The sequence below is a fragment of the Pempheris klunzingeri genome, chromosome 3 (genome assembly GCF_042242105.1).
Source record: "Pempheris klunzingeri isolate RE-2024b chromosome 3, fPemKlu1.hap1, whole genome shotgun sequence".
Classification (NCBI taxonomy): Eukaryota; Metazoa; Chordata; class Actinopteri; order Acropomatiformes; family Pempheridae; genus Pempheris; species Pempheris klunzingeri.
In genome coordinates this window covers 19,705,923-19,776,905 of record NC_092014.1, presented here as the reverse complement: position 1 = coordinate 19,776,905, position 70,983 = coordinate 19,705,923, and the positions used below count along the sequence as shown (strand labels likewise).

Sequence of the window (70,983 nt, the reverse complement as noted above, 5' to 3'; positions counted from 1 at the left end):
GTAATTAACAAGATACTGTATGTCACATAAACCTTTTTTCTGGGTGACCGGTGTGCGTGAATCGCGTGAAAAATGCAGACAAAACTATCATGACATGAGTATGGTGCTAATCCCTGGTAGCATTAAACCAGAATCCTCCCACAAACAAGAACGATCATGCTCGAATACACTCTCTCCGAATGCAAATATAAACAGAAACCTAGTACCGCAGACACACACACAGTCACAGTCACACACACACACACACATACATACAAAACTGGAGTCCCACTAAAGGTTGTAATTTGTTATGCAGCATTGGCATCATGAGTGATAGGCCCTGGATGATGGATGACGAGGTGGATGTCTCGCCACCACTGTGTGATACTGCTGTCCGCTGAGTAAAGGTGCATAAATCAACAGACACTCCACACCGTGTGAACCAGCGACCACACGGGTTAATGGTGAGCAGCAAAGCAAAGCATCCTGGACCATGACGTCTGCACAGAGTGTTCATTTGTTGTTCATTTATCTGGTCTGTATGAGGTACAGTCAACAGTGACTGCCACATTTAACAGTGAGCCCCTGTCTTTGTTACTAACAGCAGAGAATCTGATCACACACAGTTGAAAAAGCAATGAAACAGCAGGAAAAACCATATGAGAGAGAGAGAGAGGTGGGTAGTGTGTTTTTTTCTCTCTGATGCTTTAAAGTAACCTGTACTTTACAAATTGCAGTCTCTCGTCATCATTTGAAACATTATTACCTTCTCGCCTGAAGGCTCAGCCTGCCCAAAATGTTGGTATTACATTTCTGGACTCTGCAATAATATGTTTGACTTTTAAATACCAGTGTGGATTTTCAAATTTTCAAGTGTGAAATCTGTTCACTTCCTAATGTTAAGGTTGTCAGGGATGAAAGGCTCCGAAGCACATTTTGCATGTAGGGTTATGTATTAGTGTCAACAGTCTGGTGGGTGTTTTTCATTTCCATGGTTACCATGCCCTTACACTTGCACATGCATTCATACACACTTACGCATATACATGAAAGTAATTAGAGAACTAGAGCGGACCTCTCCAAACCCAAAGTGTTCCTCAGTAATTACACACACACGCTCTCTTTTTGTATCCATAGTTGAGGATGACGCACTATGCTCAGACTGTAGCTCACTAATCAATTAGACTATTCATTTTGAGGCCTTGTTTGCATCTGCTAATGGTGCTGGGATGTTCATCTGTTAAAGAGGACAGGTCAGGGCCAGGGGCCCATAAAATGGATCTAATCAGACTCGGGCTGTAGATGCTTGCAGATTCAACCTGACCTGTCCCCTCACTCTGAATCTCAAATGCTTGTGTAAAAATTCTGTATGTGGGAAAGTGACGTTGAAGGGTTTATTATTAACCAGGGGATGGTTGGTGCTGAAATTAAGCCATTTATCCGTAACCTTGGACTCTAAAGACTGAACTGACTGACTGAACAAACATTTTTTGTGCTGTGGGCACTGCTTCCGCAGTGTTGGTCAGTCTGTCGGCCCAACACTTTGGTCCAAAATTAAATATGGTGAAGTTTGGTACAAACATTTATGCCCCCCTCTGGAAGACTTGTGCTAACTTTATGAACACCTGACTTTTCCTCTGGCATCATCTGGTCAAAATTTGAATTGATCCATGACATTGGTTTGCTCTGCTCTGGTCTGCTTGCAAAGATAATGACTTTTCCTTCAGACTTAATACTTTCTTAATACTTCATACTTAAACTTTCCCCACTGAGGGATCAATAAATGTTATCTTATCTTATCTAATAATAATAATAATAATTAAAGCTGCAAGCAGCGTTGGAGGGCCCTCGCACCTCCGTGCACGTTTGCGAAACCTTTAAAATTCGTAATTTTTCACCACGACTGATGAATGTGCAAATTTTCGTGAGTTTTCGTGCACGTTCAGGCCCCCAAATTAGCAACTCTTTTCGGGGAAGAAAAAGAAGAAAAATTCCTTGCATTTCAACAATGTTTTCGGTTAGAGGGGATGGCAAACCTGAAGAGGTGCATTAGGAGGGCCTTTTTGGAGGATGACAGTGTGGGGGAGTTTTTGATGTGAATTGGTAATGAGTTCCACATAGAGGGGCAGCAACAGAAAACATCCTGTCACCGCAGGTTAATTACTTGGTCCTTTAGATTAGGTCGGGGCGTGCTGGTGGATGAGGTAGGAGGGAACCAGGTGGATGAGGGCCTTGTAGGTGGCGAGTAGAATCTTAAGTCTATCCTGTGTTTAACTGGGAGCCAGTGAAGGTCGTGGAGGACTGGCGTGATGTGGTCACTTGAGTGGGTACTGGTAATCAGGCGAGCAGCAGAGTTCTGTACGTACTGAGACCCAGATGGTGAACATGATAAGCATTAAATGTGCTAAACACCTGCAGGTTAACACTGTCATTGTGAGCCCAAAGCACCACTGTACAGCCTCACAGCTCACAGAGCTGCTAGCTCTTGTTTAAACGTACATCACGCGTATTGGAATTAACACACACACACACACACAGCAAGGTTAGCCCTGACCCAGGTTTAATAAGCAAGCTGTATTCTAATTTGGGTTTTTTTCTAACTTGGGCCATCTGTTGTATTGATTATAACCACATATTGTTACAAGTAGGTTCAACAGAGCAACACAGATAAACTGTCAGGCAGTCATAAAGGTTGTAAACAAACCCCAAGGTTAGTCAGATTCATTTGTAAGTAAAAGCAAGCGCAAACAGAAAGATTATTACCCAAACTGCCTTTGTAAGCATCCATCATAGTTTGTAGACCATTGTGCTTGTGCAACAATTTTACTGAGCAATGAGCAATTGTTATGGCATTACAATTGTGCTTGCTCTCGATTTTACCTACAAATATTGTGTCAGCTAATTTACAACATGACCAACAGAACTAATGGCTGGAACAGTGGACCAGTAATTTCTACATGGAGGCCTAATGTGCTGTGCTGTGTCAGATTTTAACCTTTCTTCAGGCTTCATAATGGAATAATAATAACAAAACGGAGAGAATACAGACAAGACTTTCCTTTAATTTTTGTTTAACCTTATACATTACAACCAATTAGTTTAAAACCAAAGCTCAGTTAGGAGAGGATTCTTTACAATTTAGTCTTAAAAAACAAAACATGTGGACCACTCGGACACACAAGTGAAACAGTACCGTGCTGCTGCAGTGACTTCATCTCTATTACTACATCCTCGTATCCTATATGCAGAGCTGGCGGAGGGTCGTGTGACAAAATTCCTTCTCTCAGTTTACCTTTTCCACATTGGGAGACAGAATTCAAAACAGCCATGTAATTAGATTAAAGCCCTGTGTCAACATGTTTTGCCTGCAGCTAAGTTTAATCGTACGCTTTGGGAAAAGCTGTTTTTAATCCTATTTAACTTTTTACTAAAAGTCACCCTCTGTGAGAAGGTATCTGGCTCAGATGGGGTTTCCAGGTGGAGAGATTTTCTTGGATAATTGCAGAAAAGGGAACAATATGTTTTCTCTGGGGTACTAACTGGACATTTTCTACGCTGGTATAAGTAACGCTAATTAAGATAGAAGTAGAAAAAACAAGACTAATGGCATGGTGTCTTTGAGCACTCCAGTCTTAACCTATGGCTTTCACACCTCATCTCCACCACTGTGCGCTACAGCCGTGTATGACATTACATCACGTACTCATCTCACCAGCTCCTTATGTAAGTGTTCATGTAATTCAAATTGAATAATGATGTCCTTTTTTCTTTTATTTTTTGTGGTTACAGATGGCAGATCCTGCGTACGCTGGGTTCGTGTGTGAGCCTGGGATTCTGCATGTGTATGTGCATGAACATATTCATGGCCATATGCTGCGCCGATGTTTGAGCCTGTTTAAACAAACTTGTGCCACAGAACAAGCCACTCAGCAAAATCATAAAATGTGTTATTGCCCATTAACTTCTGCTTTTTTCCACCCCTTGAATATCAATGTAAATTTCGCAACATTTAGCAGGACAGCGTTGGAGAGCAGTTGTTTACAGTACAATAGGAGTTCATGAATAACATTATTCAAAAACAGAAATGTTCCTTTTAATCCCTCCGTCTTGCTTTTTTCAAAAATAGGTTTCAACAAGTGCAATGAAAGCACAGAAGACGCATCAAAATGGGAAGTGAACAAGGGTTCATCAACAGAGCAGGATTACGAGTAAATATATATATATATATAAATGGAAAAGAAATTCTAGTTTAAAACATAACTGGCTCAAAGCATAAAAACAGTAAGGGGCTAGTTATGGTCCCACAGCCACTAGCATGACCAAAACAAACAAATTCTTAATATGATTCATCCTTTCTCTTCTTTTTTAAGGTAAGTTATATTTTTTGTGTTTGTTTCTCATAATGAAAGTACACTATTGGACATATGTAAATTTTGCTGATTTATTTTCTTATTGCACAAAAACATAAAAAAAAACCCCACAGTTATTACCTGGCTTCAATAATGCTTTTTCAGTTCACTAGTACACTACTAGAGTCATCTTTAAGAGTCGCAAGACAAATTTAAAGTGTCATACAGGGATTGACTGTGCTTTCTTGTCAAATATCAGATAATTGTGCCCTCAAAATTATTATATAAAACAAGAAAAAAACTGCTGGCAAAAGTTTTGACATTTTGTTAAGAGGTCGTTAGCCGACAGCATTGAGTCATATCTGTTTGCTAACCGGCTACAGCCAGCAACCATTTAGCTAAGCTCATCTTAAAGAGTGGGAAAAGAAGGAACTAGCTCACCTACCAGGTCCTCACCAATCAGCTCACCAAGTAACTGTGGTAACTGTTGAGGGCCATGAAATAATCACAATCCTCTGTAAAATTGGGACTTGTCATTATTTTAGACTTCAGTTTTTGTGCGGACAAAACAAAACTTGTTAATTAGTGAGTTTGAATGATGCTGGTAGGTGTACTTTGTTACCTTTGGACAGAACAAAGCTAACTCTTTCCAATGTCATCACCATATCCAGCCTTTGTCCTAAGCCCTAAGCTCACTCAGCTGCTGGCTGTAGCATTATATTGAACAGCCAGAAATGAGAGTAGTATGTTCCCAACCCAACCCACCACCAGGGAAAGCCAAGCTGTATGACAATAATGTAAGCACCACTAAGTGACGTTGGACTGGTGACTTGCAGCAATTCAATTTCACAATTTTTACCCAAAATGACCTGGTACACACTTCATTTTAGTGGGCATGCTCCTTTTCTTCCTAACAGACAAGCATACTGTAAGAGACAGACAGAATATGAATGACAAAGATGGAGAAAGAAGGGGGAAAAGACTGAGGCGTATGGAGAGAAGGGCCAGCCTCTCTCATCGGTGTAAAGAAGATAATTGGTGGCGAACCCTCCGACGTCCGTCATTCCCTGCTGAATAGTGGGGTGACAGTGACTAACGCTGTTCCAGTGCACCAGGAGCAGCTGCATCACATGCACACACAAGCTCCAATGTGCACTGCAGTTCACACTCCAAACTCAAACACACACCCACAGACAACACACACACACCCACAGACAACACACACACACGCAAATTCTCATAGGCACACATTAAAACCAGTAACCTTTTATGCAGCTTCTTATTTGTATGTATAGAATCCACTCAGTGGCGTCGTCCCTCACTAATGCATGTCATTAGGGCTCTTTGATCAGGCTGGTTTAGTACTCAGTAAGTACACTGAGTAGTAATAAAAGAAGTGTTTGAGGCGTTTGTAATGTGTGTGGTGGGTGAATGAGTGGGTTCATGCTTGCATTTATTGATGTATTTTTCTGTCATGGTGCATACTGCTCAGAGCAGACAGTTAACCTGTCAGAACAAGTAAAATAACATGTTGCTCTTGAATCATGGTTAATAAAGAGTTACTGGCTCATGTGATAGTGTTACATAATATTGAGCGATTATCCAAAGACATTAATCTCATGCCAGACCCAAATAATAGTCTGTGTCTGGGATAAAACACTAAAAAATTGGCCAAGACCCTTTTTAGTTCAAAATAAAAGGCTGAAAACAGCTATCACAATGCAGTGTGCATGTTTTGGGCGTTTTCTTCCTTGATAACTGGCCAAACAAGGACATGATGTTACACCAGGCAAACATTTTTGTATGTACACTGGGAGCTAGCATAAAACAACACTCACCACCAGGGTTTTTGTGCATGACCAAAAATGGAACACCTTTCACTATCAGTGTTATTCCACCTGCATAAACTCAAAGCTCAAACTAACCACTTCAGGTGACTCTCTCCGTTTTCCCTAAGACAGTGTGCCCAACTCTAATCGAGGAAATCTACTGGCTGGACATATTTGAGGCATCAGCTGTGGATGAGAAACCTTGTCATCACTTGGATTTACTATCACACTGCACCAAGTGCAGTGGCATGAGTCATTCGGATTTGCACCAAAAGTTTTGGGAGTCAACTCATTACCTCTCTAGGATTATAAGATATTATAATAAAAATATAAGAGTGCAACAGCTGGTAACAGAGTTGTAACATGCTTTAACTCTAGTGTTGGAACAGTTTTGAGCATGTTAGCATTCTGATGTTAGCATTTACCTCAAAGTGCCATCCACTTGGTACAAGACACAGATGTAAGTATATTATATGAACTAGATATGGAACCGAAAATAGTGCCTATTCAGTCCAATAAGAATTGCTCAACTGACACCAATGCCAAAAAAGTGTCTAACTTCCCGATTAGCTCCTATCTGCCGCTGTCTCAGCTGGGCTGGTGAATGGCCCATACTAGAGCTGTGTGTCATTCAGACAAAAAAAAAGACTTTTCTGGGCTTTGGAAAAGTTTTACAATGAATAAACCCTCATTAAAAATATATAATACATTTATAGCAGTAGGTGTCCTGTCAACAGTTTTACAGATGCTTTTTTTTTTAATAATGATGGTCTATGGAGAAAATACTGGGCTGTAGGGGATTCTTTTGTTGTAATACCACGAGTGGCCACACAAGGAATAATTTGGAGCGAGGTTGAGCAGTGGCCTAGAATCCACTTCTTATAATACAACCAGACTCTTGCTCTGTAATAACAAGTACAAGCAAAAAAATGAACTTTAAAACATGCGATGTAATAAATAACCATATGAAAATTGTCCTCAAACCAGAAATGTAAAACAAATCCTGTCTGGAAGCACAGGAATGTGGAGTGGATGTTAAAATCTTCCTCCCTACAGATGTCAGCACCTCATTGAAAGCTTAGCACTGATTCACTGACAACAATGTGACAATAAGCACTTCTGTTCAACATGCAATATTGACCTTTGTGCTTAACTCCTTTGCTGTTTCAGTTCTTGGGTGCAGCTGTTAATCAAGCCTTATTTTAGGCCAGTTCATGTGACACTGCCAGAATTTTAAGGCAACAGCGTTTGAAATTGCCTCGACTTTCCGCTGACTTTGTCATTGAATGGCAGTCAGGCACAAAATTAGCAAATCTACATACAGTGTCTCCTTTAACATTTAGATTCAGTTAAATCTGGTAAAGTTGAAAGGTAGAACTGACTTTAACGATGTCATTTTCCCATCACAACAGGGACTTCATACTCAGCCCCGTCTCTTCCCGTGCAGGCTTATGCCAAAGTCCCAGCATGCTTAGATAATGATTAGAATGATAATTGGACAGACAAGCAAAGCTGTTATTGCTGCTAATGTTTCCAGAGCAGGCTCTCATCTCTTAAATCACATAGGAGACGAGTAATTTTTGACAGGTTTCGGGTTCGGTAGCCACCTCTGAACACCTTGCCGTCAGTTATCAAAAGATGACTCACAAATCCCTGAAGGAGAGACAAGTGTGCAGAACCGCTAATGATAAAAAGAGATGCTCTTATTACTGATGTTCAATGGGTATGTTAGGCGTTATTGTAAGAAGACACAGCGGAGTGATTCATTCACTCAAGATGTTTTTAAATAGATTCAAGGATGGAACAACAAAGTCAACTTTTAAATGAATGTCTGTCCCTTTACAAGTGTAAAATGTTTTATGTGGTAGCAGAGATCTCTAACTGTAGGCAAACTGAAGTTTCACTCGGCTCTGTTATCATACTGGTACCAGTATGATTACCATGAGTATGGGTCACATATTGTGTGGGTAATTCTTTAACCCTCAAATTTAGCATTTCTAAGCAATATAAACTTAATGAATTGTTAATAACATACTATATTGTCTCTATAAGACACTATAAGTGTTTTCCAAGTGTTTGGAAATGTATTTGTGTTCAATTCTAACTTCTGCAATGAAGCATCCTCCCTGATAGGAGGAGTTATGGTTGTTGTCAGGGACATTAATTAACGCTTTGCTACTTTTGCAATTACTTATTTCTGCTTTGAACTATATCATAGAGCCTTATACGGCGTTATAATCCTTTGCTGTTTACATACCTTTTATAAACGCTAAATAGCGGGATTGAAATATAGAGTTACTGCCTTAGACACTCAGGTAGTCGATCTCGGTTCATTAAGTTAATTATTTTCAGTAATACCTTCATACTTAGTAACAGATCACCCCTGAGATAAGAGCAATGCTGCCTCCACCTGCTGTAGGACAGTAAGTACTGCAGTTTTTTACAGGAGCATTTTACCGGACGGTAAACAGGATCTCTTTCATCTCAAAATAAGATAAGTCCAGTCATTGTAAGCAACAGTGCGACATGCACCCAGGCTACACAAAGTATTTGTGTGGTTTCATTTTGAAGAGATGGACATCACTGATTACTTTCCGCCAGTATGCTCTATTTCTTAGTAAGAGAAACTTGTTGTTAAGGGCTATATGCTCTTTAGATTATAATCATTGAATGACAGGGATAGAATACAAAGCAGGGATTCAGGTTCATGAGGTGTTATGGAAACCTCTCATTTTGGGTCTCACAGTCTAGATTAAGTCATTATATTTGTTTTACCCTGCATGACAAAGTACACGGTGGATGGATTTATTCCTCTAGCAAATGTCCAGTCACTGGGTAATGAACTGGATGAACTCAAGAGCAGAAAGTTTTTTCAGCGTGACACTTAGAAATGTAATGTTATGTTGAGACTTGGCTTCACTCTTCGATCATAGACTCAGCCGCTTATAACGCAGGTGATTTGGATGAAGTATATGTGTAAGCTACACTGTACATGTCTTAATGTATGCATGTGTATGCATACAGCATGCACAGCAAATGAGCCAACAAAATAAAATTAATTCATGTCAGTGTCACCAGGGATGTACTGGGACTGAAATTCAGTCCAGGGTTTTAAGATGGAGAGGCTTCTTGTGCGATTGCCCAAACGGCAGAAGCCAAAACAATTTGGCAGTAACTTTAACTTTTGTTATAAAGAGAATGTGATGCTGCTGAAGATCTTTGTGACTGAACTTGGAACATAAACGTCCGTGCACACTGCACCTGTGCCCGTACCTGTTTTTTTTCTGCTCTTCCTTTATTCTCCCCCTCTCTTTGCTTCTCATCCGTCTCCATCATCATCATCACCACCACCACGACTGGGGTCATCCTGTCCCTCAGCATCACCTCTGAAACAGACACTGCCCTTGACAGCTAATAATAATATTAATAATAACAATAGATTTTTTTATTTTTCCGTTTTGGATGTAGTTGTGACTGTATGGTCTGTGACCCTGGCTGAGCCATCCTGGTCCTGGCAGCCGCAGACAGCCCAAAGCGCAGCACTGCCAACACTTTCAGCAATGAGGGGGAATCGGAGCCAATTTGGACGAATCCTCCATCGTTTTTTTGTGTTGAAATCTCACTGGTGATTTTCATCTTTAAGAGTCAAGAGTCAAATGAGTTTGTCAGGCTTCATAATATTACAAATAATGTTTCAGTGTCAGTAAATCTTGTGCAAATTGAAGTAATGGATGGAAAGAAAATAAATAAGAATGACAAAAATAACAATACTTTTGTTGAATCCAAACAATGACACCCTATATCAAAATTAAGAGACTGGCTTTCTGAAACTCAAGATTTTGACTTTTATGAGAGATAATTTTGGTATTTTCAGTATTTTTTATATTTACCAGTCCCAAAGAGACCTCCATGGTAAAAGAAAAGATAGAGAGGGCTAACTGTGACTCTTAAATCAATCAGTCAATTTCTCTGTTAGGGACAACTAACACTGGATTCTTTTTGTCAACACAAATGCAACTCTAATCTACACTTATATTTGAAAACAAGATATTCGCTCTTTTAGATTGTTTGAAGACAAAACATTTTCATCTGCATTCACTGTCAACATTTTTTTCCTTGGAAGCATTGAGCTGTTCTTCACTGTATTTGTTTTCTGGTCTTTTCTGCTGTCTTATTGCCTCATCCACTCAACCCTTAGACTCCAAATAAGTATAATATTAGCCAATGCTTTTAATTGATTTTATTGATTTTATTGAATACGCTGACAGAGATTGAACACAGCAGGGCCTGTACAGCTACATTACATAAGCTGTTACTGAAAGGTCTCCTTTACTAAGTACTCACTGGGAACCTCTAATTTTCAGTCTGATTTACAAGGTTCGCTCCTGCTATCTTACAATCTTAAGATTTCCTTCACCCAGCAGATGTGTCTGGTTTTACCCCACTACGACATACAAACAAGGTCGACTCACATGTCAAGAATGTATTAAGATGACTTTCACAGACATCCCTGTGACTTGTTTTGTTGTCTGGTTGCTGAGAAGGTTGAAACAACCTTGGGATTCATTTCAATCTGCATGGTATTATATATCATTTAGGTCTGCTCCCTTAAAGTGAGCACTATTAGTGATTAGCTTTGCTCCAGATGTTTACTCCTCTTTCTTGGTCTTCATGGCCAGAGACTCCAGGGCGGTGATGACAGTATCTGGTGTCTCTGTCTCCTCCAGTTTAGCCATGGCACAGAAGAACGGAGGGGTGTAGTCCATGGGGTTTGTTGTGCCCACTACCCAGTTGAATGTACTGAAATATTAACAAAAATGTACTTTCTGAGAGTCATTAGTAACAAGAATGTGATGTACGAGGAAAAGTTGAAGATGAACAACAGACTGTATACAGCACAGTGTGTACTATGTTGCCACATTCAGTGCCAGAAATACTGTGTGATCTTAAAAATCTGAAATGATTCCAAATTGTGGCCAAACATGCCCAGACTGAATTTGCCTGTATTAAAAAGTGTTGATCATTGATAAATGATTTGACAATTGATTTGCGGGCTATGGGCTTCTTTTTTTTAAAATATCACTTTAACCTCACTGATTGCTAGTGGATCAAACATTACAAATGTTAACAAATGTGTGGAAATATTTATAAAATGTTGCACAAGACATGTCAAATATTTCTATTTCACTGAATGGTGCAGCCAAACAAATATGGCCTTACGACTCATTTGAATGGTGGTATTTGTTATATCTGTGTTTCTATGCTTGGTCAGCTCAGGTTCTCACCTGATAATGGTCCATCCAGATGCTGGAGTGTAGACAGTGAAAGTCAGAGGAATGCAGCCAGTCTCAGTAAAGACACTCGTATAACGGCCTGAAGACGTGAAGCACAGGCCACATGTAAAGGTCTAACAATAACCAGAGTGATGAAGTTGCATAAGACAGTCACTTATCCAATCACCACATCCCTAAAGATGCTCCTGCACTCCAGTCACTCCGCTACCCTGCCCCAACCTAAAGCTGGATGTTTTGTTGCCAGTCACCTTTCCTGACCTCCAGTCTCCTGCCCACCATTCAGAGCATTCCCTGCCTTCGTTGCTGACACCCTGGTTGCCTTCAAGAGTGCTCCCATCCAGATGCCCTGCCTTCTGGTCACCCTCCAGAGCAGCTCTGCCACTCTGTCCTGCCTGAATGTACCCACCCTGCTGATCTCCATTATCCAGGCCACCCAACTCTTTGGTAGCCTGCTTGGTGTGTTTTTGCTATCCTGGCCATCTCTGTCCAGCGTTGTGGCCAGTCTGGACGGGCATCTGAAAGCTGTCCCGTGAGGCCGATGTCCTCTCACAAAGTCTGCGTCACTCCTGATTTTGCCATTCTGCTTCTCTGTCCCTCCCTCTTGCCTCATTCTCACTACTTCATCTACCTGCATTACCCGTCCATCCTCCAGACACTCTCAGACTTTCCCACCTGTCCCAAACACCTGACTTTCTCATGCACCAGCTCACCTTCGTCTACTTTCCTTCATCAGCCCTGTTGTGACAGGTATCAGGAGACATCACTCCTCCAGGTCTTGGCAAAATAGGATGTTAAGGATACAATATTCCCTCTTACCATTCAGTGGCAGGTCTCCATACCAGGTATTGACTAGCACACCCATTCCCCAGGAGGAAGAGGAGCCCAGGATTGCATGACCCATCAGTTTAGCATCAGAGGGAACTTGGATGGGGATGAAGGTGGTGTCCAGTGCCTTCTTTTTGCAAGAGAATTTGCTCCACTCTATCTCATAATAGACTTTCTGAAAGGACATAGAAAGACAATGAATGATGAATGAGTAGTAACTAGGTGCTTCCTCTGCATGTTTACAGTATCTCCATGTATTTCTTCAGGGTGTGTTGTCTTCATTGCGTTTGCCACCAAAAACGTAATTTGCTATTTGCTAATTCAAATATTTGACAAAACTTCCTCAGAGTGTCTGCTAGTGGTTAAGAGAGTGTGAGTGGTTTCTTCTACTTTCTTATAGAAACATGTAGAGAGTCAATGACTCGAACCTGAGTTGACTCACACACGTTTAAAAAACCTTGTGTCATGTCTGAAAATGAACCAGAAAAATGAACTGCGCTGGAAATGGAGAGGGGAAATAGAAATGGAAGGCAGCACATTTGTCAGTCAGATGACATTAAAATGGCAAAGGCATTAAAATGTGAGTCTTACAGGTGTTTGAGTCGGCTAGTGAAGGACTCACATCTGAGAGGTGTGAATCATGAGAACATGGTAGAAGACGTGTTGTTTTCATTAAATTATTTAACCAGGGTTGCACACCTCTTTGAAAAGCATCAGCTGTTCCACAGCAAAGGTCTGATTGCCAGCGAGCCCGTAGTTTCTAATACGCATCCTCTGACCAAAAGCATCGTAGCTTATTGTTCCTGTGGACATGATGAGCCCGTTGGCAGCCATCTGAACAAGAGACAGAGAAAAGTGAAGGAAAAGAATCACTTGGGTTCATCCACGGAGGACTATCTGTGGGAACGGTTGTTCTGTATGAATGGGAGCAGACTCACTATAGACATGCCCCCGCTCATCAACGGTGGGACAACTGTGGAAGAAGAAATCAAAATGTCTAAGAAATCTCAAGAGAAGCTTAGCGATCTAAAATAAGGTGTGCACTGTATCTATAGCTTGAATGAACTGTGTTGACAAAGCAACACTTTTATAGCCTGATATGTCTATTAGTAGCGATTTGGCTTTTTTGTATCATAGAAAAGTATCTGCCTAATTTGTTTTTTAATACAAATAATTTGTCTAAAATATGTCACAGTCAAGACAGTTTCAGGCACCAGTGCTACAATGTGAAAATGAAATAAAATGAAGTGATATGTTGCTGACTGACTGACTGAATGAATGAATACGTTCCATAGATGTACATTTTTCACAATTTTACAACTCAACTAAACTGCAAACAACTTGAATAAATTCACCCAAAATAAAAACATTAATGGTTAATGTCCAGCTGCTGTTCATGTATTTCAGTATATGGTTAAAGAAGAGTGAAACTATCCATGTATGAATTTCCCATGCAATGTTTTTTGTTTTGTCTCTTAAAGCCACTATTCTTATTCCTCCAACATGTATAAATTGTATCTATTCTCATCTCTGCAGCAACAGCAACTACACCTCTGTGGTCCATGCTCACCGCAGGGTTTTGGATGTTGTCCGACAGCAGCAGCCAGCAGCAGGCTGAGGCAGGACAGCACACGGATGAAGTCCATGCTGAGAAGCTTTAGGAGTCACACGAGGCGAACTAGTGGACGCTCTAGTGTCAGGGAACGACGCACACCTCCATATATACCTGATCACCACCAACTGTGCGCACGCTAAGTGGTTCAACCCCCCTCTGCATTTTTTGTAGCTGCCCCAGTGAAATATGACCAAAGTGAAAATGACCCAGCTTTGTAGAAGTCGGACCATTGATAACGTTGAACAATACATTACAAGCTTTTTGTTACGCTCAAGCACCAAGCTCATCAGATACTATGGAGATATTATGTTTGCCCTTTAGTCGGAGTACAGTTTTAGATGTTGTACCTTATGATTATGACACAGACGCTATTACTTTTGGTCAAATGTTGTCTATAATATTCCACACTATACATATATAGTTTTTTTTTCAAAAAGCACATGTTCTGAAGATGTAAATAAACATTAGAAAGCCTCTAGACATGCAACAATGACCTCTTTCATTTTTGCAAGGTCTGTATCATTCACACCAGAAGATTCAGTGCCTTATTCAAAAAAACATTTTGCTGTAGGCTGACAGTTCATGGACTGAAACCCTCCCGTCCTTGAGTCTACAGCTCCAGTGTTTTGACCACAGGTGTAAATATTCTCATGTTGTACAGAGTAAGACCACCTGCTTTTTTCTCACCCTGCTGGGCTCCATTTATCTGAAGTACCTGTGAATGCCAAAGTGCATCCTCCTTACTTTTCTGTTACTTCATCTGTTTACTTTACAGCCGTCTCTGGTTTCCATTGTAACTGAGTGCAGTATTGTGTCTTTTCATACCTAACTGCTAAAAGGCTTCAATTATAGAATTCATGAAGTATTCACACTGTTAAGAAGTGGATTTTGTTATGAACAGTCATACAGAAACAAACCTAACGCATATGTTATATGACTATATTTGTGTTACATTTCTTCTACAGCACATCTCTTCTAAGTCTGAGGCTATGCTCACTGATTAAAATCAACAATGTGTGTAGATTTCATAAGCAGCCCTGATCAAGTTAAAGTTGTTTGCATGAAGTGGAGTCATGGTCAGGTGCACCATCCTTATCTGCAGGTTCGGAAAGTCACACATACAATGGGCCAGTCAAGGTCATTGCAATGACAATAAGAATAATGTCAAAAGTCATGTTGGAAATGATAGTAATTACATAAACAATATCAAATAGTACTACAAGCAACTTCATACAGCTCAATGAGCCATTATTGAAACTGAAAAACACTTTACTGTAGATGTGCATCATTCTCAATATATGTTATCTTTTTTTTTTGTCATTCAAGTTTTTATTGATTTTTCAAAAAAAAACTTTCCTAAAATTTACAAAACAAAGAACAAAAAACAAAAGTTGGTTGGCGCACCCCCACCCCTTTCCCTTTTGAGTCACACATATTACAGATGCAAGCACAAAGAGGTTACATTGTTTCCTGCAACCAAAACAGAAGTAAATCCAGACAGAAAAAAAACAAAAAAAACGCAGTATTATTTTATGCGGAAATGTCAGTCTAAATCTAACTTTGTTTGAGAAAACTCCAGAATGAGTTCCATTTAGTGTCTTCGTCCTCCGTTGTGGCTTTTAATTTGTAGAGCATAGATTCATAAGAGGCTGTCTCTGCCATGGTGTTGATCCAGTCTTTCAATTTCGGACACACAGTGGTTTTCCAATATATGTTATCTTTATATATAGAGTGCTAGAAGTCAGGTGATTTTTACTGTGGGGTTGTCCACTGTGTGTTACTGCCTATTAAGAAAAATAATTTAGCCTAAACAACCAGCTTTAAAATCCATTTGTAAGTGGTATTAATATGTGTATTAGTAAAAGACAAAATACTTTAATGCTCTTTTACCAGTAAAATCTGGATTTCTGTCACTTCCACATTGAAAGTATTTGTCAGGATTACCTGTGCAAGAGAAAGTGCCTCAGTTTTAGATGAATAATAACTAATAATAAAGTTTCTGGCATTAGGGAGAACTCCATTTAAAAGTAAATATAGAGATTATACCAAATTAAAGAATCTCCTAAAAATGCATCATGCTTTGAAGTGGGAAAAAATAAATCTGTCCAACAGCCACATCTGTAAAAACCACATTAGATTAATTAGCTTACATTCAACGTTTCAATATGATTGAAATGTCCAAATTGCGAACAGCATTACATTTTAATTGAATACACACATGATTAAAAAAACTATATTGTACATTTTATTAAAGTGGAATATTCAAAACTCAAAATCATATATATTTGATCTACAAAGGCATATTGGCTGATTCAAAATTCAAATAAGATTAATTTTTTTTTTATCATTTATCTTGATTTACAGCATAAAGATTTCCCATCAGTGCCAGAGTTGTCATAGCTTTGAATTTTTCATTAGTTTTATTTTTATTTAGTCTTTAAATTTTTTCAGTAAGTTTTATGAGTGCATAAGCAGCAGGTCCCATTTAGCTGTATACCACAAATGTCATTTCATGATGCATTTACTTTCACCTGCTCAGGGCTGCCAGTTCGCTATCAGTGAAGCCAATACATTTTTATGCACAGGCTTCCTGTGACCGAAGTGAATAGTGAATGTGTTGTGAGGTGATTGGATGGTTCAAATAGCTGTGGAGAGTTCTCAAGGTTTGTCTTTACAGAGCACCGTTCCAATCGCCAGGCCTTGTTGCAGTGAAGGTTTCACTTATTGTCCTCTTCAAAGGGATAGTTCTGATTATTTGAAGTGGGACTGAATGAGGTACTTACCCATAGATAATGTATTACATAGTGTATTACAGTAGAAGTCTGTCAGCACGTCGCCAGTTTGGAGGAGCAGGCAGGAGTCGCTAAGCAATGCTGTAGATGGGGTCAGTAGAAAACCACCAGAAAAAAGGTCCACCTAAAAAAATCAATATCATGTTAAAAGTAGAGTATGTTTAGAATATTTGATATTACATTGTCATCAGAAAGCCCTTTTCAGTGGAGAACTGAAACACTTCTCTGTTTTTCTTTTCTCACTTCTGAGCCATAAGACTCCATTCACAGAAACAGTAGTCTTATCTTGGAGAACACAGGCGGTCACTGTGCTACCGCTGCCTTGATCAATAAACTAACACTTAAGTTTGGATCTGAACTAACCATTTTAAACACCAAAGTCACACAATAACACAAACAAACTAACCACTCAAGGTAGTGGTAGACCAGCAACCCCTGTGCCCCGCAAGGAAAAATAACTGTTTTTGTTTTGAACTGTTTGAAATGGCTCCATCGGTGTTACGAAGAGTGTGCAGTCAGAGCCAATCAGTAGCACTCCAGTGACTGAAGAGGCTCAACTGCCTCAAATGCTCAGCAGTGAATGTACCCTGGGTCTTGAACGTCCTCTCTGGCTCAGCAACGGGGGTTATGGTAAATAGATATACCAGGCCCTGAAGCAAAGTAGACAAAGTAGAATAAGTGGTTGCCGGTAGTGACTACTCACACTTATTATTTACCTGAAGGCCACCGTAGTTTCTCCTAAGCGAGGGTTGAACTAGTTGCAACATGCAACCTCACTAAATGTCCCACTAAATGCCACGAAATCCTACACACTGGTCCTTTAAGAGGAGTGAGGAGTAATAATGAATATCACTATATATAATATTACATAAATAATGACCATCAAGTCCTTCCATCAAGCACCAGTGGACACTGGGCCTAAACCTCACCAATAAAGGAGCACATGTGAAGCAAAAACTATTACAATCAGCGAGGGGTTGTTGTGCATTGGCCCAAGCCTTGGAGGGCCAGATGTGCTTGCTTCAAAACTTTTGCTGACACAAATAGAAAGAAAGTCCGGAAACCACTGAAGCTTTGTTTATACTCGTGTGAGACACAGGGGCCTGGGCAACTCATCATGTTGTTGGTTGCAGTATTCTGTGAAACACCACGAGTTAAACAAACAGAACATTGTGTGATGAAGCAAGAAGTCAACAAGTGTGGACTACAGGAACAACATAAACTAAACAAAGCTACGCACACAGCCTTACAGCTCCCAGCTCCTTAATGCTGAGGATGCATCGATCTGTTTATAGCAATTAAAAAGACAAAAGTAGCACAAGAGACGTCACACTTGTCACATATAGGACAGTATAGCCATTGTGTGATATCTCTGAATGTCCACATTTTGTTTTCATGAGCTGCTGCAGCACATCCACCGCCATTATGAGCTGAACTAGTGGTGTGCCCCAATCAGTTAGCTTATTTATGGACTCTAGTTGTAGCTGAAGTAGGCTACAGTGTATTATTCATGGTTAACCCATAGACTGTATGTAAGAAGTGGACGTAGCTTCCAGATGTAAGAAGTGAAGCCACTGTGGAAAAACCTGCCTTCTGTCTAATGAGCAGCAGGGTTAGAGTTAGAGGGTCAGAGGGCTAACGCTCCTCTGGCTCGAAAAAGAAGTCTATATGAAAATGACTCTATGTCTCACTTGATTTATTATCTCAGTGAACTGCAATTGCAAGTTTGAAGTCTTCTTCAATACAGCGTGATGTTCATTTAGTAAATCATGGTCCCCAGAGTATGCCTAAGCATAACCAATCAGAGGTGGGGAAAAATCTCCCCACTCAATTCTGGCTCTAAAATGAAGATGGCAATATTGAAAATGCTCAACTCAAGGCATCAAAACAGCAGACCACAAACCAATGGGTGACGTCACAGTGGCTACGTCCACTTCTTTTGTCCCGACTATGGGATTATCCAGTAAAGTGGGATTCCTGTGAGGGCAACTCAAAGCTGTTCTGTCTGTTCTGTCTATGTAACAGCTGTTTTCTGACTATTTTTAGCAGTGTTTCACAAACAGCTCCAGCAATCTAAGAAATTCATCATAATTCAAACTAATTTATTCAAATTAAGATAAACATGTACTGTGACAAATTTTTAGAGTTGGGGCTTCTTATCATGTCAGTTAAGATTAGTGATTACATTTTTTTTTAAGGATCTGTTACCAAAATGCAGTTATTTCCAAACAGGAACTAATATGTCACCATAAACATTAGAATAATATGAAAGATTTTTCTCTCATATTAACTACTTTTTCTACTTGTATCTAATGTGGCTTGTGAATTTGAACTTGCGGTTTCACAGTGGGAAGAATTTCAGCACAGTCCTCAGGTTTCAAAATTAAATGAGCCAACGTGTTGTGAGTTTCTGTACTTCACAAATATGGTGTTTGGTGTTTGAGGACCAACCTGTGTAAACAGTGTCCTGTCAGAAGTTTCCAGGTAAAGATAATGTCCTCATTATCAGACATAACTTTAGGGTTGTGTTCAGCAGCTAGACATAAGCAGGTTTTGGTGAACATAAAAATGGTGGAGCTGACAACATAAGGAACACAAAAGGTATAAGAAAATAACATAAATACCACATGACATGATGCATATTCTATTTATTTTCCAATATGCGTATTAAATTATCATCTGTGTTTATTCTTTAGACTCCCCTTGACATTTCAAGGTGGATAATAATTGTTAAACCAAACATCTTCTGAGCAAGGAATACTTCAAAATATTTCAGTGCAAAACAGATAAAGCCAAGTTAATTAAAATAAGACACCCCCCAACCCTAATTTAAAAAAAAAATCATTCTTAAAAAGCCAGTAGTTAAGACATATAAATAAAACAGAATGGATTTAAGAGAAGAAATCCATTTTTTTTTTTAGGTGCAGCTTCCCTTGTTTTGCAGCAAAGCATCCACTTACAAATTTCCACCTCATATACATATATGAATATCAACATTGTGTATATTATAATATAATCTTGTTACAGTTTCTACAAGAGGTCCACATTAATTAAAGTGTTAATAGTTACATGAGGTGAATTTCTGCCCATTTGAAGTCGAGGATTACTCAGGGTTTCTGCGTATTTATCTTATGACTAACTACAACAGCAATTTGTTGGCTAGTTTTACAGATTTCCATTATTGTAAAGTCTCTGATAGACTGTCATGCATACCCTATTGGCCATTATACGCAGGAACCTTGAGTGCTGTGTGTGTCCTTGTGCGAGCAGGGGCAGGAACACACTGGTTTGTTGTGTAGCATCAGTTAAATGATCGCTCTCTTCTCCACGGTCACTGTTCACCATGAGTGGATCGAACACGGGTTGAAAAGGCATCGTCTTTATCTCAAACAGAAGAGCCGAAACACGCGGACACGATGTCATCCACTCACTGAAATCACCTCATTCATCCCCCATTTTCATTACGCAATTTCTTCGTCCTCTGTTTTACAGACCTACAGTGCGTCAAACTCACCCTACCCTACTGTGGGTGAATATTAGATAAGTTAAATTAAAATAACATGTTACTGACTGGTCCATGTCCTCTTGTCCGCACACTTTTTACTTCATTTTCTTAAACCGACATTTCAAAACGTTCTACACCGTTCATTTACACGTCTTTAATTGAATCTACGCTTGCTCTGCTTCCTAACAGTCGTCCACCACATTCAACATACAGTCTGCTTTGGTGTCTACGTGAACATCTATTCCCACTACAGCTTCCCCTACCTGACTCTCTGCTTGACATTTTATTAACGCATCTAACTTGTACTAACTACACCTCTACTGCATGTATTACTTTTCTTTTCAATGTCCTGCTACTATTTCAACAAATCACAGCTTTGCACGTCTGTACCAAACAGTCATCCCAACACACAGGCAACATATGCACACTCATCTCAACAACAGCACACAAGAAACGAATGGACCGCGTGATGTGTCAAAATGACATTGATTGAGTGCAATGAAGAGACTTATGAGACACACAGGCAGGACATGTCGGAGGGGTTGTTCTGGGCATTTGATAACTGATAACCACGAGGGTGAATTGGAAGTTTAAAGTGTCCCTGTGTTGTTGCTCTGGTTACTGGGGGAGACCCGGATTTGGCAGGTTTGGGCGTTGGCAGGCAGGGGTTCTGGCAATGGGTCAGTCTGGTGTGACGATGTTGACATAAACCTCCAGGCGGGGTAGACTGTTCTTATTTGAGACTGCACCTATTCATTTTTTGACGGTGGGGTCAAATGTGCACAAATGCAGCCGGTGTGAGAGCGACGAGGAAGCCACTTGATGCAAAGAAAGTTCAACATTTTAAAGGATGAGCAGTGATTTCATCCAAGAAACATCCAGGAAAACACAAACAGTATTCCAGAGTTTCAGAAGTTGCAGGAGCCGAGTGTGGCCTCCAAGTCTCTTGACAATTTATGGACCCGTAATTTGGCCCTTTTAAAGTCCATCTATTCCTCCGTGGCCCTCTGTCAGCAGTCAGAGACTTCAGAGGTGTTGGAGTCACTGGCGAGTTTCCTGCGTTGCCTCACAGTTTTCTCCTCATCCTACAGAGCAGAAGAGAGAGTGTTGTTTCCACATACAGCTGAATCCTAAAGGCTGCTTAAAGGAACTCTCTGTACCCTCAAATGCCAAAATGTCCTCACTGCACACAAGACATTAAACAGTTTTGAACAATTTTACATTTGTAGCCCTGCAATAAAAAGACGACAACATTTCAAATTCATTCTACACAGACATGAAGACATAAAAGAAGCACTTGGAACTCAATATCAAGCATGCGTTTTTTCATTTTTGTGTATCGGTATTTTTTTACTGATCTAATACCAGTGCTCTCTTTTTCCTCAATTTAAAATCTGTAAACTTCACTGCATGATTGGACCTCATTGGAATTTTTTTTAAGTAAGGAAACAAGAGGTCAAACACTGCAGCGGCACTAACAACACGTGCGTGGCCCATCCTGACAGAATGAATGTAACCGATGAGAGAATCAATGATAATTAATAGGATATTGTGTGTAATATGGCTCAGTCACGTCCAGTTCTCTGTTTTTCTGTGTGCTTACACTCTGAAAGACTCCATTCTGGCCCCACTCTCCAGGGGAATGGTCCTCGGGGTCCTCTGCCTCTTCTTCCTCTTCCTCCCCCTCCTCCTCTCTCACCGTGTCCATCCCGTCTTCCTCGTATTCTGTCAGACAGTCCGACTCCTCCGCTGAATGGAGAGATTTAGAGGAGCTATTAAAGAGAGAATGTATTGTGTGGCTGACCCATAAATTATCAGAGCCATCTCCTACTGTACTTCAATAAAACAGACCAGGTGAAAGCTGTTATTACACCGAATAAATCTGACATGATCTTGAAGAGGAACTGTGCATCTGGAGGAACAGTTGCTCATGCTAGCTGCGTAAAAAACGATTTTAACCACTACAAAATTATTTCTGGATAATGATGAACTGGCAGGTGATCCTCCACCTTCTGCAGCTACGTAGCTTTGGACTGGCTCTATCCTGGATACGATCTCTGCAAGGTCTGTGAAGTCAGCTCCTGGAAACGTGCAGGACTAAGAGACAAGACAGCATTATTATACACTGATGTAATAACTTAAGTGTGTATGTATGTAGTTATACATCAACCATATTACATATTGCTTATGGTGAGTGTGAATGTGTGTGTGTGTGGTCCTCTCACGTCAGTTCTCTTGCTGTCGTTGTAGTCGGCTGAGCGATGATCCTTCAGCATGTTCTCGATAATGTCCCCTCGGGCCCAGCCAGTAAACACCAACTTGCCGTGCTGGAAGCCAACATCCTGGAATAGTTCAAACAGAAATGCAAGATTATTGGTCATGGCGAATCACGCAAAGAGGACTGACAGCTGCGAACATGTATTTCAGATAGTGGGCTGCTGGGTTTGACTGAAAATATTTGGGACCATGGCTAAAGCTTGTACCTAAAGTTGAAGGTGAAGGTGGAGTTTACGCATATTCCCTGCTGGTGGCTCATACTGTTCTCTCTAACAGGCATTCATACCACAAACAGCATTACGTTTAAAAATGCTAGTCTGGTTTTGAGGCTCGAGTAATATATCCATGAGTTTGAAGGCCAAACAGACACCAAAACATTGCAGCAGTTTATGATAACATGATGATATCATATTAATACTCATATTCCCTGAGATTCTGGACGTGGAGGTGGAGTTGCAGCAATCTTTAACTCTAGTTTAATAGTCCAACCTAGATCCAAACTTAATTATAACTCCTTTGAAAGTCTTACTCTTAGTTTTTCACACCCAACCTGGAAAACACTAAAACCAGTCTATGTTGTCACAGTGTACCGCCCTCCTGGCCCGTACTCTGAATTCTTAACTGAGTTTTCAGAGTTTTTAATCAGACTTAGTCCTTAGTGTGGACAAAGTGATTATAGTAGGTGATTTTAATATTCATGTGGATAATGAAAATGACAGTCTCAGCACTGCTTTTGTCTCACTTTTGGACTCAATTGGCTTCTCCCAGGGTGTAAATGAACCAGCTGACTGTTTTAACCACACTCTTGACCTTGTTTTGGCTTATGGTGTTGAAACTGAACAGTTAAGAGTCTTTCCACATAACTCTATTTTATCAGACCATTACCTGATAACATTTGATTTCTTGCTACAGGACTATGCTCTATATGACAGAGAGGTCCTCACTAGATCCTTATCTGATAGTGCTATTGCCAAATTTAAGGAGGTGATTCCTTCAGTATTTCAGCCAGTGTGTCCCTGTGCTACGGATGACCGCTATGCTAATCTTAGCCCCTCCCAAATTGATTATCTGGTCGATGGTGCTGCAGGTTCACTGCGAATGACACTAGACTCTATTGCCCCTCTAAAAAAGAAGAGAATTAAAAAAAAGAGACAAGCTCCCTGGTATAACTCCCAGACACGCGAGCTTAAGCAACACTCACGAAGGCTAGAAAGGACATGGCGGGCCACCAAATTGGAAGACTCCTGTTTAATCTGGCAAGATAGTCTTAAAACCTATAAAAAGGCCCTCTGTAATGCCAGAGCCACCTACTACTCCTCATTAATAGAAGAAAATAAAAGCAACCCTAGATTCCTTTTTAGCACAATAGCCAGGCTGACAAGGAGCCAGACCTCTATTGATCCTTGTGCTCCCTTAGAGCTCAGCAGTAACGACTTCATGAGCTTCTTTAATGATAAAATTCTAACTATTAGAGACAAAATTCAGCACCTTCTGCCCTCAACAGGGTCTGATTCAACTTCAAACCTAGGAACCATAGAAACAGCTGTTAGACCTGTGTATTTGGACTGTTTTTCTCCAATTGATCTTTCTGAATTGACCTCAATAATCTCCTCATCTAGACCGTCAACATGTCTCCTAGACCCCATTCCTACTGGACTACTTAAGGAGGTCCTGCCCCTAATTAAAACATCCTTACTGGATATGACAAATCAGTCTTTACTAACAGGCTATGTACCACAGTCCTTTAAAGTAGCAGTAATTAAACCTCTCCTGAAAAAGCCTACTCTTGATTCAGGTGTGTTAGCTAACTATAGACCTATATCCAACCTTCCCTTCCTCTCCAAGATCCTGGAGAAAGTTGTAGCTAATCAGCTGTGTAATTTTCTAAACTCTAATAGTCTATTTGAGGATTTTCAGTCAGGTTTTAGAGCGAACCACAGCACAGAGACAGCACTGGTGAAGGTTACAAACGACGTCCTTATGGCATCAGACAGAGGACTTCTCTCTGTCCTGGTCCTGTTAGACCTGAGTGCTGCTTTCGACACCACTGACCATCACATCCTGTTACAGAGACTGGGACAGCTCATTGGTATAAAAGGAACTGCATTAAGCTGGTTTAAGTCCTATTTATTAGATCGATTTCAGTTTGTACACGTTAACAATGAATCCTCTGTCCACACTAAGGTTAGACATGGAGTTCCACAAGGTTCAGTGCTTGGACCAATACTCTTAATCTTATATATGCTTCCTCTGGGTAATGTTATCAGGAAGCACTCCATTAATTTCCACTGTTATGCAGATGACACAATTATATTTATCAATAAAGCCAGATGAACCCAATCAGTTGGCTAAACTTCAAATCTGCCTTAAGGACATAAAGTCCTGGATGAGCAGCAACTTTCTGCTGCTAAATTCAGATAAAACTGAAGTTATTCTGCTTGGCCCCAGACACCTCAGAGACATCTTTTCTACTACCATAACTGCTCTGGGCGGCATTAATCTGGCCTCCAGCTCCACTGTGAGGAATCTGGGAGTCTTATTTGATCAGGATTTGTCCTTTAACTCCCACATTAAACAGATTTCTAGAACTGCCTTTTTCCATCTACATAATATTGCCAAAATCAGGCCCATCATATCCACTGATGATGCAGAAAAATTGGTCCATGCATTTGTCACTTCTAGGTTGGACTATTGTAACTCATTATTATCAGGCTGCCCCAATAAGTCCTTAAAGACTCTCCAGCTGGTCCAGAACGCTGCTGCTCCTGTTCTGACGAGAACTAAAAGAAGAGACCACATTTCTCCTGTACTCTCCTGGCTCTTAAGGGTCAGGCCCCATCATATCTTAAAGAGCTCATAGTACCGTACTACCCCACTAGAGCACTGCGCTCCCAGAATGCAGGTCTACTGGTGGTTCCCAAAGTCTCCAAAAGTAGTGCAGGAGGCAGAGCCTTCAGCTATCAGGCTCCTCTCCTGTGGAACCCCCTTCCAGTCTGGGTTCGGGGGGCAGACACCCTCTCTACATTTAAGAGTAGACTAAAAACCTTCCTTTTTGACAAGACATATAGTTAAGGGCTGGATCAGGCCTTAGACCAGCCTCTAGTTATGCTGCTATAGGCTCAGACTGCCGGGGGACTCCTATGGTGCACTGAGCTCCTCTCTATTCTCTATCCTCCTCTTCCTCTCCATCAATATGTCTCATGTCAGCCAAATGTCTGCCACTAACTTGCTATCTTCCCCGGAGCCTTTCTGTGCTTTCTCATCTCTCAGGTTCCTGTGGATCCTGGTCCTGGTCCTGCTGATGTGGTTCTCTGGTTCATGAATCACTGCTGCGGATCGTCGGCCACTCGTCATGTTTTTCAATAATATCAAACTGCTAATCTTTTAGTCACACTCCTATTGTTAGTGCTATAGTCACTGCCAGTACGTTGGTTGCTGTTTGTGTTGTCTCTCTCCCTCTCTGTCTCTCTGTCTCTCTCTCTCTCTCTCTCTCTCTGTCCAACCTCCACCCAACACGGACCCCTACAGAAGCCGCCCACATTGAGCCTTGGTCTGTTCGAGGTTTCTTCCCGTTAAAGGGGAGTTCTTCCTGCCACTGTTGCTCAATATAATATCTGATGCTTGCTCATGTGGGAATTCTTGAATCCTTAATGTTGAATTCCTGAATCGTTGGGTCTCTCTCTAATTAAAGAGTTTGGTCTAGACCTGCTCTTCATGTAAAGCGTCTTGAGATAACGCTGTTGTGAATTGGCGCTATATAAATAAAGATTGATTGATTGATTGATTGATGATAAGACATTAGACAGTTTACTACAACTCTGACAGGTTTTCATGATGGTAAATTATTTTAGTATGAAACTGTGCTCTCATTTGCTTGTTGTATTTAAATCAAGGTATCACAAATAACTTGTAATGTTTGCAGGTGTGGGACATTCCAAAATAAGTAAAGACAAGGCCAGGAAGTAACTCACGTAGATCTCGTCAAACTTGCCGAAGTCCATGGTCTTGAAGCGGTCTATGGGTGGTCTGATGTACTCGCAGTAGGCACTCTTCTTCACCACCTCTAACTGCCGCACACAGGACACGTAGGCCAACCGAGACTGGATCTCCGCCATGTCCGGCACCTATGGAAGAGGCTGGTGTGAGAATGCTACCAGAATTCACCTAAAGTAATATGTAGCAATCTGGACTGGAGGCATTAAGGACTCACATTAGTATTCAATGTTTTAAGATGCTGAGTAGCAAATAGTTAGCAGAGCCTTGTGTTGCCAACCCATACTGTACCTTTACTTTCTCTGCCCAGGGGTTGATCCGTTTCCACAGCAACCACCAGCCAGATAGGCTGTCACCATAGTTACAGAGGTCAGTCTCATCCTGGCTACCCACATCGATGGCAATGACTGTTCTGGCACCCATGTTCCGCGCAATATCCGCTGTGGGTCGTATAACGTGTACACCAGCATTCACACACGAGCACCCAGACATACGAACACAGCACGAAAAAATCCAGCAGCAGAGATGGTAAGAGAGTAAATCCTGTGTTATTAAGCTTGTTTCAGGATAATATCAATTTCTTCAAACCTTTATTTTAGGAGCCACCACAGACTTACACCACAAAAACTTGTCAGACACACTCCAGAGCATTTATGGCCAATTAGAGACAGAAAACACTGCAATTGAAGAGTAAGGAACAAGTGTCTTTTCCTGGCCAACGAGCGCAGGGGCTGAGGTCAAGACCTCTTTCTTTTACTTGTTAGTGTTTAAAAGAGCGTTGGGGCAGTGAACATTTTTGTGGTATGAGCCTATTCAGAGACAGAAACAAGACGACATCCCACAAGCCCAAAGCACTGATCCAGTCTGCCAAGAACAATTATAAATGCCGCTGGTTGTGCACACACTCTTCAGGAAGAAGGCAGAGATACAAAAGTCAGGAATAAAGGATGCTGATTTTACAAGGCTCCCTTTAATTGGATCAAACTTTGGGCCCGGAAAGCAGCATATTTCACAAACCTCAAGACTGAGTATCGCTTGGGAGATAATTAGACGTGATTCCCATACCAAGCAGAGAATTACAGTAGCCAGTCAGTCCAGCTTTGTGAAATATGACTGTTTCACCACTACAGGGTACACTCTCTATCATACAGACAGACTCAGGGGAGTTTTCATCTGCGTACCATAATGAAAGCTAAAAACATTTGATGTTTAACTTTTGTAAACATTACAGGAATGTGTACATTTCGTCTAGTGCAAATGCTTTCAGGAAACGAGGATATATTTAATGGTCTGCAGACAAAAAGCAGCTCCTCCACTCTTTCTCAACAGACTCCATTCATTTTTCCACCAGTGGAGATGGAAGCAAAGACTGATTTTAAAATGACGCTTCAGTATAATGAGCAAAAAACGCAGGGCTGGGCGATATGGTTGAACTCGTTATCACACTATTAAGAAGGATATTTGTTCTTTTTTTCTTAGAGATGTAAAACAGAAACTTCAATATATTCTGTTAGTTTCAAATCACACTTTGCTAGGATTTCAGTCATTAGTCTGGACTACAGTTTGATGCTGCTGAAAGTCAATATAACATTGAATTATTGCCCAGCCCTGCAGAAAGTGCTCATTTTGACATGAGGGGAACCAGACTTTAATCTCAAAGCAGACCGGTGTCTTATGATCATTTAAAAAATGCAAAGTCACACTATGGTTTTAATGTCAAGGACCTTTTCAGATTTTGACGCTATGGTAATCCCTCCCCCGTTTTTACTTCCTCACCATTCAGACACCAGGCTGCTTGACAGACAAATACCACATTCCCCCTCTTCAATGTGGTATTTCTTGGTTTAAGTGAAACCATATCATTATATGCACTTGAATCCACTTTCAAAACAACTCTAAAATGCTGACTTTTTCCCATCTAGTAATACAGAATATTTCAGGGTCTGATAGAGATTGTTTCCTCACTGAGCTAACTCACGTCTTGTTTTTTGTTTTCTATGTGAATGATTAAGTCACAATTGGTCTTATTTGATGGTATGATCTAGCTCAATACTCAGATGGGGAAAACTCAGCACACTCCTCCACCACCCCCTGACTTTCCTCCAGCAGCGTTAAGACAAGCCCGTGTCTGTATACTTACCCAGCCTACAAACAATTTGATAAAAACCCCTCATTATAATCATCCCTGTCCCTCACGCCACCTCTTCCCTCTTCTGGGGGAGGGGAGTTTGGTGGACATTGAGGGTTGTCTGTTGGTGGGGAGTGGGATGGGGGGGGGGTATACCACCTCTACTTGCCTGGCAGGTTGTTGATGTAGCCACCGTCCATTAGCAAGTTGCCATCTTTGGGGTCGCAGAGAGGCGGCAGATACCCCGAGAGGGTCATGCTCGCTCGCACATAGCGCCACAGAGAGCCTGACACACCAGGGAGGGAAGGAGGGAGGAGGGAGGAGGGGGATAACATCTCAATAACGTTTGCTATACGTTTCAGGTTAGTGTCGACACAGACCGCAGTCCGAACACCAGAGGAAGGTCGGACAGAGCCGATCCCTGCAAAGGCGAGGACTGTGGTTCTGCCCACCTTTAGACTCTGCTGTACACCACTGCAAACCTCATTACCTTGCACAGAGACCCTGTTTGACTTGTGCGTAAGGTAAAAAAGGAAATGGCAACCATCACAGAGCATCAAGGCTGTTTGGATCCCCAAACTCTGTCACCACAATAGCGCTTTGTAGCATGTGATTGTATGAATTTGCGCCTTTCCAATGCTCCTTCAAAATCCACGGACACTGTGTGTTTGAGATGAAACCAAGCCTGACAATCGGAGGAGAAGAAGTAGAAAATATTGTAATGGGCCTACTTTAATTGTCTACATGTCAGAGAAGGAGTAGCAGCGGATGTTGTGACAATGTTTGGAGATCCTTCACCGTGAACATGGCAGGGAAGCACCCAGCCTGCCCAGTCTTGCAGTCCAGCACAGTGCCAGCAGGGGGCAGGAGCAGGCCGGGTGCTGCATGGGTTGGAAGGATAAAGAGCACCGCAGAGAAAAGCGAGGGGTGCAACTGTGCATATAGTGTATGTGAGTGCTGAGGCAGAATTATTTTAATGTAATTTGAAGGACTGCTACCACCTACAGCTTTCCTTTTGTTCACTCTAGATTTATGGTAACTTAAGGGCTTTATTCAGTTTGCACAGTAGCTATAATAGACAACAGCAGGATCCAGAACACATATTCCTGAATAATGGAAAAACAAAAAAAGGTAATACATGCCATCAATATATATTCATGAGAAATATATGGATTGGCTCACGGTGTCTAACTGGCATGCACACAGAAGCAAGCAAAGCCAGGGGAGAGGACAGGTGCTGTGTGGGAGAGACCGAACATGTTCCTGGAGATAGACGTGATTGAAATGAAACAGAAGTAATGTCACATGGACCTCCTCATAGGAAACAAGCTGCAGCTCAGTCCACAGGACAGACACGTTTAGGCACGCCGAAACGCACGGTGATCCACAACAACAGACAGATGCAATGTTGACATGGCACAGCCCTTCACTATCTCCGGTAAGGCAGAAGTGCCGCCTTCAACGCTATCAGCTTTCCTTTAATCAAAACACTATACTGGTCTCTATACCTGATCTTAATCCAGCTAAATCCAAACCAATCAAGTATGGCTTACATGGGCAATGCTGAGCTACCTGCAAGTTAGTAACTGTATTTTTGTAAAAATATATAAAACCAGCAAGTACAGTGAGTCATGGAGACATCAGTGTTTACATAGACAGATGTGGATATAAAGTAGAAGGGAAACTTTCAGCAAAAACAGTGGAAACTTCTTATAGTGATCAGATGTGCCTGGGTCAAACTGATCACTAAAAACAGATGATTGTTATAACTATCTATCTATTATCTATCTATCTTTTTCTTTATTTTTCATGCAGATTACTATCTAATTGAGATGTGTTTTTTTTTTTAACATAAATATAGAGCAACGAAACGAACAGCTTGTTTTGTCTTGTAATTATTAAGTTATGCATTACGTGTCCGGAAAGCATCATGGGTGGCTTCAACCACAGGTGACTTCCCCTCACCGTGTGCATTCGCCTTCTGTCTCCATCACTAGCAGCCATGACTGTATTTTCATTGTCTGTGTAGGCTACAAATGGCAGTTTCGAGGACACTACGTTTTTCCTTTTTTGTCCACATTTTTATGCGCACATGACGCCAGCCTCAAGTAGCTAGACGTGTTACTATGTTACCGTCATGGGAGTAAACTAAAAAACTGGAATTACCATGGTTTTCATATTTTTTTCCCATGTCATGTGTGTAAAAACCCAAAATGAACACTGTAGGGGTACTACTTGACAACTAGAAGCAAATGTTTTGAACAGCATTTGTATAGGAGTGATTTTGTCCAAAGCTTTTTGATCCATATGAGTGGCTGATGACTGGTGTAATCATGATCAGTATAAGTAGTTTCCAGTGTATATGGGGCCAGAAAAAGCCAGACGATCGTGCATCTCTCTATGACTCATAGATGTCCAGACATGCATGGGTAAAAGCTCACATCTAATAAGAAAGTACCGATCAGCAATTATATTCAGAGGTGGCGCCAAGCCTGCTGGAGAAAGTGTGTTTTTTATGTGAAACAAAAGCCAATTGGAGGAATGATATGTACTATTGGCCGTTTTCTCTAAAAGATGAGGCAATGATGGGATCAACCCTGAGACATATAGTAGATTTAATCTTTCCTTCCAAACCATGGACTCCCAATGTCCACCTGGTCCGGGTGGGGTTAGTTACGAGTGAGAGGGAGAGGACAAGAAAGAGGAAGAGGGTAACTGAGTGGTTGGTTGTCGTCTTAGGGATGGGGGAGGAGGTTTTGGTGAGCGGCTGTTTAAAATCTGACCTGGGACATTGTTAACATAGCAACCATCCACAAGCAAGTGGCCATCCTTGGGGTCGCACAGGGGAGGTAAATAGGGGGTGTAGGAGGCGCTGGCTCTAACATAGCGCCAGACGCAACCTGTCAGGAAATGGAGATGGAGAAGGAGGAACACATCAAATGTGGGTCGGACTCCACGTCACAGATGGAAAAAGAGAGAGAGAAGGACGGAGAGAGTCCAGAGAGAGAAGAATGCTGAAAGAGGGAGAGAAAAAGATAGAGAGAGAAAGAAATGCCCACGAGATAGAGAAGAAGAGTGCAAGAAGTTGCCAGGAGCAAGACAGAGGAAGGGGAATACAATGTCAACAAAATTATTTACTCATGCCTACAGCTTCTAACTAATGCAGCATATTCTGGTATGAGGCCAGTGTCAAATAAAAGCATCTCTGGGCCAAAAAACTGATACCATTTGAAGGTTGATCAAGGAAGCCTAATATACTCTTTGTTTCGTTCAGAATGATGACAAGATACCAAAATATCAACACAAAATAGTTTCCAGACTGTGCTAGAAACAACACATATGATTAAAAGCAGTCTGTGACATAAAGGACAACAAATATAACAGCAGAATGACACCAGATGAATGTAAACTAGCTTTTCAACCTAAAAACAGTGATGCAATGTTCGTTTGATGTGTTCATTAAGCATATTAAAAAAAGAATTAGTGTTGTTAGATGACTGTCGGTCTGATAAGCAGGGTGGGAGGAAGTGGTGGGAGGCAGAGACAGAAAGAGAGAGAGAGAAAGAGATAGAAAAGGCTGTTAGAAAGGCAGAAAGAGGCAGAAAGAGAAAGAGATAGAGCCCATTCTTTTAAGAAGCGCTGTTGGGAGTTAAATCAAATTCTCCGAACTGCAAAACGACGTAAAAAAAACCAACTGGTTTTGCAGAAAAGATTTGAGATTTACGTTTTGTTTCAGATCTCAGTCTTGGTGGTTCTTCTCAGTGGACAAAACCAAAGGATGTAGATCAAACCCATGACCACCAGTCGTATACGTTACACTCATCAAAATGGTGTACAGTTGGCTGAAGCCAAAGTGACATGTTCAGAATGGCACCATGCTAGCAATGTTATGTTGGACAAAAGGACACTACAAAAACTACAAAAAGCACAGAATGGAGGTAAAGGAGTGAGAGAAGCAACATGGGATGTCATTAGGGAGCAACGAGGGAGAGGCAGGGTGGTGTGTTCTGGATCCTACATGTTGGCGTGGACATGGGAGGGGAATACACAAGTTATTTTAGTCTATGGTTTAACCTATAGATGGGCAGCTCTGTAATGTCTCTCTATGTGCAGAAAGACCTGACGCAAGGGACATATATACATGTAAGACATAATCTGAGAATTTTAGACACCAATGTGATGGACAAGGAAACAATGAAAATGCTACAAGCTTTATCGATTTAGCACATGAAAAGGAGGAAGTTATGGAGGAGGAAGAAGAGGAGCTTAATAGAGAACGAAAAGAAAATCAAGGTACAGAAACAGTCGGAAAGATGGCAAGATTGGAAGAAAGAAAGAAAGAACGAAAGAAAGAGGCTACTGTGGTCAAGTAACAGAGGCAGATGGTGGGAACAATGAGACAGGGAGAGGAGAAGGCTTTGCTCCAGCAGTTAGTTCAAAGACATGCCAAGATGCAAACATAAGCATTCAGCGTTTCCCTGCAGGACATATGTCTGCAAACCCCTCAAATCCAGTAATCAGCCTGAATTATTTCAAAACACTGTGTTTACAATGACACTAGCAATGTCTTAAATTGATGCATAATACTGTGAATTACAAGGCAGCATTACACCGAGTAAAAACTAAAAACTTACACTGAATACAAAAAATGGCACACTGGATTTGCAGGGAGGTCCTTTCAGGCTACATCTACTCCAGCTAGTGTTAGTGATGTTGCATTTTTTCCGCAAGTCAAACAGAACACGTTTGCCTTTATATCAGCGAATACAGACAGAAGCACAGAAACATCCACACACTGTTTTCTTTTGTACATACTTGGTGAGATCTCCTCTGAAGCCCTAACAGTGTGGTCCATACTCCAAACCAGATTGAAACTGGCATATTTGTGGAGGCAAAGTCGTGGGTTTGCCATTAAAATGAGGTAATGCATTCAGCTTTGATGGTTGCAATGTATGCAGACTGGTCACTTTTTGTCACCACTTAACATACTAACATACTTGTGCTTGCAATTCAGCCGTAGCCTAATGGCTACATTAGGACTGTATATATTAAATTCTATCACTAGTTTTACCACACTTACTTTTTGTTGCAAGGAACTTGCAGCTGGAGTCAAAGTAACCACGCTGGCATTTGCTCAAACACACCACCTTCAATGTAGTTTGGAGTATACCTGCCTTAAATCATAAATCTCTGGGCATGCAGTGCAGTCGCTCTAGATTGTGCTAAATGCCCGTTCAATTTGTGGGTTTTGTCCCAAGTTGTGGCTACTAATAAAATATTTATAGACTTGTTGTATGAACAAATAAAATGTGCCTGAAGTCACTTGTGAAATCATGCCATTATACTAACATAGGTAATAGTTTGAGTTACTGTGCCATTTTACTTTACTGGCTGACTGCTACAAGCTTCACTCTCTGATTAATTACTTTTGAATGCCAATGCCAATTTCATACATTAGTAGTTCTCTGTCATTAAGAGCAGTATTATTGACTGAGTTGTGTTATATGTTGAGAAAGCAATTACTCATTACCATGCCCTTTATGTCTATGAATGTGCGTGCGTTTGCATTTACGTGTGATCATCTACAAATATCAAATAATGTACTGTGACTAGGAAGTGCTGTTAGAGTACTGCAACAAAAGTACAATATTTAGCTTGTCTAAAGCCTTAAAAAAACATTTAGCCAATCATAACAGTAATATGATAGTCAGGGTGGCGGCCGTTGCAGTCATTTGAGCTGTCGCTTACCATCCTGGTGAACACGCATGGCTGAGGCCGTGATGTCAGTGGTGACATTGAAGTACGGTAGCCACAGGTCCTGGGGACACGGAAAGTATTTCAGTGCCATAAACCTTATTGATATTTTTTCCAGTGACTGATTTAAAAACATGACCCTCTTGTGTTCTGGCAGACCTTAATGCAGTGGCCAATAAATTCTCTGTGAACTTGAAAAATGATATTGTACTGCAATCCCTCACCTCAGCTTGCTTGTCCTGGAACACTTTATAGATGCTGGTGTTGAAGGCAGAACCAGAGAACATGGAGGTGATGGGATAGGTCAGGTCCAGGACTGTTTTAAATACTGAGTTCATTGCCTGTTCAACAACAGAAACAAAGAGAAATCCATTGTTAATAACCTATTAACAATGGATCTATTAACCTAACCTGTTTTTGGTTTCCCATCAGTTACTAGGTATTCTCCCCTTAAAAAATTGACAGAAGTTGAATTGACGGCTGGAGGATAAATTAAACCTTTTTCACTTTAAGAGCACAGATAAAAATGTCATCTTAAACAAATGAACATGACAGAAAAATTGATATATAGATGTGAGCAGTACCTTGGACCACTCTCTGGCTCTCTGTTTGGTTCTGACAGCGCTCCTCTCCTCAGCATACAGAGCACCAATGAATGAGCCGATTGACGTCCCGCCAACTATGTCGATAGGAATCCCCGCTTCCTCCATAGCTTTGATGACACCCACATGAGAGCAGCCTCTGCATGAGGGAAACGCCACTCAGTGTTAAAAGTGACTTGATATGTTCCTTTGGTATGAAAAAGAACATTTTCATCATCAAAATTTAGTTTTAGCCAAAAAGTACAAATCATTGACATTTCAAAATAGAGGGAATGCAATAGTTGATAAGACAGTTATTTTTTGAGATTTCAAAAGGGACATGCTCTCTCCACACGTTTATACTGATAGCTGTGGCTCAGCCCTCTCTGCACAGCCCTGCTCACCTGGCTCCACCTCCTCCCAGCACCAGGGCGATGCTGTTTCCAGTCAGGACTCGGGCCAGCCGAGAGAAATCACTGTGCCTGTCTGCCGTTTTCTCAAACACCTTCTCATATACATCCCTCTGCATCAACATAGAAAATACACTTGAAATCCAGTTTGAGTATCAACTTCCCATTAACATTTAGCTACACATTACCAGTGACCCTGCACAGATTTCATGCTGAAGCACCATTGATTTACCAGACCATTATTTTATGACAGAGTTCTTAGTTTACAGTTAAAAAAGCTAATCAATTTCACTGTTCATACCATAATACAGTATATACTGTATGTAGTATAACTAAGAATATTTCATAAAAGCTGCAACAACAAACAGCTGCAAATGGCAGCAAAGTTTGCTTCGTACTAGCTTGCTGGGGCTGCGTCTGGAGAACACTCTGCGGGGACACTTGAGGTGCAGATGCCCAGAGCACCAGCTACGCATGTTGAGCCACTCGACTGTCCTGGAGGGGCCCGGCCCATCCTCTTTGTGCAGAAGGACCAGCTGCTTCAGAGCCCGAACTGCTGTGTTCTCCAGCATCTGCTCCAACTGGATGGGAATGGAGGAGGAGAGAAATGAGAGTTAGAAATGAGAGAGGGTGAATGTACTTACAGTATTTGTATTTGAAAGCTTTGTTTATTTCTCCCCTTTTCTCTCCTAAACACACACACACACATACCTCTCCCAGGGCTGGTTCCTGGTCCCCAAGGCCAACGATGAGGATGCAGTCAGCCTGGCGGATGCAGCGCTGAGTCCACGGGGTCATGCTGTTATCAGTCTGGTACAGGACAATCCTATTGATGTCCTCCTGCTGGGCCAGCCAGCCGGAGAGACGGTACTCATGGATACTGATGGATACAGGAGAGAAGCAGGGATGAGGATATGGAATAGCTTTTTAATTCACCAAAACAGTGGTTGAGAGGAGTGAAAAGTGATGGGGGTTAATGTAACAGAAGATTACAAATATGTTACAAAGATAGAAACTAATACAGACAAGCTTAAATGGGCCAAGAAGATCTTGAAAAGAGGTTGCAGTTGGAAGGCTTTTGTGATGATGCTTGATGAGAGTAAGAACTGAGTTGTTTTTCTGATCGTCAGACTGACCTGTCCAAAGCAGAAGCACCCAGTCGCTCTCTGATGATGTCACTGGTTAAAAGCAGAGTGGGCCCTGCAAGTGAACAGAGTAAAATGTGTTCATACAAAAAAAAAAAACAGTTAAGAATGTATATTCCAGTCGTGGTACTATAACTACTACGTAATGCAGTCCTTAATACTTTTGACAAAAAATGGCTGTTATGGACAAAATGAATTATTGGGGCTACCGATGGCACTGAGGGCATGGCTGAGCTCCAGGTTGAAAGCGTTGATCGGCACCTCATCACATACAGGCAGGACAGCCACAGTGGAGAGGTTGCTGGCGGGGTTGGTGACATCAGCAGTGGTTGCCATAGTGGGTAAACTCAGGGCTGAACCTGGAGGAGATTACAGGGTGTAAATGGAAGATACTGTACATTAAATGCATCAGGCTGGACTAACAAAGACATAAGGAGGGAGTATGTGCACATAAAATGCTCCTCATCATCACCTCACCTGAGAACGGCCCGCGACCCTGCTGCAGGTTCCCCAGAATCTTCTGGCCTAACAAGTGGATCAACCTCGTCACCACCTGAACAGACATCGAGTCATCAGTAACATTTCAGCTGCACATACAAGCACAACCAGACCAAGACAAAGTCTCTGACCTGGGGGTATCGTCTTTTGATGTTGTTGAGCGTTCCCTCAGGCAGTTTGACCAGCTCTGTGTCTCTCACAGCGTGGACGGTGGTAGCTCTTGGCTGTCTGGTCAAGGCCTCCACCTGGAGTATAAGATAAGCCAATGTGACGTAATCATAGGAAGACAGCTATAATAATAATAATGATGATGAGTAACTGCACTCAAACTCGAAATGGCGCCAAAATATTTGAACCTATTCAATTCAAGTACAGAAAAGACATCTCATTTGGTGAAATCCACACGTACATGCATTATTAGCAATGTGAAACAAAAACTGCAATAGCAACTCATCAAGACATGAGCATAAAAGCCATTTTTAAGTAATTTTCGGCCTCCATATTTCAAGAAGACAGCTGAGGTTTCTTTAACACAGAGGCAGGATGAGACTGCAACGGAGAAGAAAAGAGGCTTGTTCTCACCACTCCGATGAGATCTCCTCTGCCGTACTCCCCAACAAGTTCTTTCTTGCCATTTGCCTTGCGGATGACTGAGCGCAGACGTCCATTCAGAACAATGTAGGTGCAGTCTGACTGGTCGTCCTGTCTGTGGGTGTGAAGACGAAAAAAACAAACATTAAAAAAACTGGAAAAACTTACAGACTTTCAGCAGTGTTCAATGAACAACTCAAGCAACAACAATTGAAATAGTTCAATGCAACTAATATAACAGATGGTTTCTCTAAATTCAACAGATTGTATTTTTTTCCAATAAACCTGATTCGCAATGGGGGTTGGATAATTTTGAGTGTAACTGTAGATGTCTCTCTGTTTATCCAAGAAAAAGCTGAAGGGGAATACCGGTAGAGGGCTCTGCCAGCCTCCACAGCCATCCAGTCGATAGCAAAGTCCATCTGCCTGACAAAAGGGGACATTCGGATAGCCACCGTGTGAGCCACACTCAGCACCACGCTGGGCTGCTCCCTCATGATCCTGCAGGGGGCAGCATACAGCACAGACACAGACTTGAGCAACACTGCCTACACAGTATTCGTGCTGTTTGCAAGCAGATGTTTTACAGCAAAGGTACACAGTTTTGTGTGTTTTGGGACATGCGATGTGACTCTTTTCCTATTAATGTGAGCGCATAAATAATATTAAACTCAGTTGTTCATTCTCATTGAGCGACTCACTCGTAGAAATCTGACTTTGAGATCTTGAGGTAAGTACAGTCTCGGACGGCCTTGATGGTGAAGATGAGGGGCTCTCCGGTGAGCACAGCGAGCTGACCCACCATCTCCCCTTGGTGGGTCACAAACAAGCAGACGGCCTCCTGCTTGTTAATCATGCGCTGATAGACGTGCAGACAACCAGACAGGACAAAGTGCAGACTCACGTCCTGGCAGAGTGAAAAGAGGAAGAGACAGAGAAAACAGAAACAGGGGAGGATACAAATAACTTACTTAACTTGTCCATTTTAACTTAATTATTTGACAGATTTATTTTTGTGTTGCAGTGATCCATTTAACTACTATATTTGATTACTGTACACAATTTCTATAGCTACAGGAGGACATGTCAGTCCATTATAAGGTTTCAAAGGATCCAGCATGTCCTGTGTTGAGTACCTGGTCTCCCTGTTTGGCTAAGACGGCTCCAGCTTTTGCATGGTGCAGAGTGACTCTCCCATTTAGCAAGGATGGGTCCTGGATTTAAGATTAAAGGCGGAAAAAACATCAAAAAGCAAGTCAAGCAGTGATGAAGGAGTGAGTCAAAGTGGAGTACAGGGAAATGATTCTACTTTGTTCACCTTTGGATCAAAAGTAAACTGCTGCTAATTCTGTAACGTTTCTTTGTCATACTATACTACACACTATCCTGTTATGCCAACATGATGTTTTGAAATCTTACGTGCAGAGAGGCACACGGAGAGGGTTTACCACATACTGCATCAAATACATGACACAATTTCCTACCAAACGTGGTCTTCGGCTGTAATCTACATCAGAATTTGATTAGTATAAAGGGAAGCACAGAGGTGTTGTGCTTTTAGTTTTATTAGCAACTCTGGATTTTCTAATTTATCAAAACAAATTACAAAGTTATAGTTACTAGTATCCACTTCAGCTGAAGCCTGGTTTGACATTATATTTTAGAAAATAATCAAAAAACTAAATATGACTGTATGGAGACACATATTTGAACACTAATTGACACATCATAGAAAACATCTGGTACTGTCGTCACAGCCAACAACAAGGTGAGGAATCAAGGTTAAATGTTAATGACTAGAAACGTTGCCTAAAATTATCTTGCTGTATCTTGCTGCACCAAAGAAATACAGAGATAGAAACCTTGTGGGTTTGACTACAATGCTAAATGCACACTTCAGGTTGTGTAAAATAGCATATGACAGAAAGTTATGTTTTACTGTTCTTTTTTTTTCTCAATGGCATCTGTGGCACTCTTATCAGTGACCAAAAAAATGAAACAAACCTCAATCTTCATGAGCTTGAGGACCTCTTTCTGAGCTTCCTCAAACAGAGCCGTACTGGATCGATTGGACATCGACGTAAGAATATTATCCACTCCTGACTCCTCCTCGGGATACAGATAGATCCCAGAGGGAACCTCATCTACTGTCACCCGTCTCTCCCGCTGGTCCTGGGAAACAGACTGTACCGACACACATGCAAGAAAATGTTTAGATTGTCCTCAGTCTCAAAGAGGATTTCCTCCTGTTAAAATAGGAGATCTGCCCCTACAAAACCACAACTATTAATTATTAATATGAATTTAAATGTCAGACAATATCATATATGAATCTGTGCTTTTGACATGCTTAACAAAAAACATCACCTGTGCATATTCAAAACTCATACAATGTTTTGTAAAAATACAAATATCTTTTATTTTATTGTTATTGGTGCAATGTGGTGAACTTTGCTCTCAAACATTACTGTAGCTGCTGGTGCAATTACTCTATATCATGTCAAGAGATCAATTTAGTCAACCTTATCTGTGACTCAAGAGTCTGCAGTGTACTGACCCGAGTAAAAGTAGGAGGAGTGTTGCCGTCCTCTGCAGAGACAGATATCCGGCCCCTTTCATATGCCATGTCAAAGTCTGATCTCAGACTTTTCTGTATACCTGCACAGACACAATGTAGACAGCGTTCGTTAGCCTGTGATCAACATTCAGCTTTGGATAGGTGAAAAACATACAAATTAACTTGGAATGGTTATTATATTTGAAAAGAATATATGAGTAGCTTGATAGCCCAAACAGGGCGAGAGGCATAATGGGTTTTAAAATATTGTCTATAGCGGTTTTTTATAAAGCAGAAAAAACTAACATGCAAGTTAAATAATAATAGTAAATATATTAAGAGGATGAGTCTCAAAAATGACAAAAAAAAGTTCCTTTAAATGGTCCAAAATTTTAAACATCCTTCTTAGCCAGGGGGGCTTTTATCCTCTGAGCCTTTTTAGACACACCTGTGTTCATTTCTTTTAGATAATAAACAAAAGTAGGAAAGCTAACTTTGTTAAATTTCTCTAATGCTTTGAGTTGTACTAATCAAATGCCGGCAGCAAAAGTTTCCCCTCACTTCATTGTGTCATGTTTAGCTTTCTAAGCATGACTTCACTACTGAGTGAACTAGTCTACTATCACATGTCAACATCTGTCTCTTCGCCATAAATCTCTCTGTGTTAACATGCCGTTACCTGCAGATGGTTATGATGATTTTTTTGGGCTTTTTAACCGCATTGTGGTTCATCATCTTTTCAGGCAGTTGGTAATTACTGTTGATACATGTCAAGAGAAGCAAACTAAAGGTGTGTCCACATCTTGAATTAAAAGCTTTAGATATGAATGATGTCAACATGCCCAAAGGCTGGGTACATGTAGTAAACTGGTTTGACGTCAGATGAGCTGGGTGAAGCGGTTTTAGAACATGTGTGCTGAGCCCTTTCAGGATGCCACGGTCGGATAATTCAACAAATCATCTTTCCACTCTGACCCTCTTCATCAGGCATCTCAGCAATATTTCTACGCAAGTACTCTCTCAAAACAGCACAATCCTGTTTATTGGTAAAATTAAAGAACATTATGAAAGTATTATCTGTGAATAAGAAAGAAGTCCCTTACCAGCGATGTCCACAGGCATGGAGATGGTCCTGCAAAGAGTTGGCACTGTTGCTCCGTCCTTCCCTTGTTCCCCTCCTGTACATACAGTGAACCACAGGCGCTTGTTGCATTAACAGGCAAGCAAACACAAACCACTGGAGGAAAATGAAGAAAGAAACTAATGAATAAGTGTATATAACTAAGATTCATTTTCTCAACCTCTCAGAGTGAGTTTAGGGGTATTTCAAGAGTCAGAGTCAGAGACAGAGTCAGTAATTTACAAACAACATTCCATCAGCTGTCAATCGTCTTTTTTAGTTTTTTCCTCCTTACCTGTAGCTTCACCCTTAATGGCCGCTTCCCGATGTTCCTCAGGCACTGTCAGGCTGCCAAAGCGCTTGCCATGGCGGATGGGACTGGTGCGAGTCGGGTGGGGAGACGGAGGTGGCAGGCGCGAGGGCTGCATTTCCTACAGGACAGGTGCCGGTGGCATGTTATTCCATATATGAGTTCATTTGTGAGTGTGTGTGTGTGTGTGTGTATGATGGAGTGGAAAGAAAGACACACCATTTCCATTTAGTGACTCAAATCATAATAAAAACAGTATGTGTATTGAGCTGATGATGATGATTGAGCTGATAGACAGCAAACCACATAACGCACAGATGTTTGTGTGAGACTGTCAGGTGTATTTTGTGTTATGTGCATGCGTGTGTGCATGTGTGTGTGTGTGTGTGTGTGTGTGTTAAACTCACATGGCTGAAGAGTTCATTGGTGAGCCCCAGATAGTTGTGCAGAGCTAGGACTGTTACTCTTTGGAGACGAACCATGATAATCTGAGCAGATACAACAGGAAAAGAGCCATTTGACTCATTGAAACTGACAGATGACTTTTATCCAAACCTCTCAGGTTTTGGGGTCCAGTCAACAGTTGAGGAAAACTGAACCCATAAAAATGTACAAAAATACACAAACAGAAACAGACTCAACAGAATAACACACATAGCTCACCTGTACTACCCGCACAAGGCTCTCAGGGTACTTCTCAAATATAGAGAGGAAGGCTTCTACGGGTAAACGGAGAACAGTGGAAACCTCTGCAGCCCGTGCTGACACCGTTCTGTAAGGCTTCTGGTGGCCCTGGACACAAAGATCCCACATAATATCCCACAGAACCTCTGACATGGGAAGCTGCCTCTTCCAGACAATTCTTGTCGCAACGTATAAAATGGAATTCTCTGTGGTTATTACTTTAACCCTTTTCCTTTAAGATGGAAATTGACACCACACTGATTCCAACCAGTATCAACAGGAGTTACAACTAAAGATCAACGTATATGAGTCACGTGTTTGCCAGTGTAGAGGGTTCGATGAGTCACCCGGTGAGTGATGTGAGGGTGGGGTCCAACACACTAATATCCAGGACTGCATCTCATTCAGGAATGCAGGTATAGGTGTATGTGTGTGGGAGTGACGCAGTACCCTGGTGTGTGTAGCAAGAATTGGGTGTGACCTACTGTGATGACATCCAGGATGCTGAGGAGGCTGTGGACACTGTCTCCTGGGTAAACCTCCTTCACCACATTTTCTTTGCCATCCTGAAAGAAGGATGGAAGGAAGGAAGAAGACACGCATATCGGTGTACGCATCAAGCAACTTGTGTTGTTCATGAGTTTTTCAAAGAACTTGTGTGGTTACACTCAGTTTTATAGTTACAGTTAGAGCCTGGATTGAAATGTCAGGAAAATATTCTATATATAGAATATAATATAATATATATAATATAAGACTTGTTCAATGCCACTGAAACTGGCTGTTGGATGCTGATGTTTGTTATTAAGAAGGCAACCTTTGCTAAGAGCCATATTCCCCTCAATTCCTAATGACATTATCTAAGTCAAATGTTAATAAATGATAATGCGGTGTTAAAGCTAGAGCTCCAATGGTTAAGTCTCTTACTAGATTTACTCTCCTGTGCATTAGGTTTTTTCAGACCATATAATCCCCAAACAGAAAAACAACTGTTACAGTTCTGTTACTATAATTCACAGGTAATCAGGATAAATGAGCATGCATGCACACACAAGCTTGCGTACCGCTCCAGTAAGGCACAATTCTATTTTTCCATCCTGAACCACGTAGATGCTGCTGTCAGGCTGACCCGGCCTGAAGACGTACTCCCCTTGTTGGAACTGCACAAACACCATGTGTTTGCACAGCTCCAGGAAGAGGGGCTTCTCAAAGTGACCCAGCACACTGCAGACAGACGGACACCACAGAGGTTAGGAGTTTTGGACACACTCAAACAAGTGCGTAAAGGTGTGAACATTAAATTTGCCTGGGTTCATACATTCAAAAATGTGGGGTTTTTTAAAATCTGTGTTCAGATGTGCAAAATGCTGTGAAATGAATGAGTTTTATGAGCAGAGTTTAATAGGCAACGGCTTCTATAACAGACTACACATCTTAAAAGGCATGTTTGTAAGAGCAACACACGTTTCAGCGCCACACGTTTCACGGGAGCTGCTCATCATGCAAAGCAACTTTGTTCCGTACAACATGACTGTGTCTTTTACACAGTAACACAATTACACAGACGTGACAAAGAAGAGCAACCTACCGGACATTTTTGAGCATGTAGAGCACCTCAGAGGGGAGGTGGGAGTTGGCCACATCAAACTCGGTGAGGTCAGCCTCCAGCACTGAGGGAGGGGGCTCCTTGGCCTGCAGGATGGGAACCTCCTTCTTAAAGCGCAGGATCCTGTGCAGCAGAAAGGGATGAAGTGAAGAGATTGTAAAGAGTGCGAACTGGCTGTGACAGTAATATTAATTTTATGGATGGTGAGAGCGAGCTTTCTGGTGTACTTTTTGGCAATGTTGAGCATCTTCTGCTTCTTCTTTAGGCGAGGCCGAGAGGACGAGGACGTACCCACCAGGGAAGAGGTAGACTGCGAGACCTGTTGGGAATAATTTTCCCAATGATATTGCTGTCATAGTAGACTAAAAAACTCGAAGAATGATTATGTGTTTCAGAGCCATTAATAACTACACTGATTTGCCTACTGCCTGTGGGGTTATTCAAATTTCTTTTCTCCTACACACTCACTTTACGCATGATCTTTCGCCCGTAGAACATGACTTTGTCCCTCTTGCGAAAGCGGTACTTCGGTGCCTCCTGAGCTTCTAGGTCTATAAAATATAATAACAAATATATTTTCATTTTTCATCATCTTTCTCAGAGATTTGGTGAGAGATTTTGGTCTCAGCGGTTACTGACTTCGAAGCTGGATCCTCCGCAAGATGAAGAAAATGAGGATGGCGATGAGGACTATGGCGATGCCTGCGCCAATCACCATCCCCACCATCTGAGGAGAAAAGAACAAAAGAGGAGAGTTGATGTGCCTGCAGGGTCAAAGGTCTCCTTGTCACAAAATGTAATGGCTTTTACCTCCTACAGCACTAGAATTACATTTACTTGGATTTATTAATGTATTTAAAAGTGTTTCATCATTATTTGTGCCTTCAAAATATTATTCAGCTAAATCTTATTTTCCTATTTTCATACAATCTCCTGCAGGGGTGACCCAGCAGCAACCAAGAGAGAATGGAATAGAATATCTTCATAATACCCCCAGGACCACCACACACTCACCATGCTTGTCTGTAGTTCCTCCTCCACAAATGTCTTGATGGTTTCAAGCCCGTCCTAATGCAACAGAAAAAAAAACAAAAATACTAATCCAAACAAACAACCAAAACTTCTACAGGTGGCATGCTAGTTGCTTAGTAGCCGATCCTTATAGCCGCTGCCTCCTACAGTATATGGAAACTGAGATAGTGTGCGAGTTATGGCCTGAGAGCTTCACCTCCACTGAAGTGCAATGGAATGTGGGAATAAAGGATTTGCCCTGGAGGCAGGAATGTCTGGGTAACAGTGCCAGGGAAACGAGAAAGAAGGGAATGATGATGTGGCATCTTAGCTGTGTTGTCCTTACATGTGTAACCAAGTTTCCCAAGCCTTAAGTTCCATTTTTAACTCTATTATAAACAGTGAGCCCACTCAGAGCTTCTATGAACAGACTGAGGATTCCAGATGTGACGCTTTCTTCCACAAATGCATCTAATGCATCTGTGGACCCTGTAGTTGATTTTTTTGTTGATCCAAAGAAAAGAAGATAAAACTACATTGAATAAACTCTTTTTTAACTTATTTTAGTGGTGGCAGACTGAACCTGAAAAAGAAAGAGAGAGGAGAAAAAATGTTATCAGGCTCTGAGCGGTCTGGCGTCCACTGGCGGTGCCACAGACTGCAGGCCATCCAAGATAAATTGTGCTGAACATCAGGCCCAGAGCTCCCCCTAATTCCTAACTTACTCCAGTCGTTGGTGAAGTCGAATCTGGCTTTGAATAGGGATAAAAGAAACATGTAGTGTGACCTAGTTGTAACTGGATTCCACCCTTGTGTAGTGCGGCTGTATCCATGTCCGTGAGGAATGATGTGGATGTAAGGACTAATATGGTCTCCTGCTGCCATGAGGGGATGTAGCTTCTCTACATACAGACAGGCCCATGGGCTCACAATGAGATATAATGAAAACTGATGGAGCTGGCCTTAAGCTGAGGCAGAGGGAGACAGAAAGCAAGCATGAAAGAGGAAGAGGAAAGCATGAGAACAACAAATGGCTTAACTGGGAGGAACTGCAGAGGAACGACTTTGGGTTTGATTAAGGAGACCTTTATCACTTTAAGTTCAGTAACATCAAACTAAGCACGTCTTTACTCATCAAAACGAGACTGCGCCACGATAAGCTTGTTTGTTTTACCGTGTGTGTGCTTGGCTAGTTAGCCATCAGATACAGTATGCAAGAGTAAGAGCAAGAGTAATATGTTTTTACTGTTCTGGCTGACAGCCAATGAGACTACATGCCTGTTATCAGTGGTTATTGATTAGTTTGTGAGGAGCTAAGGGTTATTTGGCAGTAAAAGGCCGAAGCTGGAGCCCGGGGATATTGACAGTTTGGCTGACAGATGGGTGAGTGCATTGGCAGCATGTGCTCACAGGCAAATACTTAAGCCGAAGGCTTCAAGTAGTAGTAGGTGGGGTTTGGAAAGTGTGAGTGAGGAAAGTGTACACGTCTGTGCAATTTAATGTGGTATGGTTATGGCTCCATAAAACGGACTCATAAAAAAGTCCCACAAACTGAACACGCAGAATCGTCTACATTTTGCAGGATGAGTGTCATGAACAATGTTTCACATGATGCTGCTATGGATGTAAGGACAATGTCGTGTCCTCAAATGACAGACAGAGCAAACGATGGGTTAACACATATCAGAAAAACATTTCATATGGTGCATCTCTACATTTAAACTGTATCATTTATTTATTTATGTGTCTCCTTAGCATTCTTTTTCAGAGAAACTCTTTCTCATTTAAGGTTCTGTTAACCAAACCGAGCATGGCGTGTCTGGGTAATGTATTTGGTTTCAGGTTTAAGATGTTTTGTTACGTGCAGCTTTGGGCTAAAGTCTGGGTTCGCTTAACTTATTTTCAAAGTAAGAGAAGCCATATATGGCTGGGGGAAGAAAAGAGATAGAGAGCATAGCCTGTGCACTGCATTAGACTGGCAAGCTAACAGTCTACAATGGAGAAAATAATGAAAATTTTCCCAAATTCCCAATGATGCGACTGCTTCACTGTGGGAATATTATTTCCCATGATTGTCGCTGTTTGAACTATCTTGTTCAGCTGGGAAATAAGTGCTGAATTTACCCGCCACATTCATCTGACCAATATTGTTCAAAAGGTCACGTTGAGTTTGATGTTGGTAAAGCAGATGGTTTGCTATTCTCACATGCTGTCGCTGCTAGTTGGCAGTAATTTGTGCAGTGTCATAGCCCTGAAACATGTAGCCTAAAAATATTTTCTCATAAGTTCTTTCCACGTGTCTAAAGCACGCCTTTCTCTTTCCTTTTAAACCATGACATTTGGCAGGAAAAAATAAAGCGTGAGCAGCATGGTGGTTAGATTCTGCCGGCCAGCAGGGTTGTGATTTGAACGTGAGGCCCTTCTGTGTGACGTTTGTATGTTTCTCCCTGTGCTTGCCCGGGTTTTCTTCTGCTGCTCCGGCCTCCTCCCACAGTCCAGAGCCATGCAGTTTAGGTTAATTGGCGACTCAAAATTGCTCGTGGGTGTGAGTGTGTGCATGAATGCTAGCTCCAGCCCCCTCTTGACCCTTAAGGATAAGCGATATAGACAATGTATAGATGGAAAATCTGCTTTTCCATTTCTGCAACTGTTAGCTGCCTTATCAATGACACAAACCTGTTCACTTACTGTATTTATGTAGTTAGATTTTACTGCTCTGCTCCATCTGTTTTATAATTAAGCACATGAATACTGAACAAACAAACCTCTTGGACCTCTTGTTCTGAGGTACTCTGTCCCATTGTAACCCTGTGTCTTCATAGGGATGGTCCATCAACAGCCACTGGAAACAAAGACAGACATGTATACTCAACAGGGCGGAAAAGCACAATCACAACTAATACAACAACTAATGATGGCTGAATTCCATTTAAGTGCTCCCGTTATTGTGCATGCGGCTCTCTGTCATTACTGGGAACAGAAAGGAGGCATAGTTACTGTTTTTGGTAACATTTGCTTTTCCTAGTATGACAATTGAAAATGACCGCTGTGAATATGTACATCAGAGGGGGAATGTGCATGAGTAATACGTTTACTCATGCACAAACTACAGAGATGTAAATCGTTTGCCTCACTCTTCAGCTGCATCTGTGGCAAGATGCCATGTTACTTGTAGGAACCTGACGTCATCTAACCTCCACTCACACCTCAATAGTCAGCAAATTTTGTTTGTGGCTGGTGCCCAGCGTCTGGCCCTCAAGGCCCTTCTCATTTCCTGTGACCTACAAAATAACCTCATCCACTCCTATCAAGACAATGTCTTATTGACTCTACAGACACGCATACTCACAAATACTACATTGGTCCAAACTACTGGAAAACCAGTTTAGGGAAACCAGCAAATGGGCTCAAACGAGAGAGAGAATATGAAGCCGTTGCCATGCAGCCTTGTCTCAGGGCACAGGGTTTGAAAGTCCCCGTTTGTATTCTTAACCGTCTGCTTGTAACTATCATACTTAATCTCTCCTTAAACCCGCTTTAACTGAGTACCAGAGTCAGAAAAGGATCAAATTATTGCATCCAGCAGCAGACTGCCGAGGATGCTGGGCCAGGCTTTGTCTCTGTGACACACACACACACACACACACACACACACACACACACACACACACACACACACACACACACACACACACACACACACACACACACACAAGCACAGCAGGCTATCTGGATAATAGATAAAAACCTTTCCAGATGGTAACCCCTTCCCCTCTTTTTATCCATCAATCCCTCTCCATCCACGTCCCTATGGGATGATCTTCTTACTGTCCCAATTAATTGGTACCACAGTAATGGTGGAGAGGTTTTCACCAGCACACAGCCTAATGTAGAGAAAGCTGTAGACAACCAAAATATTTTATTTTTGAAAGTACCTAAACTGCTTGTTCCTATGAAAAACACACTGCTGCTGTATTAATAGAATATAGTATTTTTGCTTTTGTTTAGTTCACTGCACAGCCGCTTCTTGTTTTACCTACCAAGGTTGCCCCCCCTTTCATAGTCATAAAATTATGCATATATACTGGGAGTGGCCCAGTTTAACCAGAATCCTGTGATGGTGGTCACTGGACTACTGCACAGAAGCAATAATTCCCAAAGTTCATCCAGGCCGGCTACATACCACTTCCCTGCCCACATCTGCCAGTGCACACGGATTCAGCTGACACAGGCGTATAGCTGGGACAACAAGCTTCATTCACTGTGTATGAACAAATAAAGAGCTATGCTAGCTTAGCTCGCCAAGGTCTACCGATTTCCCACTCCCCTACTCTGACGACTCCAGCAGAAAGTGAGGCTGGAGGAAAAACAATCTGGCTAACAGCACAGACTCTATGTTTGCTGAGGGCATACAAAGTAGGCTACAGCAATAGCATGAAGAAGCCTATAAACAAGCAAGCATCTCATGGCCAACAGCCAAAACTTCAAGACCATTAGAGAAAAGACATTACCATAGCCTTAGAACAGATTGCAAATAGGTCTGCTGTTCTGTGTCCCACGTATTCATTAAAAGGCCGTTTGAATGTGTGTTAATGGTGAAAGATGAAGAGAAATAATACCTAATTGCCATTTAGTCTGTAAATACATTGTTACACATAGATTCAGAATGACTATACTCTTGTAACTCTTATCTGCTAATGAAGCACTAACAAAAATAAAACTTTTTGTTTATTTGTCATTATATTCTGAGGTTGGGCTGCAACTAATGTTTGGTTGACTTATCTATTAGTCGTCTGACATGAAAATAATCAACTTGAATTGAATCAACTATTTTAATAATTGATAATCACCGTCTTTAAAGCTAAGGTATCAAAACATTATCTTGCTCCTGCTCCTTCAATAATCGCCAAATCAATTGACAATAAAAAATAATTACTAATTGCAGCAGTACAACTAATCTATATGCAGGAAGTCCAGCGGGCAAGGCAGCATTGTGGTTCTGTTCCACTATCTGCACGGCTTCATAACCGATGGGAAGCATTTCAGAAGCAGAGTGTTTTGCCCGCCAAATTTTGTTGATTTGGTAATTTTTCCTGGATTTATGTGCTTTTGCCTGTGGGTAAATAGGCTCAGTAGTTTTTCGCGTGCAGTTACGATGTAATGGCTGCATTCCCGGTTGCAGTGCGGCCAACAGAGTAGATAGCAGCCAGTGTAGATAATACTTGTGATTCCACAACGAGCGCCGCAGCACCTTCCCAGAAGCAACCATCCCCTTTACTCTGTTAAAATATAATACATCTGTTAATACATACGCCAAGTCTACTTTTGACAGAAGCCACGTCAAGTTGCGCGGAGCAGATGAGCTGAGGAGGAAGTCAGACACAAGAACTGCAAAGAGCATCCAGTTAATTTTCAAAATAGGGCACTCTTATTATCATATATCTCACCACTCCATCAACATTACATCATAACCGGTGGCAAAAAAGAAACCATTTCCCAACATTGTCTCCTTACACGCAGCACAAAGCACAAAATGAGAGAAAATGACCAAATCAACAAACATCAGTAAACAAAATGGGGTAGGCAAAAATCTCTGAGACGCTCCAGGTGGGATATGAAGCCATGCGGAGCACAGAACAGAACCACATTGCAGCTGAAAGGCTTTAGATCATAAAAGATCTCAGCAATCTGAAAATGCCCCTCACAGCTTCCAAGAGCAGAGAGTAGTGTCCTTAAACGACACAAAGATATTTACTTTACAATTATATAAACAAGAGAAAAGCAGAAAAGCATCTCATCTTCTGTATGTCCGCCCTTCACATGAAGCAACAACACAGACTGACATCAGCGACACCTTTCATCTGATGGATTTCCAGCTTAATCGATAACATCAGTAACATCAGTGGCTGGGAGAGGCTGGCTGAACTGCTGCATAGATGAAATCCAACCAGTGGCAGATTGAGGAGTGTCATATTACATGAATTAACCCTGTGAGTCACAAACAAACCACAGCACAAGATGCTGCTGTGAGGGACACTCAGTTTCAAAGCCATAATCTCTTGATATAATTCTGCATGACGAGAGGAATTTGAGCGGACCTGATTCATGCCTGTCCATCTTTGAATGGAAACAACCAACATGAGTCAAATGTTCACAAATTTTGGCTTCTCATTTATTGTTTTTCTGGCAGGTATCCAGACATAATTTGCTCCTCCTTTGCTTTTCTGAAAACTGTGTGTCCAAAAATGAAGCCAAGCTTGTGAATTTTGGGAAGTGACAGTTAGTGTTGTCACAATGCTGAAAGACATTTCTTACTCTGTCTCTTGTGTCACAGCCACTATAACAAAACTTTCATCATTCTGGATAGGAAAGTTGACCAAAACCTGTTGCCACACGACGCTTTGCTCCAGATAGTCTCTCTTTGTTTTTCCACCGCCTAGTGTGTGGTAATAAGACTGTAAAAAAAAAAAAAAAAAAAGGCACAGGCCTGTTATCCCCTGGGGATGAGACAGTGGCCAGCCTCTTGCCTCCCTCCATGCAGGCCTACCCCCATTGTTCTCTATGAACAATGAAGCCAGTGTTGACTCCACTGTCCAGGGGCAGACCTGGGCCGACCACTGACACAACCGTGCCTGTTTTCACCTAACACAATACACACTCTTGGCCATGAGATTCACAATAACAATAACAGGTCTGTGGGGTTACCAGGCCGTATGGTGTGTCTGAACCCACCATTTATATCATGTATGGTTAGAAAAAGACATTAGAAAGTACTCTGACTCTGCACTGCATCCATATTTGAATGATTTAACTGTGGGAGAACTACAGAAAAACATGTGTTTAGTTCCATGTCCTCCTTTCAACACAAACTGACACCAGTCCCTATGCAGACACAGGCTGCTCGGTCACCTTTGACCCTGGAAGTCAAGCCAAACTGTTACATTTCACATACCACTATACAAGCATGCCCAGAAGTAATGGAGCATAAGCTCCAGTGCAAATGGCAGCAAAGCACTGACCAAGGTGAACCCAGAGGACGACATCAGCTCATATTTCTCTCCAGCAGAAATAGTTTTGCACAACTTGAACCCACAGAGCTGTTGACTTACTGACCCCGTAAATCCCTTGGCAGGCTTGTTTAGCTGTGCTGTAAACACAGCAAGACGGGAATCGAGGGCCAAAATGCTAGAAAGTGGAGTTTTCTTTCATTAAACATCGAGCTCGCTAATTCACACCAGCAGAGGGTGTTTTGACGCAGCGGTGAACAGTTAGCTAGCTAACCGTCACATAAAGCCTGTAGGTGATGGAGGCTGGACAGACATAGCTGGGCCTTCTTGTTTACATACGGACGAGTGAAAATGAGGGATTTCCGTTTGGAAAAACATTAAGCGTTTTAGGTGATATTGCTGCTAGTGTTTGGCTGAATTGGTGGTATTGAAAATAGCACAATCACACATCTATTCCCAGTGCAGGGCAGAGGGCAGCTGGCTGAACATCCCATCTGTAGCCGAACCTCATGAGGCTAACGTTGTCCCTGGATAACGTTAGCTAGCTGTCGGTGCTACTGAGGGTGGTTTACTGTGGTCTGCTTCACCGATGTGGGAATAAAACAATCCCAGAACATCATAAATGCTGAGACGAAAATGCTTTATTTTGCTTTATTGTGTTCCCTTTTTGACCTCCGCAGGAGCAATCTGACTGAGCTCTGACGTTACTGTTATTGACACATCTGAGCGGATAGATCCTGTTCCCACTAACTAACGCTGGAGGAAAAAAAAAAACTCCGAGTATCACAACAAAGCATACTGAAAATGTGTCATTAGATTAACGCTAGGTTATTAGAGAGGACATTTACCTGAGCTGATGGACTCCCGTCAATCGTCACTGACTGTCAAATAGCATTCAACGGAAATCAGCTTTCATGAGGCCCCTCCTGTTTTACTTCCTCCAGAACGCTGGCCAATCAACAGCTGAGACGCTTCAACCATGGACCAATCAAAATGCAGAAATGGCGCGAAGGGCTGTTGTCCCGCCCACTTCTATGTAAATAAATACATGGCGTCCAATGACTGTTGAGGAACACAAGCAGTCGGCCAGCGATTGGACAATAACCGGAATGATTGACATTTTGCTTTAACCTTTAGATGAAGATTAACTTTCCGGCGTGATACTGTTAAAATGAGAAGATATCTGACACACATTATACTGTATGCTAAATATGCATTGTAAACTATCATTTGATTACAGTGATTACACCATTCTGTGGTTTACCAGACCATCTACTGTACCTCAAAAGCACATTAGTCATGGTTACACATTTTATTATGTAGTTACAGATAAATTCAACAGTAGAGATTACTTATAACATTACAGTGCAGGGCAAAATTACAGTTAATACTTAAACCACCAAGCTTGCCTTTCAAAGTAAAACTTAACCAACATCGCCCCCTGATGGACTCTAGCTACAACATCACAAGCTACCTTTACTGCATTTAGCTCATATTTCAAAATAAATCAGATGCCGTCTCTTTTCAGATGTTTGTCAAATAATGAAATCACCAAATGGTTCTCCTTAAAATACTTAGTCTTTATTGTGAGGTGAGTGTCTAGTAATAGGATTACAGGTCAGGAATGGGCTTGTGGGGCCAGTAGGGGTGTTTGACTTTGTCCAATGCAGTCTCAGGGAAGGCGTTGTTGAGGTCCTCGATGGTCATCTCATCGAACGGGATCATGTTCTTAAGCTTATCCAACTGAGACCAAACACGGAAGAACAGATAGAGAGAGACAGAGAAAAATACAGTGAGGTAATTAAACACAGATTCCCTAAAGAAGTCCACAAGGTGTCTCAGCAACTAATGCAAATCCTGTCTCACCTCTTGCTCATACTGAGCGGCGCGGGCCTTCGATTCTTCAATGTAAGCGCTCGCAAGTTTATTCTGTTAGAGAATAAATGAAATTTACAGGATCTGTTTTAGTGCTAATGAATTCTCATAAATGTTGAACAATTTGAGCACATTAAAATTCCGACAGTTGTTACAAATACACATAAGAATTTTTTACAGAAGCACAGCAAAGCTGAGATTCAGACAATGTATGGATCCTTTTGATGTCATCACTTACAGATTCAGCCTCCTGCGCATTGATGAGACTTGTTTGAGAGTCAGTGGGCTCAGGGACCTGCAGGGCTTTGAACTGTGTGTAGGAGAAACATTTATGATTTACCGCTTGAACGCAAACCAACAGTGCTAAACAAGCATGTGGAATTGTGACTTAGTGTACAACCACCAGCCAAAGTTAATATTTTTGCAGAAGTGCCAAAAGGGAATTTAAGCTGTAGTTTTCCAGGCACAGGTACTCACTAACACTGGTCCCCTTAAAGCAGTTCGGACAAAAAGTAATTTCAAGAGATCCTAAAACTGATGAGCCAAGATTTGTCATTTAGATTCTATGACCTCTACAGACGACGCCAATGTATTTCTGCACCACTGAATTCAACGTTATTTTGAATCCTGGAGTCTATCTGGAAAAGTCATAAAAATATGCCACCAACAATCACAGTGGAAGTTGCTCTGTAGCGTCAGGAACTATAGGATTATAACCCACGTTTCATAGAGAGACTGCATAATACTTATGACATCTTGACTAAACGTAGAGTAAAGCTCACCTTCTTCTCAAACTCATCGACCATGCCAACATTGGCCACGGCTCTCCTGTAGTGACTCCAGTCAATGGCTGGAGGGGCTGCTGGCAGGGAGTTTAGTCTGGTATAAAGAGAGGAGCTACAGTTACACGGATGTCAACGAGGTACAGTGAGCAAAAAGAATCAAATCAGTATGACGACATGAGCAGAACTTAATAAACTTATCTGTACAAGACAAATACTGTAGAAGATAGCGGTTACAGAGATCAATTAATAGCCCGATGCAATTTACTGATAGTGATAACCCGATAAGATGCACGAAAGAAGGTAAGAACAAAATGACAGGTGTCACTTATTTAACAATTACTGTCTGCAACGCATTGTTCCCCTAAAACAAATCATAATATAGTGCTGTAGGAATTAGTCAGGGTTTTTTATTTTTTTGAATTGCGTGTTTTTTTTGTTGTAAATATCTGAGATAAGGTCTGGTTAACACAAGAGATTTGCACACTTTGTTGTATGACAAAACACAGTACATACCTCACTCCTGGATTTTGAAGCTTTTAGTGTCTTAAAAATGGCGGTTGCCAACAGGTGGGTAAATGAGAGTACAGACGTTTGTGTATGCATTTACGCCAAACGCAGACATTAATTTACTTAGTGTCTTTACAGCTTCTAGGAAAAATCCCACAGGCTTTTTGTGGAGGGATCCAAGGCGATGCCAACTTCTCTGTTGGCTGATGAAAATCATTACTACAGCACTCTGAGTGCAGAGACCTCTGTAGTTTGAGAGCTTAATAAGTTTGACCCTTTATTCCTGATCTGTGAATATTAGGGGGGGAAAAGGGCATTCACACACCAGGAACTGCACACTTGTACATAAATGGATCCTAGTGTGCAGACGACCTTTTATGCATTTATATGCAATTGTACCTCCACTCTCCTATTGCCGAGAAGGTAATTTCACAGCAAACTCCTTTGAAAAATCCCTCTGATTGATGCTGCTTTGCTAATCAGCAAAAATACACTCACCACCCTGCAGTGAGTTCAGTGAACTATTGGATCTCAATTCACTGCTCGCCGTGATCTGCCACAGTGCGTTAGTCAAGAATGAAGCTCTGTGCCATTAGATTGAAGTTGACTCTCCAAAGCCTGTTGAGGGTGAAATACTAACTTGGCAGCGACAGCATCGCTGTGAGTCTTCAGTGCGTTGAACATGCCCTTCTGGTTGGGGGGAACCCGCTCGGCAAAAGCCACCCAATCAATGGCCTTCAGGGCAACACGACGGCCTGCCATCCTGACGGTCTGCAACGTAGAAGGAAACGCTGCTTAGTCCAGACAGACGTCAAAATATTCCAGGCAACATGTGGCCAGAAAATGTGCGTGTTTACCTGTGTTACCTATGATTTCTGTTTGTATATACACACACACTCAGTTGCCGGTTTGTGAAAGAGCCCAGCAACAATTCCTACTTTCATGAAGGGTAACACCAGTTTAGTAACTATTAGAGTCTACTAACAAGTCATTTGGTTTTTCAGAGGGCATTCTGAAGGCCATGGCTGCTGATGAATTGTAGTGTTATACTGAAGTATACCTACTTTTTCTTCCACTACAATTATATCAGATATAAATATTAGAAACACACATTAGTATCATGAAATACAATGAAGTAGCCCCAAAACACACAAACACAGTAAGGTCGAACCAACAGCTCTGTAAAAATGATTCAACACATAATTGAACACTGTCACCTTCATGAATGTAGGATTTATTGCAGGGCTGTTGTATCTGAGTTAATTAGTTTTAACTAGCTGTACCTAATTAACCTGAAACAGAGTGTGTGTGCGGCCAAGTGTGGAACATTGGCGGCGTGGCTTTGTATCTCCACCATGTTATTTATTGTATATGTAGTGATATAGTTCAGATAGAAAGGTTTGTACAAGCTGCTAACAGCTGCAGATAATGTCTAATTAATACATGAAGCGATAAATGCAGGTAAAATGAAGACATGAACGCAACGCTGCCAATTTAAAGCAAAGCTGCCAGCAAAGACCGTCCGACAGCAGGTGCTGAGTGGTAAAGGCATGTTTTTAATAACTAATGGAGGAATAAGATGGTAAAAAAAAACCCACTTCTGACTTGAATCAATCAATGACACCGGGCCCTTGACACTTTGTCAGTTCAACAGCGCTGCAAAGCTAGCTAACGGAGGCTAGCTGCTAGCTAGCTAGGCAAGGTCAGAGCAGCCTCAGAGAGTTTCACAAAACATCGACTGGACGTTACGTTTAGGTTTGAGTGTCTCACACAGCGATGCACGTATAAGTCGCACAAATCATTGTTTAAACGAGGTTTTCATTACATGTCCTTAGATTTAGTGGCCCGCGCCGCTGCTGTACTCACCTCGCTCTTCCAAGTTTAATCTGCGACAGGACGGAACAGCGGAAGTCTTGTCTTGTCTTTTCTTCGTAGGGAGCAGCAGCAGCAGCTGACAGGCCGCCACCGCCCCCTGCTGGACGGACAGAGAGCATGCAGCGACGTCCGCCGCCTTCATTTGTTCGGTCAAAGCTCGTTTACAAGGCTGCACCTGAAACTACATCATTTAGTGTGTATGAACTGTTTAATGTTTTAATGGAAAAAAATATATAAATATACCGTAGAACGAACTGTGAGTCTAGTTTCTGTGATTGTATTTGACCCACAGAGGAGACGTGTAGGATCACTTATTTTGGAACAAGCGAGGAGAGAACAAAAGAGCATGAAAATTAGGAATTTAATTTTTCTTCTTAAACATAACCTGTGTTGGTTTATATTGTCAAATTACCAGTTAGCTTGTTACGGTGACGTTGTTACCAGACTACACTAATGTGTTATACCAATTCAGAATAAATAAAATCCACCACTGGAGCATCAGCAGGACAATTAAAAGACTGAGCAAGTCAAGCAAATCCAATCGATCTGATAATCTGGATTTAGTTCGTAATATTTTTTTTAAAACTATGGGCACGATAAGAACAGGTGAATATCCGCCTCCTGAGGTAGGCTACCACATATTGTCTTATTGGACATGTGTTGGACAGGAGGGAGGCATATGTGCGTATTTTGTTCCAAGTCCCGTTCAACACAGTTGTGTGTCTTCTCTCACACGTTTGCGTTGGTTTTTATCACATCAAAAGTAAAACTAACGAGTGATGGCGCAAAGAAGACATGGAAAATAATCCTTTTTACTTTAACAGAAGTACTGATGTTGTCGCAGTAGGTTCATACAGAAATCTTCCTTTGATAAGTAAATGAAAAGTCTGCCCGCTATTTTGCATTAAAGTTGGGCAAAGTAAAGAGATATTGGGAATTAATTCGGCCATTTTCAAATCAGATAACAATTATGTAGGTGAGCCCATGAGTTTTTTTGGCTACAGTGGATGGCGTTTGGGATGTGTAGCTACATGGAAAACATTTTCCATTGAAAGATTATATTACTAAACAAGTGTAAGTCTGTACAACCTTGGATAAAGTCATATTTCCTGGAAAAAGACACAACAAACTCTGAGACTCCTGCTCCACTCATTCACCAGACCTAAACTCTACTGTAATTATTCTCATAGGAAAGAGATAAAAGTATAAAAATGAATCAGCCACTTCACAGGTCTTGTATAATGTTTATTTACTAAAATCAGTTTTTTTACAAGTAACTGTAGATTTAGATAGAGTGATGTATGTACACAGTACAGATACAAAGATATTCAATAAATACCACTTTTCCTGCTGCTCTTCGAGCGAGGCTGCAGGGCTTTATGAACACTACACATTTTATTTACATTTACAGCAAAACCCCTCCAAGAACAGCTATTATCACACCCATGAAGGCCACGTTGTGAGAGTAGAAAAAAAAAAAAAAAAAGGATCTAATACACGTCTGTGTTTATTTTTCTAAAATATAATTTCGCTCCACGTTTACAAAAAAATAGAAATCGTGACCGGAGCTGCTGTGAGAAAATACAAAACATTCAAACAGCAGCAGGTTTGCCAGAAACAGTCAATGCTGAGAGAGCAGAAATACTTCAAGTGAGACGCGGCTCTTAAGGCACTGACACCGTTTAAGTACTTTTCTGTTGCTTTTAAACATTTTTCCTCCGCCTCAGTAGATCATTGCCTTCATGCGTGGACACACTTTAAATGTCCACTTTCACAAACTACTGCGCTGCGCTGGAGGCTGGACTGAGATGAGATATTTAAGGCATGTCGTTTAAAAACCTGACATTTACTTTTGGAGTATTGCCCAAGTAATTTAGGTCTGTGGATCCACAGTCCACAGCACCGGACACTGAGGAGAGCAAATGGACTCACTCAGTCCAATTACGCACAACATTATACATCAAAATGTGTCCCGGATTTTAAATGTTTTCTATTCTGGAGGTTAGAACATTTCTCCAAATTTAAAATATTAAAAAAAAAAAAGGTTTGTTTTTTTTCCCCCCCAGATGTAGAAAAGATTTCATCCTTCTTCATAAGTGTGTTGCAACCATGACAGAGGACGTTTATCTTAAAACCACACATACACACTCAGTAACACTAAGACAAATAGTACATCCCATAGGTGACGGGTCCACTGAACAGTCCTGGGACCGGCAGGCTGGGCCTCGGGAAGGCGCTGGACGGGCCCCATGTCGGAGAGCCCATGTGCGCTCCGAGGGGGAACGGCAGCGCGAAGGCGGGCAGGACGGGCTTGGAGGCCAGTTTAAACTTTTCCAGCTCGGCCTCCTGCAGTCTCTTGGCTTTGGCCCTCCTGTTCTGAAACCAGATTTTGACCTGAGTCTCCGTCAGGTTGAGAGAGTTGGAGAACTCGGCTCTCTCGGCGATGGAGAGGTACTGCTTCTGGCGAAACTTGCGCTCCAGCGCCAGCAGCTGCGAGGTAGTGAAGGGCGTGCGAGGTTTCCTGTTGTTTTTGTGCTTCCTTAAAGTACACTGATTTGGGCTGGAGCTCCCTGTTAGAGGAAAAAATGGCAAATAAAATTAGCCGAGGTTAAATTAAACTGAAACTCTTGATCATGACAGCAGGCGAACATATGGCCCATCAGTATTAAATGCCAACACTATCCTGATAGAGCAGATACACCGAGTCAGCAGTAAAAACACTAAACTATATTATTTGTTGACAAATTAAGCCTCTATATCATCCAGTCGTGCAAATATGAATTGTAAGCCTTGATCACGCTTTGACTCTCGAGTTTTTAATATTCACTCGCATGTGGCCTTTTCTCCTGCATTTCTACTTAAATATCAAATCTTCTAAGAAAAATGTCGACCAAGAATATAAGAAATAACAGTCTGAACAGTTAAAGAACCACTGCAGCAGCCAAATATGCGCTTGACGTGCTCAGTGCTCACAACACTGTACCACACTTTATCTGCAGTTTGTGAGACATAACAGAAGGAAACATGCCAGAGAAATGTACACACCTTCTGACGGGCTATGAGCAACATTAATATTACTGTGGCACAACGAGGAAAGTATGATTTTCAGTAACTACAGCCTAATAACACGTGATATTGTATGCGGCCTTGATTATGGTCAGTAGAAGAATAAATACGGCCCTGGTGTCCCTGGTTTACTGCAGTCTAGCGGCAGAGGGACGGACTTACGAGGCGGAGTGGAGAAGGAGGACGTCTGGAACCAAGTGCTCTGATCTTTCTCACAAAACTGCGGACTGTCCTCGCTGGAGCTGCTGGAAACACCCTGCGAGCTCTCCGCGGAAACCTTCCTGTCCGCGTAAAGAGTCCTTGGAGAGAACTGCGCGCCCTGCCCGGCCGCGGGCTTCGGCAGGACCAGAGCTAAATCTGAGGGGGAGTAAGAAGTCCGACAGGTGGTCTTCTTGGAAATCAACGACTCGACGCTAAACGGGAGGCTGCTCCGCTGCTGTTTGTATCCTTTCTCGGTGGTCATGTCTTTCGGCTGCAGTTCCTCGCCATCCGTGTCCGTCTCCTCCCTCTGATGAAGCTGTTTGGCGTCTTGGGCCGGTGGCCCCTGCACAGGATTCATCATGACACAGGGGGATGGGGCCATGCACCTCCGCCTGGCCCGTTCAGAGGAATGGGGTTGCCGAGGTGTACAGTGTCCAATATGCGTCTCCGCGCTGTCAACGGTATCCAGTAGCCCTTACGCGCTGTACGGGGTCGTCTATAAAAGGACAGGGGCTGTTCCCCCTGCCCGCTCCCACCAATCAGCTCGTCACGTTGGCCCCGTGACGTCTCCGAGTGCGGCTTTGATTGGCCCGCTGCCTTCCAAGGGAACATCAAGAGGCCTTTGAAAGGAAGGAGAAGTTAATCATACAGACCCCATGCGGCGCAGGGCCATTGATGGCCCTCACAAAGTAGCTCAGACCAATTTTAGCGCAATTAACCAGTGGGGAGGACTCTCTTGACCATTTACATCCATTAGCCGGGCACTCCATCGGTACTATTCAGTGAATTATTGTCCTACTGTAGAGCTGGGCAGGAACTAAAGACTCACATGTCGAAATCAAAGTCATATTTTTATCAAAAGAGGGAGAGAAAGACGAAAAAAAAACCTAACATATCTTAAATCAATAGATTAAAATGCAGCGTATCGCACTTGTAAATAAACAAACAGGCAACACACAAGAAATCAAGACACTGAAAATAAAAACAATGAACCCGAGAATCGGATCAAATAAGAAAAGAGAAATTGATTAGGTATGACTGTTGGTCACACAGCATTACAGCAATTTAAGGCCTGTCAGGAGCTCCTCTCGCCACACAATGGCCTCAGTTGAGAAGCAACAGGCGTTTTCTTTCTCCAGGTCATACTATTTAATAAGCCAGACAAGTTGTGTTTTGCAAGGCGCCAGGCTCGGCAGGATCAAACAGGAAGATACCTCGGGGAGAAAAAGGCAACAGTTAACTCCACTTAACCAATTGTCCTCCAAATATTTCATAGTCCAGTGCGTGGAGCAGGGAGGAAGCAGGCGCTGACAGTTAACTGTTTCACGTCGAGGCGAGTTTAATTCACTCTGACATGTTATTATAATCATAAAGTTTACAGCGGTGATACAAAATCCTCCTCCTCCTCCTCCTCCTCCTCCTCATCCTCATCATCATCATCACAGTCATCCCACAGCACATCACGGATAACGGGAGAAAAGCTCGTTCCGTTCAAAGTGTCTGGATGGAGTTTGTAATGTGAATTTATCGTGGGAACGTTTTGTCAGAGGCGCTCAGCAGTCACTGTGTGCAAAACATGATCCGCTTCAGTCTCACTTTTCTGACAGCTACTGGAGAGTGAAAGTTCATAAAGTCAGTATTCAGTTCAACTATCAGCACCACCGCGTAAAATTCGTCTAATACAAATAAAAGTCCTGTGTTAAAAATGGCTAGTGTATCAGAAAAAGGTACTGTACTTATCAAAAACTAAGACTACTCCTCATGCACAATGACCCTATTCAGTGTCATGTATATTCACCACATTATTGAATAATTGTTGAACATGGTACAGAATTTCACTCTTGTAGTGGCTTGAGGTGGAGCTCATTCTATTTACTTTATATACCACAGGACAGGTGCAGCTTTAAAAATCATATTTTAGAGGCTTTTTTTTTTTTATATAAATAAAACCTGCAAAGCAACCAGTCACTAATACACACGTCTTGGAGTAAAAAATAAAATATTTGTGTGTGTGATGTAGTGAACTATAAAGTTGCATAAAAGCACACAAGTACCTAAAAATTGTACTGATGAAGAGCACTTGAGTACATGTACTTAGTTACTTTCCACCACTGGCTGTAGTCCACTTGTTACTTCCCTCCAAGAGGCTCATTGCTTTGCAGCAGGAGACGTAAACTCCCTGAAATTTCATGTTGCCTGTAATCTAAATTCTTCCCTTTCAGCACGTCCCAGCTGATATCACGTTAAATGTGTCAGCAGCACACCGAGACCCCACTGAGACCTCCACGATCATCCACACTATCAAAATATAGCGTTAAGAGGTGGCTATGTGAGAAGATGGACAGAACGGTCTCCTAAGAACCTGAAATCCTCACGCCCGCTTTTACTCCACCAAAATTCTTTATTAGTCTTCCTCATGCTTAATTGCATAATTGGCTGACAATGAATAACTGAGCTGTTAGCCTTGGCCTCGCAGCATATGACCCTAAAAACAACCAAAGACAAAGGGAACGTCTGACTGATTGTAAAGATTGTTCTTCTACCGAGATCACTCACGCTCGGCCTCTTGAAAGCCCTCAGGTGCAAAGAACTACCGACTGCTCATCATGTACGGGGCACAACTTTGCTTGATGATTTAACTTGAGTAAATCCTGATGTTGAGCCCACTCCTTCATTTTCTATCCGACAAAGCCGGCCCTCTGTCTCCTCACACACCGGGGCCTCTCGTTACCCAGCTGGTTTGGGTTTAAATCCCAGCATACCCTTCCCTCTATCTCATCTCCATACTGTCATGCAAGAAGGGGATGAGAGTCGGCCTGCGGAGCACCCGGACTCATACAGAGATTCATCCGATACAGCTACACCCAGAGATAAATCTACACAAGAAGTACAGTTACCTCTCCTCTCCTGGTGTTTGGTGCGGTGTGTTTAGCTTCGGGCCCCCTCTCCCCTACCCAAGTAGACATTTCTGTAACAGCATGCAGGCGAGTGAACTGTGTCAGAAGGTGTTAGTGAGTTTGAAAGCAGATCTGTCCCTCAAGGTCGGTGCGAGCTCGATGGGAAACACTTTCCTCTAAACTTTTTCACGTGTGTGTGTGCGGGGGCCACTTTCAGTACCACTTAGCCTGTTCACAAAGTGCAAGGGCCAAGTGAGAAAACAAGTGTCTGCGCCTTCAACGTGATTCTCGCATCGCACACTCAAAAGATGATCCATCTCTGGGCTGGACTCTTCAGGTGAACCGGCTGATGAACTCCTATTTTGCAGGAGCCCGGGTGAGCTGGTGTGCGTCCTCCATCAACAGTGTGTGAATTCCCAGCCGTAGCGAGGCCCTCTGACAAACAAACCGATCATTTAGAGGAACGAGCGAGCGAGCTGTGGAACCCAATCCCTGTGAGATGTGTCGACAGTGGCACAAAGACCTGTAGCTACAGGCCTCAGCGAGATGGACACTTTGCTGACATGACAGGACAGAGTAGACAAGGACAAGCCAGTGAGTCCTGGAGTGTCACTCTCATGCTGCTCTCACTTTCCCTGGATGAAATCAGCAGGAGGAGGGTGGCAGGTTGTGCTAATGTTGTCCAGCCTCAAGTTGTCACACGTTAAGTGTATAAAAGGAGCATTTCTGTGGGGAAGTTCAGCCTTCGTTTCCTTATCTTTTTTTACGTATTATTTTAAAGGGAACCCTCTCAACACCGACACTCGTGTACCTTCCTCACACAAGGTGATCAGCACGGCCCCCAACATTTAACAGCAGTTTAAATAGCTCCTCTTAGGGTTGCTCAACACTGTGGAAAAATATCTTGACCTTTCATTTGACTTAACAAGATGATCCAATCCACATCAGACCGGCTTCAATCCTGCACTTAAACGCTGGTTTGACATTTTCTGCCAAAGCCACTTCCTCTTGTGGCATCAGAGCGCCCTGTGTTTGCATGCTGGGTAATGAGGGAAATATTCTTGCCGTGCTGAAGCAAAGGAAGCAACTTGCCCTCATCATGGCTTCGTGCTTTGGGCTGTAAAAAAGCAATCAGTGGACAGAGTGTCCTGTTATGGCTGCTGTTTTTAACTCAGACCTAAACACAACAGGGTCTGTTTCTTTTAAATGTGGTGGTGGAATTTGCATTTTCAGCGTTTGCTTGTGTACAGATGGCTGAATTTTTTGTCAAACATCTTTAACAGTGTTTTCCCTCTGTAGCATCTTCAAAAACAGACAGAGGGTTCCTCCTGAACTCTGTGCTGCCAGTGGAGATTGTTAAGGAGAAAAACCACAAGAGGTGACAATGCAATTGGCAATTTTGTCTGGCTTGCTGTCGGCCATAGAAATCCACATTCTTGAGGAAAGTCTAGAGACAATGCGAGTGGGCGAGTTAGGTTGAGGACTGGGGACGAGGAACTTTGTGTGGCTACTTTGTGGTCTCATTCACAAACCGAAGAATGTCACCACAATCTCATACGCTCTTAGCAGCCAAAACTGTGATGCAGTAGATTTGAGGAAAAAAAAGCTCAAAGCAGCAGCATCAATTTTCTGTTTTACTGCTGGATTCAAACCCCAGCGAGGCCAAAACCAGCAACTAGTGTATAAATTACAGCAAGTGGGAATATATTATATAAAATCTATTCCTCTGCATGTCATAAAAATGTGTTAGTTGATATTTGAACTGGGTTAGAAAAAAAAAATCCAAATTTACGTCGGCCAATTTTCTTCTGTTTGTATCATTTCATCATTAAATTTAATTATACTGTAAATGAGACAATAATTTCGGTTTATACTCGACAGCTGGTAAATTTACAGTTCTCATACATTCAAATTCAAATATATTCTGAATAGATACCTTGATTTATTGCTCTGGAGAGGAAAATGAGAATCATCCCACCAATATTGACAAAAACTGCTAAAAGGACTTCATGTAAAAAAAAAAAGTAAAAAAAAAAAAGCACAAAGCTGTCAGGTTTTATAAATGAAAATGTGCTTTTCCACAAGCTAAAATCTGATCTCACGTGACCCAAAAATGTCTGACGGTTTTCTTTTGACAACCAGACTTTTTATATCAGTGCTTTTTAAATGTAATACTGAAAAACACACCATAAACAGATGGGTTACAGGACATCTGAACTGGCAGTTAATGATATTTTTAGGTTAAGTGGATTTTTCTCCATGTACATATACATATATGTGTATATAACTTACTTCCTTTTAAAAACAAAAACAACAAACAATGATGAATAAAAGGACGTTTGTCACTTTTTTCAGCCATCATTCGTCATATAAATCATTTCTAAGTGCTGAAGTCAAAGCGGTTGAATGCAGTGTAGATCCAAATTGGCGATGCCTGTCTGATAGTAATAATGTTATTGCAGGCACCAAAGGTCAGAACAAATGTGTGTGTTTGAATATCCTGAGATTACAATTTCAAAGTCCTCCCCATGAGAAGTCGAACAATGGAGAGGGTGGGAAGTTAAAAAAGCGGGGTCTCTTTCAAATAAACAAGCATGGGTTGATCCTGAATAGGGCTGCTACCGAGCAGCCGGATTGGTTCTCAGAAGATCGAAAGCAGCGACTGTGCAGGCTCCCGACCTCCTCCTCCTCCTCCTCCTCCTACTCCTCTTCCTCGTCCTGCTCTCGGCTCCCGACCTCCTCCTCCTCCTCCTCCTCTTCCTCGTCCTGCTCTCGGCTCCCAAACCAACTGATATAGTAAACACAAACAACCTGATAGAGCCTCACAACTATAATTTAGCACTTTGCTCCATTTCTTTATCCCACCTTTCATCTCTTCTGTACGCCCCTTTCTGTCCCGCTGAACAGAGCGTGGACGGGAAAGTAGATGGGGGGTAAGAGCTCCCCTTTTTTGTGCTATTGCTTAATGAGCCTGAAAATACAATTGCACTGTTCTGCCTGTGAAGGTAGCCTGCAGGCTAGTGTAAATTAGCAGCGCGAGGAAGCCCAGAGGGCTGACTCTTGCTGAGCGGCCAGAATAGAGAGATGTGGTGAGAGGGGAAAATCCTGTTAGGGCAGTGCATGTGGAGGAATCACGGTGCGTTTTCAACCTGACTGGAGCCCACAGGGCCACTTGTTGCGGCAGCGAACCCAAGCTCCACGGCCATCTCGCTGCTGATGTGTGAGATTTATTGAGGCTGCACCACAGCCATGTGTATTGGCATCCATTATGTGAGATGTCAGTTGTTTGTCACATTGCAAACCCATAATTCCAGTTTGGTTCACACAATAGCTCTTTTGAGCTGCTACTACAATCATCATTCAATTTAATTTTCTATTCTTCTGTAGATTCCGAGGCGAGAGTCTCCCACATTGCATATGTCCTCTCATGAGCTCGGGGTGCTCTTTTGACCGCTCCGTTAGGCATCTGCTGCCCATAGCCTGCCTATATCTGCATTCTAATGCACATATCCTGCTGGGATGTTAACTTTAGGCCCTCAGTAATTGATGGCTTCCACACTTCATCTGAGTCCCCCCTTTTTCCTTCTCCCTGCCGATTGTTGGTATATCTCTGTGGTTTGGGGGTCTTTCAGTCAACCATTGTTCTTTTATGGAGGAATTATAATAGACTAAAGGAGAGGGAGAAAAGAGAAAGAGAGGAGGGGTAGAGGAGGGGAGGGGATAAAAAGAGACTCGCTGCTGATATTTAGTGAACTCCGAAGGGGGAGTTTTCATTCTCATTCTGCAAGTTTGGCACATGCCTTCTGTTACTAAGTGGCAGTGCATTCAAAGAGCGCCTTGCATTTCCCATTCTGCGGCTCTGCTAGGTGCCTAGACTTACAACCCTGGCAGCTGTTGGGCCTTCTATGCAGCTATAGACTCCTCTCCACAGGTGAGCTCCCCTACCAAACTCCCAGTCTCCACTTCACTCAATAGGGCCTTTTTCAAGTCTTTTATCAGTGGGGAGAGGCTGACTTTATGTGTGCCACTCACAGAGCCGCAATTCATGCTTCCCAAGATTGCAATTAATGTTATTCATTATGTTACACATGCAGTTCGATTCAGCGCACAGATGATTTATATCTTATTCTCGCATCATCGTCTCAAGCTCAACTGGACGCAAGACGTTCACGTGTCCTCTTGAAGTTTGCTTAGACGGTAATTACAATATCCACAAAAAAAAACAAACTCAAGCATTAGAGAAACAATGAGTGATAACAGAGACTCTCTGAGGCTTTTTTTCTGCTAACTAAAACAAAGCAGTGATAATATAAGACAGCACATTTGAAAAACAGTTAAAAAAAAAAAGAATTCATATCTAATTTCCTCCAATTTTGCCACAATATAATGTTGCATACAGTATGTGTTTATGTGATAGGCTTGCCAAAGTGGCCAGTGGTTGGGTCTGTCTTTCTATACAGCCACAATTGCTTTAATAGCCATCGGCTGGATTGGTAAACCACTCTAAATGATGTTGTTGTTTTGGTTTGGGGAGGTTTCAGCACCTTTTTTTCTTCTGAATTCAGTGGCAGAATATTCTGTTGTTTATTTTCTTCTTCTCTTTTTTTCTCTGTGATGCGAGCTGTTACATATTACTCCTGAGGTGTGGTGCCTCTTCCCTCAAAGGCCTCCACTGTTTCCCCCAAACTGCTGCCAAGCTGGGCTATCTTTTCATTTGGTTACTTAAGTGTAATTGCTCCCCTTTGAAGCCTCAGAGAGGCAAATCATTTGCTTTGGCCCCAGGGCAGTAATGGTCACCGAGCCAGCGACCCCCTCCCGGTCCGAGAGCGTCGGAGAGACCGCGAGAGGCCAGCTCCCATACGGAGAAGAAATAATACGGCCAGGGCCGCTCAATTTCACCTCCCTTTTCATCCCATTCTTTGAAAACTTTTTATTAACAACAGCTTTCTCTCTCATACCGGGGCGCCAGGAGAGGGGAGGAGAGGAGGCCGAGTGGTGGGGAGGGAGGGGAGGGTGGGTTGGGGATGGCATGAGAGGATATCGACAGCAGGGAGGAGGGTGAGGGGGTGGCTGTCCCCCTGTAGATGTCTGCCGGATTCTCACACACTCACATGCACGTGCATACATGCACAGATCCACGCGCACACACACACACACACATCATCAATAGTGACAGGTCAAGGAGGCATTGAGAAAACAGCCTCTCCCCTTCCCTCTCCCCCACGGTTCACACTGCTAAACAGGGACTCATGTTTCATATGCCACAGGCCTCAGCAGTCTCCCTCTTTCTCTCTCCCTCTCGCTCTCTCTCTCACACACACACACACACACACACACACACACACACACACACATTCATACACAGTGGGATTCCTGCTCCGTCGCAGCTTGTCAGTGTGACCCTGAGTGTGTTTGCTAATACTAACATGTAAGTCTGCATTTATACAGGCATAATGCTCCTATATGCACATATGCATCTGTGTACCTGCTCACCTTACTGACCGTATAGAAAGCATCTGACTTGACGCCAGAATGCCCTCTTTCAACCTATGACAGGCCGCGGAAATATACAGCAACATAGCACACAAAGACCCCATTTAATGCTGAAAATTACTCCACCACTTACTGTAATTGTCACAATTCTGAGCACATTGACATTGTAATCTCATAATAAGGTAATGGGGGCTGAAACTGTGTACAGGAGTGTGATTAGAAGGGTGTAGCTCTGAAAAAAGGGGTTAAAATGTCAGGGGATAACATTTTCTTGTCCAGTTAGGGGGGTTGCATATTGTATGTCTCTGGTTTTGGGAGGGTGTATCGATTAATCTCACCAGGAAAACTTAAAACCGGAGCTCTGTTTTTTTCCTCACTGCTAAGCCATTCTGTAATTACAAGGATTGCTTTTTAGAACAAAAGTTGCAAATTTTACAAATAACAACTCCCTTTGGTTTGAATATAATACCGTATTCGGATGCTGAAGCATTAGGGAGAAAAGGTGAAACCCACTTTTAGAGGGAAAAAAAGATCACCTTTAAATAGCATGAGTTATCTTCAAGACACTGTGGAGCCAAATCGAAGTGGACAGGCGTCCATAAAAAGCCAACCTGGTTATGAATGCTGGGTTTTACTTGTATCATTTTGACTTTGAGGTTTTTAAGAGAGAAGCATTCCCTGCAGTCAAGCCAGATGGTAACAATTCTTAGACATATTACGAGCTGCTCTCTGCCAAATAGCATACCTTTGGGCTATGTTTTCAGTGGGCTATAAAAGCCAATAATGTAATTTTGATCTATTTTATCAGATATCACCCCAGCCCTGGCTGGGTTTATATAAGACAAAGTTTTAAACAGGACAAGAATTCCCTCTGTTTTGCTTTTCACTCTATAAGTGCACGATTTTCAATATCTGACCCGCTGCGTGGCTTTGCTTGTTTGACATCTGCATCGGACTGAAATGTTGAGAGAGCCAAAACGGAGAGGTTAGCCTCCATGTTGTCAGGCATATGGCACTGGGCATGTGTAAAAATACACTTTACTATAGGTGTGTGGTTGTCCACAAAATGACTTGTAGAGGCCAGCGCAGAGAGAAGAGGGGATTCTTTGTGGAAGCACTTAAACGCCGTGACCTTGACATCTCTTAATGTAACGATGACACAGTAGCAAACTATCCCGGCGCTGCACCACACTCCCCAGTGGTCTGCCATCAGCGCCATGACTCAGAGCTGACCTTGCGATAACTTTCCAGCTCTCCAACAGACCCATTTAGGAAATCTTATGGGACTGTCACAAGTTTCAGTACGCCACATGAGATGGTGTAACGCTAAACACACCTGAAATTCAGCATGAACTCGCATAAACACACAACACAACAACAGAGCAGAGGGATTATATCCCATCTGCAGGTATTTCTGCCCTATAATGTCTACAGAATGTAATTGCCCCAGTAAATAACCACAACAAGGACGGACGATCGAGGACATTAACTCAGGTTTTCCATTGTGAGCCTTGTTGTTTTCTTCTCCTCCGATCACATGCACAACTGGAGGCCTGCTGTGTGGAATTACTCCGCTAATGGCACTACACACTTTTGTTGCAGGAAATCGGACAGCCGCGCTGTAACTACTAAAACGGTGATTAAAAAACCCAAATTGCATCATGATGTTTAGCAGAGAGAAGGGAAAAAATGCTCCAAAAGAAGCAAATGGGATTATTGACCCGTTGTGGGGTGTGTAAACTTGTCTTGTGGAGGCTAAAGCCTCAACTATGGGATTCCTATGGAAAAATAAGACTTTAAAATAACTTTTCCAAACGTGAAGCTGCTAGTAAAGTCTAATTAAAGATCACAATATTAACTCTGTAATTTGCTCGTCTGTGGGGTCATTAAGTGTCCCCCTGGCTCGGTTTAATGGGATACAAACTGCAGTTAATGAGACAAACAGTTAGCTGTAGTTATGCCTGGCTGACTGTTGGCTGAGGACGCTGTGAAGACTCAACAAGTCAATTTGAGATTTCTTTGTACTCCGTAGGTGAGAATCGTTGGCTGAATGTTGTGTATCAAGTGCGTTTTTTATTAGTTTGTTCAGCTATAATTAAAGGTGGCGTATGAATACCAAAGGCATGAGGGAGAAGGGGTGATTTGCCTGATAAAAAATGAGAAAAGAGCCAATATTGCATCAGTTTGGTGCCACTGAAAAGAGGGGGAAACAGCTTGTGCACGCATCAGCTTTTGATCATATCTGACCTTTTGAAAAAACGTGGTCTTAATTTAACATCAGAGAGAGAAAAGTACAGTGTGCGTTATTTTGAGGTTTTATCTCCTTACAGTCATATCCCCTCGTTGCTTGCGGTGCTTGTTAAAAGCCATTGTCGATAACAAACACAATTTTGCTGTGACAAAGTGAGTACGACAGGGCAGCCT

At 42.0% G+C, this 70,983-nt stretch overlaps 4 protein-coding genes across 6 annotated transcripts; all 4 read right to left on the bottom strand.

The window, feature by feature from the left end:
• Positions 1-10,674: 10,674 nt before the first annotated feature.
• On the bottom strand, positions 10,675-13,985 carry LOC139199042 (ependymin-like). The gene is made up of 6 exons (XM_070828050.1): positions 13,847-13,985; positions 13,215-13,249; positions 12,976-13,110; positions 12,268-12,451; positions 11,443-11,530; positions 10,675-10,957 (listed from the first exon to the last, which is right to left on the bottom strand). The coding sequence occupies exons 1-6, from the start codon at positions 13,920-13,922 to the stop codon at positions 10,807-10,809; spliced, it is 669 nt and encodes a 222-aa protein (XP_070684151.1). The 5' UTR covers positions 13,923-13,985; the 3' UTR covers positions 10,675-10,806.
• Positions 13,986-19,316: 5,331 nt separating this feature from the next.
• On the bottom strand, positions 19,317-52,781 carry pnpla6 (patatin-like phospholipase domain containing 6). Of its 2 annotated transcripts, none has more exons than XM_070828536.1 (36): positions 52,709-52,781; positions 47,619-47,695; positions 44,857-44,910; positions 44,482-44,569; positions 44,311-44,393; positions 44,070-44,161; positions 43,825-43,965; positions 43,301-43,460; positions 42,722-42,802; positions 42,216-42,344; positions 41,960-42,040; positions 41,538-41,673; positions 41,226-41,300; positions 40,123-40,223; positions 39,570-39,749; positions 38,702-38,779; positions 38,267-38,472; positions 37,935-38,066; positions 37,557-37,680; positions 37,106-37,219; positions 36,954-37,029; positions 36,686-36,835; positions 36,468-36,531; positions 36,043-36,211; positions 35,730-35,912; positions 35,326-35,444; positions 34,925-35,081; positions 34,565-34,681; positions 34,335-34,404; positions 31,370-31,486; positions 26,750-26,898; positions 26,437-26,589; positions 22,414-22,530; positions 22,198-22,285; positions 21,792-21,937; positions 19,317-21,273 (listed from the first exon to the last, which is right to left on the bottom strand). In XM_070828536.1, the coding sequence occupies exons 2-36, from the start codon at positions 47,652-47,654 to the stop codon at positions 21,199-21,201; spliced, it is 4,041 nt and encodes a 1,346-aa protein (XP_070684637.1). In that variant the 5' UTR covers positions 47,655-47,695; positions 52,709-52,781; the 3' UTR covers positions 19,317-21,198. The 2 variants fall into 2 exon arrangements, with proteins under 2 accessions (XP_070684637.1, XP_070684636.1); XM_070828535.1 differs by lacking the exon at positions 31,370-31,486 and adding an exon at positions 28,756-28,872.
• A 638-nt stretch (positions 52,782-53,419) lies between these two features.
• atp5pd (ATP synthase peripheral stalk subunit d) lies at positions 53,420-56,939 on the bottom strand. Its single transcript, XM_070827512.1, has 6 exons — positions 56,894-56,939; positions 55,668-55,798; positions 54,518-54,614; positions 53,974-54,045; positions 53,727-53,789; positions 53,420-53,603 (listed from the first exon to the last, which is right to left on the bottom strand). The coding sequence occupies exons 2-6, from the start codon at positions 55,787-55,789 to the stop codon at positions 53,472-53,474; spliced, it is 486 nt and encodes a 161-aa protein (XP_070683613.1). The 5' UTR covers positions 55,790-55,798; positions 56,894-56,939; the 3' UTR covers positions 53,420-53,471.
• A 2,120-nt stretch (positions 56,940-59,059) lies between these two features.
• Positions 59,060-60,551, bottom strand: LOC139199209 (homeobox protein MSH-C-like). 2 transcript variants are annotated; one of them, XM_070828243.1, is made up of 2 exons: positions 60,127-60,551; positions 59,060-59,468 (listed from the first exon to the last, which is right to left on the bottom strand). In XM_070828243.1, exons 1-2 carry the CDS (start codon positions 60,549-60,551, stop codon positions 59,060-59,062), a joined length of 834 nt encoding a protein of 277 aa, XP_070684344.1. The 2 variants fall into 2 exon arrangements, with proteins under 2 accessions (XP_070684344.1, XP_070684343.1); XM_070828242.1 differs by having other exon boundaries at positions 59,060-59,472; positions 60,131-60,551.
• Positions 60,552-70,983: the final 10,432 nt, after the last annotated feature.

What these genes read in the sequence shown, in the direction of transcription:
- LOC139199042 (XM_070828050.1), bottom strand. Translation starts at nt 13,922, where the DNA reads ATGGACTTCATCCGTGTGCTGTCCTGCCTCAGCCTGCTGCTGGCTGCT. An exon ending in ACAACATCCAAAACCCTGCG is followed by an intron (nt 13,250 to 13,846) that starts GTGAGCATGGAC and finishes CTTCTTCCACAG; the next exon opens with TTGTCCCACCGTTGATGAGC. An exon ending in TGAGCGGGGGCATGTCTATA is followed by an intron (nt 13,111 to 13,214) that starts GTGAGTCTGCTC and finishes TCTCTTGTTCAG; the next exon opens with ATGGCTGCCAACGGGCTCAT.
- pnpla6 (XM_070828536.1), bottom strand. Translation starts at nt 47,654, where the DNA reads ATGGGACAGAGTACCTCAGAACAAGAGGTCCAAGAG. An exon ending in AATTGTGCCTTACTGGAGCG is followed by an intron (nt 42,803 to 43,300) that starts GTACGCAAGCTT and finishes TCCTTCTTTCAG; the next exon opens with GATGGCAAAGAAAATGTGGT. An exon ending in ACGACAGCAAGAGAACTGAC is followed by an intron (nt 22,286 to 22,413) that starts GTGAGAGGACCA and finishes CTTGTCTCTTAG; the next exon opens with TCCTGCACGTTTCCAGGAGC.
- LOC139199209 (XM_070828243.1), bottom strand. Translation starts at nt 60,551, where the DNA reads ATGGCCCCATCCCCCTGTGTCATGATGAATCCTGTGCAGGGGCCACCG. An exon ending in TTCTCCACTCCGCCTCGTAA is followed by an intron (nt 59,469 to 60,126) that starts GTCCGTCCCTCT and finishes TCTAACAGGGAG; the next exon opens with CTCCAGCCCAAATCAGTGTA.
- atp5pd (XM_070827512.1), bottom strand. Translation starts at nt 55,789, where the DNA reads ATGGCAGGCCGTCGTGTTGCCCTGAAGGCCATTGATTGGGTGGCTTTT. An exon ending in AGCGATGCTGTCGCTGCCAA is followed by an intron (nt 54,615 to 55,667) that starts GTTAGTATTTCA and finishes TCTTTATACCAG; the next exon opens with ACTAAACTCCCTGCCAGCAG. An exon ending in TCGATGAGTTTGAGAAGAAG is followed by an intron (nt 54,046 to 54,517) that starts GTGAGCTTTACT and finishes TCCTACACACAG; the next exon opens with TTCAAAGCCCTGCAGGTCCC.